The 72089-nt window shown below is 44.1% G+C and overlaps 1 protein-coding gene across 1 annotated transcript; it reads right to left on the bottom strand.

Annotated features, from left to right (window-relative positions):
* Positions 1-25817: 25817 nt before the first annotated feature.
* Positions 25818-42515, bottom strand: LOC121537306 (protein TASOR). Its single transcript, XM_045206921.1, has 21 exons — positions 42121-42515; positions 37541-37686; positions 37146-37238; positions 36862-36934; positions 36265-36356; positions 35779-36073; positions 35423-35528; positions 35182-35285; positions 34567-34676; positions 33974-34046; positions 33791-33865; positions 32858-33637; positions 32154-32458; positions 31271-32023; positions 30692-31180; positions 29815-29937; positions 29256-29415; positions 28686-28794; positions 28185-28363; positions 27881-28015; positions 25818-27680 (listed from the first exon to the last, which is right to left on the bottom strand). Exons 1-21 carry the CDS (start codon positions 42428-42430, stop codon positions 26269-26271), a joined length of 5922 nt encoding a protein of 1973 aa, XP_045062856.1. The 5' UTR covers positions 42431-42515; the 3' UTR covers positions 25818-26268.
* Between the last annotated feature and the right edge of the window lie 29574 nt (positions 42516-72089).

A 72089-nucleotide genomic window follows, 5' to 3' on the forward strand; every position in this document is an offset into this window, starting at 1 on the left:
CTCTGCTAAGTTTAAAATGTCTCTAACCAACTCCCTGGAAAGTTCACGGAGATCCTCCATTGTCTCTATCCAGGTTGGCCTACTCTACTTCAGACCAAAGCAATGGATCAGACTAGATTCGCGTTAGCCCCGCCCACTGACTTTGATGGGTCAGTTTGACAGTTTTAAGTAATTCATGAATCACTGCAATGCAGGATCATGAAATGTAAATGTAAATAGTGAAATAATTATATATGTATTTTACATAAAATGAATCGGTATTTGAATTAATTAATGACACATTTAATAACACATTTATGTATTTAATTCTAATTTTAATTAATTAATGACACATTTAAGTAATTATTTAATGGTGTATTTATTTATTTAATTGTGGCACTTTTAGTCCTCCATAAATGACTGCGTGGTTGTAATCTATTTTTATTTTGGGCAGAGTCCTCCAAGGATTTCCATTGGGTATTGTATATGCGTGTTGCTACCAGCAGGGGGCACAGGAGCACAGCGGTTTGAGTCTCCCCTCCTCTCAACAACACTCGAAGAAGATGGCTGTGACAACTAGCCATTTCTCTTGCTGTCTCTTTTTTCTTTGTTCTCTTAAACAGGTATGTGGTGTACACAAGCACATTATCTATAGAAAACGTTAGAGTCTAAATGGTTATCTGAGTGATGATTACATTTTATGTTGAAATTTTAATGTTTAAATGTGTAAATTGACAGAGATGACTGGGCTTGTGGCTAAGCAAGGCAAGCCAATAGAATAACATAAGAAAAAATGGCACCAGATAATATTCTGGTTTGAACTTATTGATTTATAGCGCCGAGGTAATATTGTGGTTTCTTTTCTACTCTGTTTATATGGTCTAGGACATGACATTTCCCCACCCAAGTGTTATATATTATAGAGTTGTATTTATTTTCTTGAAAAACGGTATATGCTAACGCTAAGCTAACGCTCGCCTGTCAAGCCATTCATTTAGCTATTTAAAGGCATTTTTATTGAAACATAGTACATGAGGTTAAAGTAACCCATATGGAAAACACATAGAATAATTTAACAAGATTATTTTATGTTATACCTGAAACTTGTAAGTAATACATATGGCAGCAAATACACTTACATGATTCATAAAATATTCTTGTAATATCTGACTTATAACGGTGGTTAACATTTATTATTATATTATTATATTGTATTATAATTTAAAAAGCATACAAGCTACATGTAAGCTAAGCCTTCTAAGGTCTCACATACATGGGACATACTAATGTCAAAGCATTTGCATACCACTGTCTGACGTCATTGGGGAAAAAGCATTTGCATACCACTGTCTGACGTCATTGGGGACAATGTGCAATGTGACACTTATTGAAAAAAGAGGCAAAGTCCGCCGCAAGGAGAAGTAGGAGGAGGAGCAGGAGCAGGGGAGGACAGGAGGAGGGGGAGGAGGAGAGAAGAGGAGGAAGAGAACAGGAGGAGGGGGAAGAGGAGAAGAGAAGAGGAGGATGACATGAGGAAGAGAGGATGAGGAGGTGGTGAAGGAGGAATGGTTTTGATAGCAGCAGTTAATCTATTTAGTTATTAACTGGACAACTCTCAACAATCATTCTCACGATAGCACATTGGTAGTAGTCAGTGACAAATATTAAAGCTGGGCTTGGTTAAAACCCTGGACGGGAGACCAAAGGCATAGCTGTAGATAAAACAACTGTCCAGTGGGAGGTGCTGCCCAGCCTTAACCATGGAAACTCATACCTCATATATACAGTAATTTATATACAAATATTGTATTTTTCTTATAGTAATTGTCATGTTTTTTAAAATCTGAAACGTATAAAGGATAACATTTATTTTGTAGAGGTTACATTCTCAGAACATACACTTCTCTTATAATATTCATAGATGCCTCATAATCACAATCATGTATTCAATTGTGTATGTCATATCAGGCATATAAGTTAACACATATACAAATACTCCACTGACATAAGGGAAAACATACAAAATCTTCTGCCATTCAAAATTCTTATTTGATTTTCATGATTATTTTCCATACAGGAACAAAACATTGATACACTGATAGACAGGACAGTCACATACATTTAAAATGCAACGATCTGAAAAGTCATAGTCAATTGATCAATAATATAATAATACTTTTAGCAAAAATGTTTATTTTCAATTTACAATCTGTAGAAACAATAAGAATAGAAAGGTTCAGAACTTTTGTAAAACATCACAGTACAGTTGAAATATATGGCAAATAGAAATCCAATATGGATGGTGTTAAGAGATAGATGGATGGGTTGAAGGATGGGACTAATAACAACTAACAACAACTAATAACAACAAGATCACAAATAATGTAAGCATACTGTGTCCATAATAAGTATATACGTTATAGGCTGAGAGCTTTTGTGAAAAAGCACAGTTAGAAAGATATAGCATATAGAAGCAAACCGGATGGACATCATGAAAATGATCAGAGAGGTTGAGGGTAGAGGAAGTTCAGGAGTAAAAACAAACAAAATAGAATTATTGTAAAATTGACTGTGTCCATAAAATGTATATAGTATGTATAAGCTGGAAGTAGAGACCTAAGCATTGTTGTTCACTAGTTTACTCCAATTAGGGAAGGGGTGGTGGGGTTGGAAAGTAATAAAGAGCAATATATTTTAGAAAAGGATATGTACAGTGGGGAGAACAAGTATTTGATACACTGCCGATTTTGTAGGTTTTCCTACTTACAAAGCATGTAGAGGTCTGTAATTTTTATCATAGATACACTTCAACTGTGAGAGACGGAATCTAAAACAACAATCCGGAAAATCACATTGTATGATTTTTAAGTAATGAATTTGCATTTTATTGCATGACATAAGTATTTGATACATCAGAAAAGCAGAACTTAATATTTGGTACAGAAACCTTTGTTTGCAATTACAGAGATCATACGTTTCCTGAAGGTCTTGACCAGGTTTGCACACACTGCAGCAGGGATTTTGGCCCACTCCTCCATACAGACCTTCTCCAGATCCTTCAGGTTTCGGGGCTGTCGCTGGGCAATACGGACTTTCAGCTCCCTCCAAAGATTTTGTATTGGGTTCAGGTCTGGAGACTGGCTAGGCCACTCCAGGACCTTGAGATGCTTCTTACGGAGCCACTCCTTAGATGCCCTGGCTGTGTGTTTCGGGTCGTTGTCATGCTGGAAGACCCAGCCACGACCCATCTTCAATGCTCTTACTGAGGGAAGGAGGTTGTTGGCCAAGATCTCGCGATACATGGCCCCATCCATCCTCCCCTCAATACGGTGCAGTCGTCCTGTCCCCTTTGCAGAAAAGCATCCCCAAAGAATGGTGTTTCCACCTCAATGCTTCACGGTTGGGATGGTGTTCTTGGGGTTGTACTCATCCTTCTTCTTCCTCCAAACACGGCGAGTGGAGTTTAGACCAAAAAGCTCTATTTGTGTCTCATCAGACCACATGACCTTCTCCCATTCCTCCTCTGGATCATCCAGATGGTCATTGGCAAACTTCAGACGGGCCGGGACATGCGCTGGCTTGAGCATGGGGACCTTGCGTACGCTGCAGGATTTTAATCCATGATGGCGTAGTGTGTTACTAATGTTTGTTTTTTTAGACTGTGGTCCCAGCTCTCTTCAGGTCATTGACCAGGTCCTGCCGTGTAGTTCTGGGCTGATCCCTCACCTCCCTCACCTTCCTGCATGGAGCCCCAGACCGAGGGTGATTGACCGTCATCTTGAACTTCTTCCATTTTCTAATAATTGCGCCAACAGTTGTTGCCTTCTCACCAAGCTGCTTGCCTATTGTCCTGTAGCCCATCCCAGCCTTGTGCAGGTCTACAATTTTATCCCTGATGTCCTTACACAGCTCTCTGGTCTTGGCCATTGTGGAGAGGTTGGAGTCTGTTTGATTGAGTGTGTGGACAGGTGTCTTTTATGCAGGTAACGAGTTCAAACAGGTGCAGTTAATACAGGTAATGAGTGGAGAACAGGAGGGCTTCTTAAAGAAAAACTAACAGGTCTGTGAGAGCCGGAATTCTTACTGGTTGGTAGGTGATCAAATACTTATGTCATGCAATAAAATGCAAATTAATTACTTAAAAATCATACAATGTGATTTTCTGGATTTTTGTTTTAGATTCCGTCTCTCACAGTTGAAGTGTATCTATGATAAAAATTACAGACCTCTACATGCTTTGTAAGTAGGAAAACCTGCAAAATCGGCAGTGTATCAAATACTTGTTCTCCCCATGTATGCATGTATGTATGTATGTATGTGTATGAAAGAAAAAAACATACAGTTGAAGTCGGAAGTTTACATACACTTATGTTGGAGTCATTAAAACTCGTTTTTCAACCACTCCACAAATTTCTTCTTAACAAACTATAGTTTTGGCAAGTCGGTTAGGACATCTACTTTGTGCATGACACAAGTAATTTTTCCAACAATTGTTTACAGACAGATTATTTAATTTATAATTCACTGTATCACAATTCCAGTGGGTCAGAAGTTTACATACACTAAGATGACTGTGCCTTTAAACAGCTTGGTAAATTCCAGAAAAGTATGTCATGGCTTTAGAAGCTTCTGATAGGCTAATTGACATAATTTGAGTCAATTGGAGGTGTACCTGTGGATGTATTTCAAGGCCTACCTTCAAACTCAGTACCTCTTTGCTTGACATCATGGGAAAATGAGCCAAGACCTAAGAAAAAAATGTGTAGACCTCCACAAGTCTGGTTCATCCTTCGGAGCAATTTCCAAACACCTGAAGGTACCACGTTCATCTGTACAAACAATCGTACGCAAGTATAAACACCATGGGACCACACAGCCGTCATACCGCTCAGGAAGGAGACGGGTTCTGTCTCCTAGAGATTAACGTACTTTGGTGCGAAAAGTGCAAATCAATCCCAGAACAATAGCAAAGGACCTTGTGAAGATGCTGGAGGAAACAGGTACAAAAGTATCTATATCCACAGTAAAACAAGTCCTATATCGACATAACCTGAAAGGCCGCTCAGCAAGGAAGAAAGCCACTGCTCCAAAACCGCCATAAAAAAGGCAGACCACGGTTTGCAACTACACATGGGGACAAAGATCATACTTTTTGGAGAAATGTCCTCTGGTCTGATGAAACAAAAATAGAACTGTTTGGCCATAATGACCATCGTTATGTTTGGAGGAAAGAGGGGGTTGCTTGCAAGCCGAAGAACACCATCCAAACCGTGAAACACGGGGGTGGCAGCATCATGCTGTGGGGGTGCTTTGCTGCAGGAGGGACTGGTGCACTTCACAAAATAGATGGCTTCATGAGGAAGGAAAATTATGTGGATATATTGAAGCAACATATCAAGACAGTCAGGAAGTTAAAGCTTGGTCGCAAATGGGTCTTTCAAATGGACAATGACCCCAAGCATACTTCCAAAGTTGTGGCAAAATGGCTTAAGGACAACAAAGTGAAGGTATTGTAATGGCCATCACAAAGCCTTGACCTCAATCCTATAGAAAATGTGTGGGCAGAACTGAAAAAGTGTGTTTGAGCAAGGAGGCCTACAAACCTGACTCAGTTACACCAGCTCTGTCAGGAGGAGTGGGCCAAAATTCACCCAACTTATTGTGGGAAGCTTGTGGAAGGCTACCCGAAATGTTTGACCCAAGTTAAACAATTTAAAGGCAATGCTACCAAATACTAATGGAGTGTATGTAAACTTCTGACCCACTGGGAATGTGATGAAAGAACTAAAAGCTGAAATAAATAATTCTCTCTACTATTATTCTGACATTTCACATTCTTAAAATAAAGCGGTGATCCTAAATGACCTAAGACAGGGAATTTTTACTAGGATTAAATGTCAGGAATTGTGAAAAACTGAGTTTGAATGTATTTGGCTAAGGTGTATGTAAACTTCCGACTTCAACTGTAGTGTATAACACTGTATTTAGTCTCTGTCATGACCAGTTGTCATGGGCTTTTGCATTAGAGATAATATGAGGACAGGGCTATTGCATGAGAGCTAGGGTCATGTTTTAGGGTGATTACCACAGGGATAGAACCAGGTGCTTTGTCAATTGCTCCTTTGATAAATCCCTTTAATCTCAAATTTTTACCCCTCCAGTCAAACGCAAAACACACAGCGGGGTTGGGAGTCCTGTTGTTCGGTTGTTGTTCGGATGAGAATGGATGTTAAAGCATCAGAGGATTTAGATATTTTTTCTAATGTCTCTGGATTACAAGCATAAGTGTACTATATTACGTATTGGATCACAAAAAAAATAAAACTTTTACATTACCGTGTAGTTTACCAATAAAATGGTCTGACGGTGAGATGGACATACTCGGTATTCATTTCCCGAAATAAATAAATGATCTCATATCAATACATTTTAATAGAAAGTTAGCCAAATTACATAAGATCTTACTACCATGGAAAGGAAAATACCTGTCTATATGTGGAAAAATCACCCTGACAAAAGTTTCTCAATACTTTGTTATATACCCTTTGTTGGCAATGACACAGGTCAAACGTTTTCTGTAAGTCTTCACAAGGTTTTCACACACTGTTGCTGGTATTTTGGCCCATTCCTCCATGCAGATCTCCTCTAGAGCAGTGATGTTTTGGGGCTGTCGCTGGGCAACACGGACTTTCAACTCCCTCCAAAGATTTTCTATGGGGTTGAGATCTGGAGACTGGCTAGGCCACTCCAGGACCTTGAAATGCTTCTTACGAAGCCACTCCTTCGTTGCCCGGGCGGTGTGTTTGGGATCATTGTCATGCTGAAAGACCCAGCCATGTTTCATCTTCAATGCCCTTGCTGATGGAAGGAGGTTTTCACTCAAAATCTCACGATACATGGCCCCATTCATTCTTTCCTTTACATGGATCAGTCGTCCTGGTCCCTTTGCAGAAAAACAGCCCAAAAGCATGATGTTTCCACCCCCATTCTTCACAGTAGGTATGGTGTTCTTTGGTTGCAACTCAGCATTCTTTGTCCTCCAAACACGACGAGTTGAGTTTTTACCAAAAAGTTCAATTTTGGTTTCATCTGACCATATGACATTCTCCCAATCCTCTTCTGGATCATCCAAATGCACTCTAGCAAACTTCAGACGGGCCTGGACATTTATATGATGTACTGGCTTAAGCAGGGGGACACGTCTGGCACTGCAGGATTTGAGTCCCTGGCGGCGTAGTGTGTTACTGATGGTAGGCTTTGTTACTTTGGTCCCAGCTCTCTGCAGGTCATTCACTAGGTCCCCCCGTGTAGTTCTGGGATTTTTGCTCTTCATTCTTGTGATCATTTTGAACCCACGGGGTGAGATCTTGCGTGGAGCCCCAGATCGAGGGAGATTATCAGTGGTCTTGTGTCTTCCATTTCCTAATAATTGCTCCCACAGTTGATTTCTTCAAACCAAGCTGCTTACCTATTGCAGATTCAGTCTTCCCAGCCTGGTGCAGGTCTACAATTTTGTTTCTGGTGTCCTTTGACAGCTCTTTGGTCTTGGCCATAGTGGAGTTTGGAGTGTGACTGTTTGAGGTTGTGGACAGGTGTCTTTTATACTGATAACAAGTTCAAACAGGTGCCATTAATACAGGTAACGAGTGGAGGACAGAGGAGCCTCTTAAAGAAGAAGTTACAGATCTGTGAGAGCCAGAAATCTTGCTTGTTTGTAGGTGACCAAATACTTATTTTCCAACATAATTTGCAAATAAATTCATTAAAAATCCTACAATGTGATTTTCTGGAGAAAAAAATTCTCAATTTGTCTGTCATAGTTGACGTGTACCTATGATGAAAATTACAGGCCTCTCTCATCTTTTTAAGTGGGAGAACTTGCACAATTGGTGGCTGACTAAATACTTTTTTTCCCCCCACTGTACTAATTGATTAAAAAAACATGATTTAAAAAAAAGAAATTTGAAAAAGGTATAATCTTTGTAAATTATATCATAAATAGGCCTGGTGGAGTTATGTCACACATGCAGCTAACAAATATATATGGAAATGTCTGCTCTATCCAAAATTACAACCAACTAATTGTAGTATTATCGCAAAAATGGAACAGGCAAGTGGAAGGGGGGAGAAAGTAAGAAACTTGTCTGTTGGCCCTGCATTAAAGACCAAAATTGGTTAAAGAAAATTGTGATGACTAAAAAAGTATACCAATTTCATTTAAGAACCCAATAATTTACAGCTGTGCCATACAGATTGCAAAATAGTTGGGAAGGGATTTTCGATGTACCGAATCCATGGCACATGGTTGATGAACTGACACACGAAACGACGACAGATTTTTAAATTTAAATTATAATACAAAATGATTGCAACCAACAGAATGTTATATACAGTGCCTTAGGAAAGTATTCAGATCCCTTGACTTTTTCCACATTTTGCTACGTTACAGCCTTATTCTAAAATTGATAAAATAAATAAAAATCCTCAATAATCTACACACAATACCCCATAATGACAAATCTAAAACTGGTTTTGGAATTATTTTGCACATTTCTAAAAATACAAAATAAAATAAAACGTATTTACATACAGTAAGTATTCAGACCCTTTGATATGAGACTCGAAATTGAGCTCAGGTGCATCCTATTTCCATTCATCATGCTTGAGATGTTTCTACAACTTGATTGTATCCTACCTGTGGTAAATTAAATTGATTGGACATGATTTGGAAAGGCACAAACCTGTCTATATTAGGTCTCACAGTTGACAGTGCATGTCAGAGCAAAAACCAAGCCATGAGGTCGAAGAAATTGTCCGTAGAGTTCCAAGTTTGGAACCACCAAGACTCTTCCTAGAGCTGGCCGCCCGGCCAAACTGAGCAATTTGGGGAAAAGGGCCTTGGTCAGGGAGGGGACCAAGAACCCAATGGCCACTCTGACAGAGCTCTATAATTCCTCTGTGGAGATGGGAGAACCTTTCAGAAGGACAACCATCTCTGCAGCACTCCACCAATCAGGCCTTTATGGTAGAGTGGCCAGACGGAAGCCACTCCTCAGTAAAAGGCACATGACAGCCTGCTTGGAGTTTGCCAAAAGGCACCTAAAGTCTCTCAGACCATGAAAAACAAGATTCTCTGGTCTGATGAAACCAAGATTCAACTCTTTGGCTTGAATGCCAAGCGTCACGTCTGGAAGAAACCTGGCACCATCCCAACGGTGAAGCATGGTGGTTGCAGCATCATGCTGTGGGGGTGTTTTTCAGCGGCAGGGACTGCGAGACTGGTCTGGATCGAGGAAAAGATGAACGGAGCAAAGTAGAGAGATCCTTGATGAAAACCTGCTCGAGAGCACTCAGGACCTCAGACTGGGGCGAACGTTCACCTTTAACAGGACAACGACCCTAAGCACACAGCCAAGACAACGCAGGACTGGCTTCGAGGCAAGTCTCTGAATGTCCTTGAGTGGCCCAGCCAGAGCCCGGACTTGAACCCGATCTAACAACTCTGAAGAGACCTGAAAATAGCTGTGCAGCAACGGTCCCCATCCAACCTGACAGAGCTTGGGAGGATCTGCAGAGAAGAATGGGAGAAACTCCCAAAATAAAGGTGTGCCAAGCTTGTAGCGTCATACCCAAGAAGACTCGAGGCTGTAATTTCTGCCAAAGGTGCATCAACAAAGTACTGAGTAAAGGGTCTGAATACTTATGTAAATGTGATATTTCAGTTTTTTTATTTGATAAATTTGCAAAAATGCATTATGGGGTATTGTGTGTAGATTGATGGGAGAATAAAGCTATTTAAGCAATTTTAGAATAAGGCTGTAACCTAACAGAATGTGGATAAAGTCAAGGGGTCTGAATACTTTCCAAAGGCACTGTAGATCGTGGATACAACCATCCCAGCTCTGCAGATTTTGCTGCGAAGAGACAGAATCATTAGATCATTTGTTTTGGTAATGTCCATATGTAGCTTGTTTTTGGTCGCAGGTTCAGTAATGCCTGAAGAATTGCAACATTTACCTGGAGCTAACTCTGCAAATAGCACTGCTGGGTGATCTGAAAAGTCATAGTCAATCGATCAATAATATAATAATACACTTAGCAAAAATGTTTATCTTTAATTTACAATATGTAGAAACAATAAGAATAGAAAGGTTCAAAACGTTTGTGAAACATCACAACACAGTTGAAAAAGATATGGCAAATAGAAATCAAACTTGATGGTGTTCAGAGATAGATGGGAAGGGGTTGAGGGGAGCTGAAGGGTGGGACAAAAAATAACAAAAAACAAGATAACTAATGTAAAATTGACTGTGTCCGTAAAATGTATATAGGTTCTGAACTTTTGTTAAACATCACAGCACAGTTTCAAAATATATTGCAAATAGAAATCAAAACTGGATGGTGTTCAGAGATAGATGGGAGGGGTTGAGGGTAGCTGAAGGATGGGACTGAAAACAAACAAAAGATAACTAATGTTATATATACCCCTGTCTGTAAAATGTATATAGTATGTATAAGCTGGAAGTAGAAGCCTAAGTGTTGTTGACCATTAGTTTACTCCAATTAGGGGAGTGGCGGTAGGGTCGGTCGGGCTCACCTGGGGTGACGATGTCTCAGTATTTTTCTTGCAGGTCTATGTCCCTAGAGTTGGAAAAATTGTCATAACAGTGCAGCAATGTTAGCTTTTTTGTGTTATCACTCTTTTTGCATCCCTCTTTCCCATTCATTTTTCCCATAGGGATTTTACCCTATGACAAACAATGTCAGTAAACAACAAATTATTGGTCACATACAGTGCCTTGCAAAAGTATTCATCCCCCTTGGCGTTTTTGCTATTTTGTTGCATTACAACCTGTAATTTAAATTGATTTTTATTGGATTTCATGTAATGGACATACACAAAATAGTCCAAATTGGTGAAGTGAAATGAAAAAATTACCTTGTTTCAAAAAATTCAAAAAAAATGAATAACGGAAAAGTGGTGTGAGGGAAAAAAGTATTTGATCCCCTGCTGATTTTGTACGTTTGCCCACTGACAAAGAAATTATCAGTCTATAATTTTAATGGTAGGTTTATTTGAACAGTGAGAGACAGAATAACAACAACAAAATCCAGAAAAACGCATGTCAAAAATGTTATAAATTGATTTGCATTTTAATGAGGGAAATTTCCCTCACTGTATGTATTCACCCCCTTTGCTTTGAAGCCCCTAAATAAGATCTGGTGCAACCAATTACCTTCAGAAGTCACATAATTAGGTAAATAAAGTCCACCTGTGTGCAATCTAAGTGTCACATGATCTGTCACATGATCTCAGTATATACAGTAGATATAAAAAGGATACATACCCCTGTTAAAATGCCAGGTTTTTGTGATGTAAAAGAATGAGACAAAGATAAATCATGTCAGAACTTTTTCCACTGTTAATGTGACCTATTATGTGAACTATTCAATTGAAAAACAAACTGAAATCTTTGAGGGGGGAAAATGAAAAATAAAAACCTTACAATAACCTGGTTGCATAAGTGTGCACACCCTCTTATAACTGGGGATGTGGCTGTGTTCAGAAATAACCAATCACATTCAAACTCATGTTAAATAGAAGTCCTTACACACCTGCCATCATTTAAAGTGACTCTGATTAATCACAAATAAAGTTCAGCTGTTCTAGTAGGATTTTCCTGACATTTTCTTAGTTGCATCTCAGAGCAAAAGCCATGGTCCGCAGAGAGTTTCCAAGGCATCAGAGGGATCTCATTGTTGAAAGATATCAGTCAGGAGAAGGTTACAAAATAATTTCCAAAGCATTACATATACCATGGAACACAGTGAAGACAGTCATCATCAAGTGGAGAAAATATGGAACAACAGAGACATTACCAAGAACTGGACGTCCCTCCAAAATTTATGAAAAGACGAGAAGAAAACTGGTCAGTGAGGCTTCCAAGAGGCATACAGCAACATTAAAGGAACTGCAGGAATTTCTGGCAAGTACTGGCTGTGTGCTACATGTGACAACAATCTCCCGTATTCTTCATATGAATGGGCTATGGGGTAGGGTGTCAAGACGGAAGCCTTTTCTTACAAAGAAAAACATCCAAGCCCGGCTGAATTTTGCAAAAACAAACATCAAGTCCCCCAAAAGCACGTGGGAAAATGTGTTATGGTCTGATGAAACCAAGGTTGAACTTTTTGACCATAATTCCAAAAGGTATGTTTGCCGCAAAAACAACACTGCACATCACCCAAAGAACACCATACCCACAGTGAAGCATGGTACTGGCAGCATCATGCTTTGGGGCTGTTTTTCTTCAGCTGGAACCGGGGCCTTAGTCAGGGTGGAGGGAATTATGAACAGTTCCAAATACCAGGCAATTTTGGCACAAAACCTTCAGGTGTCCGTTAGAAAGCTGAAGAGGAAGTTCACATTTCAGCACGACAACGACCCAAAGCACACATCCAAATCCACAAAAGCATGGCTTCACCAGAAGAAGATTAACGTTTTGGAATGGCCCAGCCAGAGCCCAGACCTGAATCCAATTGAACATCTCTGGGGTGATCTGAAGAGGGCTGTGCACAGGAGATATCCTCGCAATCTGACAGATTTGGAGCGCTTTTGCAAAGAAGAGTGGGCAAATATTGCCACGTCAAGATGTGCCATGCTAATAGACTCCTACCCAAAAAGACTGAGTGCTGTAATAAAATCAAAAGGTGCTTCAACAAAGTATTAGTTTAAGGGTGTGCACACTTATGCAACCAGGTTATTGTGAGTTTTTTATTTTTTATTTTTCCCCCTCAAAGATTTCAGTTTGTTTTTCAATTGAATTGTTCACGTTATAGGTCACATTAAAGGTGGAAAAAGTTCTGACATAATTTATCTTTGTCTCACTCTTTTACATCAGAAAAACCTGGCATTTTAACAGGGGTGTTTTGACTTTTTATATCCACTGTATACACCTTCTATAGTTCTGAAAGGCCCCAGAGTCTGCAACACCACTAAGCAAGGGGCACCACCAAGCAAGCGGCACCATGAAGACCAAGGAGCTCTCCAAACAGGTCAGGGACAAAGTTGTGGAGAAGTACAGATCAGGGTTGGGTTATAAAAAAATATCAGAAACTTTGAACATCCCACGGAGCACCATTAACAGATTCACAGATATCTTTAAAAAAAGGAAGGGCATGGATCAGAAAACGAGTCAGTATCTGGTGTGACCACCATTTGCCTCATGCAGCGTGACACATCTCCTTCGCATAGAGTTGATCAGGCTGTTGATTGTGGCCTGCAGAATGTTGTCCCACTCCTCTTCAATGGCTGTGCAAAGTTGCTGGATATTGGCGGGACATGCTGTCGTACACATCGATCCAGAGCTTCCCAAACATGTTCAATGGGTGACATGTCTGGTGAGTATGCAGGCCATGGAAGAACTGGGACATTTTCAGCTTCCAGGAATTGTGTACAGATCCTTGTGACATGGGGCCGTGCATTATCATGCTGAAACATGAGGTGATGGTGGCAGATGCATGGCACGACAATGGGCCTCAGGATCTCATCACGGTATTTTTCATTCAAATTGCCATCAATAAAATGCAATTATGTTCGTTGTCCGTAGCTTATGCCTACCCATACCATAGCCCCACTGCCACCATGGTGCACTCTGTTCACAACGTTGACATCAGCAAACCGCTCGCCCACATGGCGCCATGCATGTCTGCGGTTTTGAGGCTGGTTGGACTTACTGACAAATTCTCCAAAACGATAGAGAAATTAACATTAAATTCTCTGGCAACAGCTCTGGTGGACATTCCTGCAGTCAGCATGCCAATTGCACGCTCCCTCAAAACTTCTGTGGCATTGTGTTGTGTGACAAAACTGCACATTTTACTGTGGCCTTTTATGTCCCCAGCACAAGGTGCACCTGTGTAATGATCATGCTGTTTAATCAGCTTCTTGATATGCCACACCTGTCAGGTGGATGGATTATATTGGCAAAGGAGAAATGGCCACTAACAGGGAAGTAAACAAAAGTATGCACAACATTTGCGAGAAATAAGCTTTTTGTGCATATGGAAAATCGCTGGCCTCTTTTATTTCAGTTAATGAAACATAGGAGGAACACTTTACATGTTGCGTTTATCTTTTTGTTCAGTGTATTTTTGGTGACATTCTAGTGGAAACTTCTCAGTTCAATCGTCATATTCATCATCTAGATTTTCCTCTTTCATCTTATTCTGCTGATCTGATGACTGTTTTTTACAGTTTAGAAGTCTGCATGTCAGTGCACTTAAGCCCATTTTCCAAGCAGACATGTGCTGGCTGACCCTCAATCCAATTGATTATCAACTGCTCAGTATTCTGAACCCTCTCCATTTTCCATCCCTATATGAATACCTATGGGAAGATGAACATCATCTAATGGATGTAACATGCACCTGTGTATGTTCCAGAAAAAGTGCTCTCAGGAAAACATTGAACTACTACTGGGTATTCAAGTCACCCATCTCTTATAAGAACTGCATAACATACTGTATGTACATGAACACAATACACAGTAGTTGAATGCGCTGACTATAAGTCACTCTGGATATGAGAGTCCGCTAAACTGAAATGGTCCACCCACGTAGACAATGTGGTGAAGAAGGCGCAACAGAGCCTCTTCAACCTCAGGAGGCTGAAGAAATGTGGCTTAGCACCTAAAACCCTCAGAAACCTTTACAGATGCACAATTGAGAGCATCCTGTCGGCCTGTATCACCGCCTGGTACAGCAACTGCGCGCACCACCCACAACCGCAGGGCTCTCCAGAGGGTGGTGCGGTCTGCCGAACGCATTACCGGGGGCAAACTACCTGCCCTCCAAGACACATACAGCACCTGATGTCATAGGAAGGCCAAAAAGATCATCAAGGACATCAACCACCTGAGCCACTGCCTGTTCACCCCGCTATCATCCAGAAGGCGAGGTCAGTACAGGTGCATCAAAGCTGGGACCGAGAGAATGAAAAACAGCTTCTATCAAGGCCATCAGACTGTTAAATAGCCATCACTAGCACATTAGAGGCTGCTGCTGCCTTTTGAAATCACTGGCCACTTTAAGAAATGGAACACTAGTCACTTTGATAATGTTTACATATCTTGCACTACTCATCTCATATGTATATACTGCATTCTATTCTATAATATTCTTCTGTATCTTAGTCCATGCCGCTCTGTCATTGCTTGTCCATATATGTATATATTCTTAAATCCCATTCCTTACTTTTTTGTGTGTATTGGGTATATGTTGTGAAATTGTTAGATATTACTGCACTGTCGGAGCTAGAAGCACAAGCATTTCGCTACACCCGCTATATCATCTGCTAAACACGTGTATGTGACAAATAACATTTGATTTGATTTGATTTGAATGACCAAAATGTTGATGTAAAAACAAAGACTTGCAAAGCATGCTGGGTATTATTCTAATGACCTCCGACCCCAAACAAGTACACATTTGGTCGGTCCAGACCAGACCAAATCTGAACGAATCATAGACGTCGAGGCTATGTTTCACAAGTTTGAACAGCACAGTACGCCACAGTTCAATACAGCACAGTGTACGTACAGTAGAGTTTAAGTAGAGTAAATTAGGGTACAATACAGAATATTATGTTGTACTATACTCTACTGTACTCTACTGTATTGTACTCTACGCCATGGCTCTTTACTGTACTGTAATGCACTGTGTATTCTGCTGTGTTTGCTTTACTGTACTGTTCTGTCCAAACTGGTGAAACATGGACGTCTATGATTGGTTCAGATTTGGTCCAATACGGACCAGGTCTGAACCAATCATAGACGTCAATGTTAGGGCCAAATCAAGGCCTGTCCAGACCAGACCATATCTGAACAAATTGTGGACGTTGAAATTAAGGCCGGTCTGGACCGCACCAAAAAAGGATGGCCGGTCTGGACAGGACCAAAAAAACTAAGTTGGCCCGTGCTTAGTGGGCACATTCAAACATGCTGCAACCACACTGCAATGAAGGACAGTGATGATCAACACAGAAAAATACTTATAAATTAATTCAATTTGCTTAACATCCATTTAACCTTTTACGGCTAAAACCATCATGTAGGCTTAAGTCAAACTTAGTTTCCACTAACCCAAATAGGCAGACTGCCAGATGCAGAGCATATACAGAGTTTTAGAAAGAGAATGGGAGTGTAGTTGGGTTTGGAACTGTATGAAACTGGGATTAATGATTTGTGCATTCCAGACTGAATGGAGATATTGCTGCAATAAATTACCAGGATGTACTTGGAAGCCCATTGAATGGTTGGAAAGATGCCCTCCAAAGTAAAACACTCAGTTAACCTTCAATTAGCGCACTCTGTCCTATTTCTAACATATTTGTTTTCCTGGGTGTTGAATTGGATCCAAAAGACTCAAAACTATGTGAATCAGGAATCCAATTACAGTGTCAGGAATCCAATTACAGTGGATATGGGCTTTATTCTGAACAGCACAAGTGGAATTACATTCAGTACTGAGTGAAGAGTTGTCTCAGTCTCATGACAAGTATATAACTGAACTGTCAAATCAGCCATCAGGGTAGAGAGGGACGGAGGCATGCAGCTGCAGATGGCCCTCTAATCCCAGACACTGACAAGACACCCACAGGCAGAGTAATGACAGGATTCCAGTACTTATTAAACCTAAACCCTAAACACAGCCTTAATGTTACCCATAACCTCGCCCTAACTCTCAATCCACATTGTCTCCTGTTTGATAGCAGCCAATTAATGTGCGATTGAAAAGCAAGGGTGCTATGCTCCATGTCAGACTGCAGGCATGTTGATGCTTGTATTGTCATCTCATATCTGGTCCTCTGAAGTTCAATTGGTAGAGCATGGCGCTTGTAACGCCAGGGTAGTGGGTTCGATCCCCGGGACCACCCATACGTAAAAATGTATGCACACATGACTGTAAGTCGCTTTGGATAAAAGCGTCTGCTAAATGGCATATTATTATTATATTATATCTGCATCTTTCAAGTTTGTTTTGAAAGATGTTCTGCAAGTTTTGTCTCAGAGATTAAGCATCATTTTATATCAAGCAAAAACAAATACATTTCTCTCTGGGAAACAATAAATCAGCTGGAGATTGTGCATATCTCTGGGCCAACAGTAATACTTTTTTTCTCAAAAAGGTAGGGGTCAAAATGATTGAAAAAAAAGTATACCCCCAAGACATGCTAACCTCCCATGTTATTGGTAATGGTGAGAGGTTAGCATGTCTTGGGGGTATGATTTTTGACCCTCTGTAACCTACTCACTCATGATTATTCACTATTCAATCAGGATTATCCGTAATCATGGTAGCATCCACATTAATGTACAAGTTTTTAGAAACATATTCTATTGTCATTTACAATAAAAGTGACTTCAAAATGACACATTATTTACCATTCATTTCTTTGGGCAGAAAATTATCTGAAGCAACCACAATGAACTGCAAATGAGTCACAAGCTTGATGTAGTCATTGCATGCTCGGACTATTGGACCAAATACTAAACTTTTGACTACTTTATTTATAAGAATCTTTAGGGATGTCAATAATTTTGACCCCTACCTTTTTGAAATAAAAAAGTATTGTTAAACAAAATCTCTTTCTCTGAACAATTGTATTAGTATAAAATAATATAATTTCCCTCTTTTTCTTTGCGTACAATATACTGCAGCTCAGTATTTTAATTATGTATTTTATACAGTCATTATTGTTCATCTTTATAAAGGGTGTCAATCATTTGGGACCCCACTGTATGCCATATGGAGTAAAAGATGTCAACCTCATTTATGGATATCATGAGCAGAAAGGGCTACATGAGTATGTATTGTGCAAACTGCACAGCCAACATAGTCTGGTCTATTCAGCAAGTAGGAAACATTGCCTCAATCTTCCTGTTCCCTCAGTAGGCATAATGTGCAACTAGCCCAATAATGGACTAAAGGAGTCTAACATTACTCCTTATAGTCCAAGGACCTTGCATGTTCTGTTTAGAGTCTAATTGGCTTTGGCAGCCAAAACAGCCCCGTAAACAATTGCTGTAACATTGAAATAACATTGCTGTAACATTGAAATATGGCCGTGTGGGAACCCAAACCCTAACCCTATAAAGGTGTGTAGAAATGTAACCTTTTGTTTTTAGATATCGATATGTTTTAACGTTCAGAACGAGCGTTGAGGCTCTTAACAAAACATCCCCGGCCAGAAGATACTATCGCCAATAAGTGCTAAAGGTAGTTAGTGTCTATGAATGCATTAAATGTGCTACAGGCATTATTCAATATGATAATTCCAACATCATTTTGAGACATCCTGGGGCAGCCATTGATGAATCTCAATTACGCTTAAAGATATAGTTGTGTTAACTCCTGGGTTTACTACCAAAACTTTAGCTCAGTGGACTAACATTTTCTTGAATTAAACAGATGGGATTTGGAAGCTTGGCCACGTGAGACTAACACAGACTCTACTAATGTATCTTTAACTGTTTGCATACTGGTTAGTCTGAATCTTTCATTGGTCATTCCTACAGCAGTCAAGCGAATGGCACTGTTTGAGTGTGGCAGAGCCTATATCAGATGGCCACACCAGGTTGCTGTCATAATGATCATTTGCTCCAATGAGAGATAATTTAGATGATTTTGTTACTAGTGGACAACATATGCACGACACACCACTACTTGGGCTTATTGCTACATCACCAAGACCAAACTGTTTTATGGTTTGTGTGAGGTAGATAAGTTATTGCTGATGTCAAGGAGGAGTATCAGAGAGCCTCACGGAGATAATGTTTCATTATTTTGATATAGAAGGATTGTAATGACCTTAAATAGGCAGTAGATCACATTCACAGAGACAAGCAGCCAGGTCATGAATACACAACACTACAAAGAAGGGCCCATTCATAAATCTACAACGGATATGCAAATGTTATACCATGATACCAGGATCAAAGAAAACACTCTGTATCAGCCCTGGGTAGAAGTAGCCCTTGATCATGACTCTCAGTTCCATTACATTACCCATAAGAGTCATTGGACGAAGGCGTCTTCTGTAGGGGGGAGTTTTGTTAAGATTCCCAATGCTCGGTCTGAAAGTCATGCATCGCTTGCAGTACGCTTTTGGAAGCATAAAGACCTTATCTTTCATATCAGCAAGAAAACAACATCTAAAAACTAAAGGTTAAATTGATACAAACCTTGATTAGCGTTAGCGTTCCCACGCGGCCATATCTCCATGTTACAGCGCTTGTTTATGGAAAACAGACGGAAGACAAGAGGCGACCACCTGTACTAATTAGCTATTGAGCTCGCTCCGAACACCTGTGTGTAAGCGCAACTTGGGAAGTGTAGCGGAAGTGTAGTTTCATTGGATGAGAACCCATAGCTGTATGGATTCTGTGCAGAACTGCCACAGTAAGTGTATCTTTTTTATTTGAAGGATTCTTTCTCGCTGATGAAAGATAAGGGTCATATGTTTCAAAAGCTGTATTGCAAGCGATGATTATTGAAATTTCTAAACGTTAAAACACAGCCTCCGATTCCTGCCCTTTACTATATGGAAGAAGATGCACATTTTACCTGAGATGCATGGGTGACTGAGAAACATGGGCAACTGCATCCTACTCTTGCAAAAATGCCTGCTGATCCATTGTGATCTTACTTTTCAGTTTATGTACACCAAAGCTTAAATAAAATAAATCAGGTTGTTCCAATTCATCTGAATGGCAAGAGACAGGTAATTGAATAGCAACTTGGATGCTGTATCAAAATCTTACCTGGCAGAAAATCAGCAACCTGCAGATATGTGAGTGACGGTATGTCACAGCTCCATATTATCGATATTTGTGACCAAAATTATGATATATACAACAGGGTAAATACAAAAGGCCCAAACAAAAGCATACACAAACAAACGCTGACAGGCCAAGAGGCTAATCACTTTCTTATCAGGCCTGGCAGAGCACAGCACCTGGCCTGGTTGCTGCTGCCACCTAGGGATGGGGTGTGGAAGTGTAAAATGGACTGTATAACATCGGACCATATTTCCTAACATGATAAACCAAAAATATATAATTTCATATGTGACCAATTACAGGATTTGAGGCATTTCACGCTAGTTCCTACTTCACAGTAACACTTCATTTTAAGGGTCCTTAATAAACCATTTATAAGGCATTTATAAATCGTGTGTTCACCATTTATTAATCAGTATTCCCACATTTATGAACCATTTACTAATCATTAGTAAAGTATTTTTGCAGTCCCTAATCTACAGTGAGCGGTATTTATACTTTAGAAACACTTATTAAATGTTTTGAGAGAACAGGGAAATTTCTCACAAAAAGATGGGCATGCCATTGGTAGACTTTCCTGCAGTACCTGGTAAAATTCTAAGCACACAACACAGGATGTTTAAGGAAATATATATATACACTACCAGTCAAAAGTGAAATAACATATACGGAATCATGTAGTAACCCAAAAAGTGTTAAACAAATCAAAATAAATTTTATATTTGAGATTCTTCAAATAGCCACCCTTTGCCTTGATGACAGCTTTGCACACTCTTGGCATTCTCGCAACCAGCTTCACCAGGAATGCTTTTCCCACATGAGTTCCCACATATGCTGAGCACTTGTTGGCTGCTTTTCCTTCACTCTGCTGTCCGACTCATCCCAAACCATCTCAATTGGGTTGAGGTCGGGGGATTGTGGAGGCCAGGTCATCTGATGTAGCACTCCATCACTCTCCTTCTTGGTAAAATAGCCCTTACACAGCCTGGAGTTGTGTTAGGTCATTGTCCTGTTGAAAAACAAATGATAGTCCCACTAAGCCCAAACCAGATGGGATGGCGTATCGCTGCAGAAAGCTGTGGTAGCCATGATGGTTAAGTGTGCCTTGAATTCTAAATAAATCACAGACAGTGTCACCAGCAAAGCACCCCCACACCATAACACCTCCTCCTCCATGCTTTACGGTGGGAACTACACATGCGGAGATCATCTGTTCACCCACACCGCATCTCACAAAGACACAGCGGTTTGAACCAAAAATCTCAAATTTGGACTCCAGACCAAAGGACACATTTCCACCGGTCTAATGTCCATTGCTCGTGTTTCTTGGCCCAAGCAGGTCTCTTCTTTTTATTGGTGTCCTTTAGAAGTGGTTTCTTTGCAGCAATTCGATCATGAAGGCCTGATTCACACACTGTGGCGGTCCTCATGAGAGCCAGTTTCATCATAGCGCTTGATGGTTTTTGCAACTGCACTTATGGTCTGCAACCAAACGTTTTAAGGTGCATGCCACCACCTACTGTGTTGGAGTGTGTGATAAATTTTGGTTTGCCTAATTCTGTACTGCTAAGAAAAAATTTACAAATAAATCCCTCCCCCAACACCAAAAACCCCCAACCCCATCCAACATCTTCAAACTTCCCTCTATCATGCTGAGACAATCCATCCTTAGGATTATTCTACATTTAAAAATTAAAGTAGATAGTAACATCTGTTACCCTTAATAACTCTGTTTGCCATATCCACAATAATCTTCAACCTGCCGTTTTTGCTTTCTACAATACAAGTTGTGTTGATAACCTTTCCAATGAAAGCTATGAAGCCAATTTTATTTACAATCAGTGTCCTTTGACACAGCACATTTATGGGAGCAGGATTTCTGAACAGGCCTCGAAACCACGTCAGGACTAATAGAAGCACCACTTACTACGGAAGCAGCCATAGTAGCACCATCAATAGTACACTGCTCAAAAAAATAAAGGAAACACTTAAACAACACAATGTAACTCCAAGTCAATCACACTTCTGTGAAATCAAACTGTCCACTAAGGAAGCAACACTGATTGACAATACATTTCACATGCTGTTGTGCAAATGGAATAGACAACAGGTGGAAATTATAGGCAATTAGCAAGACACCCCCAATAAAGAAGTGGTTCTGCAGGTGGTGACCACAGACCACTTCTCAGTTCCTATGCTTCCTGGCTGATGTTTTGGTCACTTTTGAATGCTGGCGGTGCTTTCACTCTAGTGGTAGCATGAGACGGAGTCTACAACCCACACAAGTGGCTCAGGTAGTGCAGCTCATCCAGGATGGCACATCAATGCGAGCTGTGGCAAGAAGGTTTGCTGTGTCTGTCAGCGTAGTGTCCAGAGCATGGAGGCACTACCAGGAGACAGGCCAGTACATCAGGAGACGTGGAGGAGGCCGTAGGAGGGCAACAACCCAGCAGCAGGACCGCTACCTCCGCCTTTGTGCAAGGAGGAGCAGGAGGAGCACTGCCAGAGCCCTGGAAAATGACCTCCAGCAGGCCACAAATGTGCATGTGTCTGCTCAAACGGTCAGAAACAGACTCCATGAGGGTGGTATGAGGGCCCGACGTCCACAGGTGGGAGTTGTGCTTACAGCCCAACACCGTGCAGGACGTTTGGCATTTGCCAGAGAACACCAAGATTGGCAAATTCGCCACTGGCGCACTGTGCTCTTCACAGATGAAAGCAGGTTCACACTGAGCACATGTGACAGACGTGACAGAGTCTGGAGACGCCGTGGAGAACGTTCTGCTGCCTGCAACATCCTCCAGCATGACCGGTTTGGCGGTGGGTCAGTCATGGTGTGGGGTGGCATTTCTTTGGGGGGCCGCACAGCCCTCCATGTGCTCGCCAGAGGTAGCCTGACTGCCATTAGGTACCGAGATGAGATCCTCAGACCCCTTCAGAGACCATATGCTGGTGCGGTTGGCCCTGGGTTCCTCCTAATGCAAGACAATGCTAGACCTCATGTGGCTGGAGTGTGTCAGCAGTTCCTGCAAGAGGAAGGCATTGATGCTATGGACCGCCTGTTCCCCAGACCTGAATCCAATTGAGCACATCTGGGACATCATGTCTCGCTCCATCCACCAACGCCACGTTGCACCACAGACTGTCCAGGAGTTGGCCGATGCTTTAGTCCAGGTCTGGGAGGAGATCCCTTAGGAGCATGCCCAGGCGTTGTAGGGAGGTCATACGGGCACGTGGAGGCCACACACACTACTGAGTCTCATTTTGACTTGTTTTAAGGACATTACATCAAAGTTGGATCAGCCTGTAGTGTAGTTTTCCACTTTACTTTTGAGGGTGACTCCAAATCCAGACCTCCATGGGTTGATAAATTTGATTTCCATTGATAATTTTTGTGTGATTTTGTTGTCAGCACATTCAACTATGTAAAGAAAAAACTATTTAATAAGATTATTTCATTCAGATCTAGGATGTGTTGTTTAAGTGTTCCCTTTATTTTTTTGAGCAGTGTAGTTCCACCAATATGTCTCTGGGTCTCTCTAGACTCTTTCTGCACCTGGCAGACACTCGTTCTACAACACCTTGCTACGAAAATAGCTCGCAACTTAGTTTCAACGTTTCAGCACGTAATCTACAGTGCCTTCAGAAAGTATTCATACCCCTTGACTTATTCAACATTTTGTTGTGTTATAGCCTGAATTCAAAATTATTATTTTTTAAAATATCTACACACAAAAAAATCATGTTAATTACTATTATTGCACACAGAGTGAGTCCAAGCTTGCCATAGAAAAGGGGTTGAATACTTATTGACTCAAGACATTTCAGCTTTTCATTTTTAATTAATTTGTACAAATTTTACTTTGACATTATGGGGTGTTGTTAGGCCAGTGACACAAAAATGCAGGCTGTAACAACAAAATGACTACTGTCAGTCAGAAAAAGTGGGACACTTCTTTCATTTCCATTTACTGTAACCTCTTCAGACATCTATCAAACATATTAGCCCAACACATGATAAATTTCTGAAATCCTCAGATGTTTTCTAATCACACAAAATTGAATTGTCATTGGGGTACAATCAGGACTATAATAACGGTGTCCCAGTTTATCTGACCTGCTGTCCCAGTCCACCAAATGCAAACTGAAAATATGATTTTGACTCAGTATACACAATTAATGGGTGTGTTATGCCTCCTGTGAATATATCAACATCTGGAGTATTTCAGAAATGTATCATGTGTTGGGCTAATATGTTGGATAGATGTCGAAAGAGGAAGACGGAAATGCAAAAGGTGTCCCACTTATTCTGAATTCACCCTATAGAAATGCAGTAAATGAGCTTCAACTTTCAAAACATTTCCTGGGGGACCTCACTAAAACTCAAACCCTGGTTACAGCCCACAGTATGGATAGTGTAGCTAGTTTGACCATATTGTCAATGTTAAACAAGCTAGCTAACTGTATTATTAGTAATGTTAGCTAGCTTATCATGCTAGCTAAAATCTTATTGGTTGAAGAATTGTTCTGACCAAATGGCACATGAATGAACAACAATGTAGGCTGTGTGTAGCGGTTATGATAGTTTGGATTGGAAAGATTTTTTTGCCTGGTTACATACAGCTGATGTGTTGTGCATTGAAGTCCACAAACGAATGGAAAAGGTGAGAGGAAAGCGCATAGATGAGAGAAGGAACACAACTGCTTTGCTTTGAAAGTGAACTGTGTTTACGCGTGATCAGGGGTGTATTCATTCCACTGATTCTGTTGAAAAACATTTATTAAACGGAAGCAAGCAGAACAAAATGGGGATAAACATACTTGAATTTGTCCAATAGAAACTCTTGTTTGTAACTGTTGGACTAATGATTACACCCTAGATCAGCTAGATGCAGGCAAGAGTGTGCAAGGCGGTATTGAATGTGTCACTGTCTGTCACCTCAAATGTTTATCTCAACCTACATTGTAAACTTTCATTCATAGGCTAGGTTGTAGCAACCTCATGATGGGTATAGGGAAAATTAGAGTACCATGTAGTAGCCTAAACTTATCGACGTTACATTGAACTGGGTGAATGGAATATGAATGACAGTCATCCAATTAATTGTAATAGAAATAAGGCGATGGTCATGAAGAAAAACAAAATCGTCCTCCCTCATCTTAAACAGCACCAACACTGGTGGGAGGGCATACAGGCTGTAGCAAATGTATTAATGTGCAACTTGCTTAAATGGATGTATTTTTCTGGGGGGTGTGACGTCATTACGTCCAACTGTTTTTATCAACACAAGACAGTTCAATGGAAACGCACCGTAGCAGGCAGTTGTCACATATTTTCTACGCGAACGTTCTAAATGTCAACAGCAAAAATTAACTGGAGACGTTCATGGAAACATAGGTACTGACAGGCTATTTCACTTTCTCTGATATTACGGTAAAAAAAAAAGACCCCTAGTGCCGACCTAAGCTATGTTGTATGCAGGATTTTGGTCAAGCCCAGCACTAACACAATATCATGGTATTGATGAATTTGGTGTGTTAGTCCTGAACTGGAGCAAAAACTCAACTGTTTTTGGACTATGCTCTACTTTATCCTCTCCTATGACATGGCTCTCAACCTTATCAAAGTCCCATTTATTGTGATGGGCCTACTATTGCCATACTTCTGATCCCGATGGTTGCTAGACTCCTTATTAGACCAATAATAGATGTCATTCAGATTAGAGGTTCTTAGCACTACATACCAAATGGTTAGTATAGATTTGTAGCTCCCATCAATCGTTCCCATTAGTTAGAAGCTTATAACGCCTCCATGACAGACTAACCCTCATCTGTCCAAAAAGCTGCCAGGACTATTAGCTCATCATGACCCTAAGGGTTGGATCTGAAGGTGTGAAGAAACAAAAACAGAACTCAATAACAGGTGGTGACAGCTGTGGTACATGCTTTTAGATTGCTAGTCATCATGATTATGCTAATAGTCATCAAAGCGGCATATGATTTGAAACATGTTTATTTTAATAGATATTTTTCTTTGAACAACCAAGGATGTAAAAAAGAAAACCAACAGCGAAAAGTGAGTGCCTTTCACTTAAGTTTTTTTCTTTAAAAAAATAGCCTGCCCTTTTCCCCTTGTTCACAAACCGTTCTAAAACCAAAAACAAACCAAAAAATAAAACAAAACCAAAAAGTGTGGAAGGCCATTACAGTTCTTGGCAATTATAAATATAGTGGTTGGAACAGGGGTCTGAAACGGCTCACATGTAAAGAGCATACGTTTATACACGACAGTAATGACACTCGGCACTGCCTGTATCAAATTTATTTGTAAAAAAACACGATCCTTTTGTCCAGTATCAATTCAATGTGTTTATGACAAGTAAATATGTACATTCAGCTCTACCAGTGTGGCGTGTCCATTACCCCCTCTTTAATTATGATTGTCTGTTCAGGGGGAGTAGTTGTGTGAGTATTTGTAATCTGAGTAGTAATCTTGTCCCCCTGGCCTGGGCCAGGGGCCTCCCGGTGGGGCTCCTCTACCTCGGTACCCCCCTAACGACCCGGGACCCATGCCCATGGGACCAATGCTCCCGCGTCCCATACCCCCATCCATCTGTCCAGGCATGGCACCTATACAGCCGTAGCCACCATCGCTGAGTGGATGGACATTGGCCGCGCCGCCTCGACTACCTCCAGTCCCTTCATGGATGGGCAGCATGGGCCTAGCTATTGAGCACCGCCGGTGGCTAGAGGCAATAGCCATGCCCGCTCCAAGGCTTTCTACACTGTTCACTGGAGTCCGGCCCCCCTGACTTCCAGGGGTACTGCCACCAGAAGTGCCTGTCCTCTCCCTCTCCCCGCTTTGGGTGAGACCGCTGTGGGAGACAGAGCCAGGCGTGGTCCCTCCCTGGCTGTTAGGGGTTCCTTCTCCTAACCCCCATAGGCTCTCCCCGGGCCCACCGTGTGTCCTGTCCCCCTGCTGGTTGGGGGTCCCATTAGCGCTGGAGCTGACCCCTTCCGGGTAGCCGAGCTGGGCCATTTCACTCTGAGAATATCCCAGGCCTAAGGAGGCTGTGGAGGCCACAGTAGGGTCTGAGTATGTAAGTGCAGTGGATGGAGAAGAGGAAGAGGCCTCTATGGCTGTGCTTGGCAGAGTGCTAGTGCTGCTGGCTATAGAGAAGGATGCTCCAACACCAACCCCTACTGCTCCAGTATCAGAGCCAGGCAGGCTAAACGACTGAGTCCCACCCAACATGAGATGTGGAGGAGGGAGAGGCTGGGGGATGTCTGGTAGGGTGAGGGGGACCTGGCTGGTCAGAGGCCCTGTGGTGAGAGTGGAGCCTGGGGCTGTAGTAGGTACTGTGGCTGGGTGTCTGTAGTCCTGTTCTTGGGTGCTGCTGCAGGGCGAGGCGGGGTAGGCCGGGGAGGCCGCATAGCCGGAGGAGCCAGAGTAGGATACCCACTGGGTGGAGGGACACAGGAAGCTCTGGTGGGGGTTGACAGCAAACCCTCCTGGCGAAGTGCTGCCTATGTCCGCCAAGCCTGCCCTCCCAACCTGGTTAGAGGCTTTGAACTGGGAGATGGCTGATTTGAGAGCAGCGAAGTCGGACAGGTTGGGGGTGCCGCTGGAGTAGGAGAGGGAGGAGGGTGTGTGTCGGCCGGGGGTGTTGAGCTGGTCGGGAAGAGGGGGGCGGAAATTGTCTGACTCGGGTAAGGGGGGCTGCTGGGTCGGGTCCCCCATGCCCCCTCCTGCTCCCCCGTCCTGGCTTTGGGCAGGGGGCTCGGCGATAACCTGGTTGTGGGTGTCATCATCAGAGTCCAGCGACATATCTTCCTCTTCTACACACTCGTCATGCACTACTGAGAGAGGAGTAGAGGGGGAGAAAAAGTGAGAGGAGAGGGGAGACAAGGGGAAGAGAAAGAAAGGGGAAAAGGTTATAGATACATTCAAGTAAAACATTTCACATTTGGCCAAAAAAAATAACATTTTGGACACAATTATCTTGCCATTACAAATAATTATGCATTTTAATTGTTAAGTCGTTGTTCATGATACCCACCAGTAGAGGGCGGTGTGGGCAGCTCGTTCTGATCGCTGGAGCCAATCAGGCTGTGGAAACTTGTCATGATGTCATCGATGTTGGCGATCACTATGCCGTTCCTGGAGTACTGCAGGAACATCTCAAACCGTCTCTCTGGAGGGGCAAACAACAAAAGAAGGGTGCTCAATTGAAAAAGTAAATATTCTGGTTTACAAACAAAAAAACTGAAAAATGCCTTCCAGAGAGATGGAATGATAGTCTCAAAGCACAGTGAGTGAGGAGGAAGAGGATGATAATGGTGTGAAATCGATGATGGTGGTACCTGTGAGGAAGATGATATGGCGGTGCTGGGTGTGGTTAGCCTGGAGCTTGACCAGGCAGTCTAGATCAGGGGCCTGACGTGATTGGGCGTCACACTCGTGGTAAGGCAGGAACTCCACCAGGTGCTTCTTCTGATAGGCTGTCAGCAGGTTCAGAAGAGCCATGGCATCACTGTTTAACCTATGAGAGGAGGGAGGGGGTGGGGATGTCTGTTAATAAAACAGTCTGAACACATAAGACAAAAAAAACCCACAAAGGTATTGATGAGAGCATGATATCATGTCCTATGTTTACATTGAGACTAGAATGTCTGTTTTTGTATTTTTGCCTTGTAAAACAGTCACCACTACTCCTACTACTTTGAACCTCCCTGAGACGTTCCCTATTGGTTGATAGACTTCCTTGCCAGTCTTTGTATGGGATGGACGTTGTTACTGAATGGCTTGACAGAGGTCTATGTAGATGGCCATGCTGAATGGTAATAGTGGAGGTAATTACTGACCTGCCCAGCTCTTTGAGTTTCTTCTGGGACTTACAGTGGATCTTCCAATGCCAGGGGTTCTCTGGAGAGCTCTGCTCCTCTAGGAACCCCAGGAATGCCTGCAACCGGTCTGCACAGGAAACACAATAATACACAACATATTACTGATCTGTACAGGAAACACATTAACACACAACACTTTATACTTGTACTGATCCCCCACATAAATGACCTGTCGTCATGAGAGTTCAGTATTTTCCCTTTCCATAAATGTATGACAAAAACCACATGGCTTATGCCATTCTGCTCTGTAGTCAATCTATGAGCACTTTACTAACCTTAAATGTAATTACAGCTGCATGGTACATAAAGCAACGTTGGAATTCTAATGAAAATAAAACTGGCCAAATACTGTTTCTAATGAGTATATAGTGTAGCTGCATGTTATTACAACATTTCCCCTGTAATGATGGCATTTATCCAGCTTCATAGAAAGGAACGGTGACTGAAAACCCAAGATATTCACACGTGGATCCCACGCATCACAATGACTGTTGAGGAGAGTTGCGGAGACTAATTTAGGCGGCTCACCGTGCGTTATGAAGTCTGGGTTGAGGACAAACTCGTCAGATACGATGAATCCTCCGGAGACGAAGAGCTCGTTGTAGGTGTGGTTCTTCACATCGTCCAGACTGTCCACTCCAGCAAAGCTCACCATAGACAGCTTCTTCAACGACACCAGGGCTGGGATCTGACAGGGGGAATGGTTCAGAATAAATCATTAAATAAGACACACATACATACAGCTTTAAATTCATCCTCAACACTTAACATTTACATTTGTGTGAGACAGAGGTGATGACCATGGCTAGACAAGTTGCCGCGAGGATCATGTCTTCCAGCTCTGTCTACATATTCAATTAATTACAATATGTTTCTCTGTGCTGCATCCATGTTTTCGGTTGGATTTAAAATCAATTCCACAGGTCCAATTAGAATTACATTATTTCAGATATTTTCTGGGGGGCTAACGAGAATTCTCTCTGGACAGACATTCTGTCTGGTGCCGTGGCGATGATGACTCATCCTAGGAACCAGCCAGTCAATCAGTAAGTCAGTCAGCGGGTCAGCCAGCCGATAATGATGTTACCTTGTTAACGTGGGAAGAGATGTCCTCGTTCTGAATGATGATGAGCAGCTTATCCAGACTGCTGTTTTTCTCCAGGAATGTCTGGGGGTTACACTCTGTGTTGCCCAGGCTCATCAAGTACTCCTGTCACAGTGAGAGAGACAGAAAGAGGGGGTTTAGAACCAGAGCAAAAGACATGGACACACATCACAAAACCAAATTGACATGGTGCAGATTGAGAGGTCATGAAGATAAGGGGACGAGTGAAAGAGTCGTGCAATATTGTAAACTGTTGTTTTTTATCACAGTAGTGTTCTGCAGTAAAACAAGGAGAATACAATGAAGTGGGACTCTCCTCGTCTTCCAGAGGACAAAGTTAGTTTAATGATGTTTGTAGATCAACAACATGAGGGAACTCTGAAAAGCAAGCCACTGAGTGACCCTTCACAGTGCAGATAATGACGCAGGTTGACATTTATTGGGACGAGTCTTGTCCTGGAGGCAGAAATTAGCAGTTTCCGCTAGATGGGCCAGCTGCAAAGTCAAAATTGGTTATATTGTAAAAATTCATGAAAACAAAAATTCACTTTTTGGTCTTAATTTAAGGTTAGGGTTAGGCTTTAGGGTTAGCAGTGTGTTTACGGTTAGGTTTAAAACCTGAATCTATGACTGTAGCTGTGCCAGCAAGTAGCCACTCTGCAGAGCTGCCCCCAGAACAACATTCATGATGAAAAACACTCATCTGCGATATTTACAGAGGATAATTCAGCGCCTGTGACCGGGAAAGCTTGGATAAAGGTATTGGTGAAAAGTTAGCTCAAATCATTGATGAGAAGGAGTTAATCTGTGGGCAAACATTGACAACATGAGTGCTAATCATAACCGAGGCCTACAGTACCTTGATCTCCACACAGATGTCACTCTCCTCCTCCTTATCTCCAGAGTGGATGTAGAACTTGACCGTGTTCTTCTGCACGTCCTTGAAGATCTCCACCAGGCTGCTGAACACCTCAGGCTTCAGCTGGCCTATCAGTAGTCCAGCGGCTGAGGCCGGGGTCAGAGGAGAGGCGGCTGAGAGAGGGGCTTGTTTAGGCCGGGTGGAGGTGCATTCTGGGGAGCCCATGGTGGCCTGGGAGGGGGAGTAGATCTCACACTCTGAGGCAGATGGCTCGAACTTCCTCTTCATGGAGGGCTTCTGTGCTGCGGAGGGGGTCTTGTGTGGCTGTTTGACCGTGCCCAGTTTGTGCCGGCTCTGGGAGGAAGAGGCGCTCTTATCCTGAGGGGGCTGTGCTTTGTTTTTGGGGACATGCTTGGGGGTGGGGGACGTGATGGGTGCAGGGGAGTGGACAAGGGCAGGTGGGGGTGGAAGGTGAGGGATGGGGGGAAGGGGAGGTATGGAAGTGAGGGAATGGGGTGGGGGAGGGAGAGAGAGAATAGGAGGGGGAGGGGTGGGGTGGATGTGATGAGGAGGGGGAGGGAGAGAGGGCATGGGAGGGGCGGGGGTGAGGCCATGTGGAGGGGGTGGCACAGCAGTGGGGGGAGCACAGAGGGTAGAACGAGCCCCAGGTGCTTTAGCAGAGTCAGTGTGGCAGGGTTTGGCCACCAGTCGGCCCATCCTCTCACACAGGGTGTTGACGTGGCCCTGGACAGGGACAGACACGACATAGGGTGCCACAAAGTCTGAGAAGGAGCTGTTGGGCTGCCAGGTGTGGCGCGGGGGCAGCCGTGGGGACAGCTGGGAGTTGTAGTAGATCCTCTGGGTCTCCATGAGGCCCTGGATGGAGTTGGAGAGGCAGTGGAGCTCCTGGCTAACGATGGTGTCCAGAGTGCTGGATGTCCTGGCTGGCCTCTCCACCCTGCTGTCCCTCTCTAGGGAGGTGCCCCTGGCTACCCCCTCACTTTCCAGGGAGGCTCCTCTAAGAACCTTGTCCCTTTCCAGAGGGGCTCCCCTCAGAGCCCTCTCCAAGGAAGCCCCCCTGGCTATGCTCTCTAGAGAGGCTTCCCTCGTAACAGTCTCCCGCTCAAGGGAGGCGCCACTCGGACCTCTCTCACACCCCCCCAGACCTCCCCTCTGCTCCAGGTGGCCGTCATTCAGAGCATCAAGGAAGGGGATAGGTTTGTCTGTGTGAGAGGCCAGCTCCAAGGTGAGTGGTGGGTTTTCTGAGGTGTGGGGTTGTTCTCCTGGAGAGCCGGGGCTGAAGGGACTGGCCAGACTGCTCACCATCTGCTCCTAAACAAACAACAACACCACTGTGGTTAGTCACAATACTCCATCACAACACCAGATGATTCATTCCATTCAAAATGTCTGAGTCCGTACTTCATTTTTTCTCACACACACACACACACACACGTCTTACCTCCAGGTAGTCCTGTCGGGCCTGCTCCACTCGCCCTGCGTACGGCGCTCCAGCCAGGGGCTTCTCCGCGCTGGCCGTGCCCGTGGCGGGCTCCCCTTGGTCGGGCAGGTCGGCGGCGGCAGCACCCTGGGCCATGGCCTTGTTGAGGGTTGAGAGCAGGATCTTGAGCAGGCGCTGGGTCTCGTTGGACGAGGAGGCCTGGGAGGAGTTGCCCCTGTCCCTCAGGTTAGTGTCGTAGATCCCCATACTCTCCATTACTGCTGCCAGGTTGTAGTTCCCACCCTCCCCCTCCTCCCCCTGGGCTACTGGGAGGACAGACAGTGGGGTTAGGATGGATGTAGCCTTGCTTACCAGGCTTATAAGGTAGGCTTCTACAGTACACACACGGCAAGGTTAGAAAGGATATTATTGATTATATAGGCCTAGTTTTAAATGTTAAATCAGAACATGAAGTCAATATTTTCTCTTTGGTTGGCGTATGAATGTTAAAACACTACAATTATAACTTGCTCAGTCCCTACTCCCTCTCAAACGTATGTCTCCCTCCCACACTTGTTCTTTCCCTTATTCTTCCAGTCTTGCCCACACTGACACCAGCCTATCACTCTCTCCCACGCCAACTCACTCATTCATTCTCTCATACAACCTTTTGTTCCCTCCCACACCATCCCTCTCTCTCACACAAACACACGTCACAGTCTCACCTCTACTGGGCTCTCCGTTGCTGAAGTGGGCTCCCCGTAGGTATTTATACATGGCCCCTGATTCGTCCTCCTCTAGTTTCCTCTTCAGGCCGTGGGGGCCCTCCCAGCCCCCGTCGTCACCCCCCTCAGCCCTCTCCTTCCCCCCTGGCTCCTTCACCAGGGCCTTCTTATGCAGCTGGATCAGCTTCAGAAGCTGTTTCATCTTGTCCTTATCATACTCACTCTGGGCTAGCCTGGACCTTTGGGGTGGGGCCCCTGTCCCTGCTGCAGCCCCGTTAGAATGGGCCTGGGTAGGCCCCCCTCTCCTCCTACTGCTACTGCTCTCTGGTCTCTCTGGAGGATGCCTCTCTGGTCTGTCCGACCCTCCTGAGCCCCCCCAGTCTGACACAGGGCTGTAGTCTGTGGTGGTGGGGGCCGGGGCAGGCGGGGGCTGGTTGATCCTGTCCATCATGTCCCTGGCCTTGACCATGGGGAGGACATAGGCCGAGGAGGGGCCATGCAGGTAGGAGCGTAGCAGGCCCTCCATGTTGGATTTGGGACGGGGCGCGGGGTGCATGTTACCCCTCTCGTCCAGGTTCTGTTGGTACTCTGGGACAAGGAAGGCCCGGCCGCTGTCCCTCCTGGTCAGGTAGTCTAGGGCCTGGCGCTCCACCCCGGTGCTGAGGTGCTTGTTGTCGGGGGCGGAGCGCATCTTGAGCAGGGCGTAGTGCAGGGCTGGGATGAAGGGTTCCATGGAGACCAGGAGGGGGAGCTGAGGATCGGATGACAGGGGCTCCTGCTCTGGGGGAAGGATGACAACAGGGACATGGTCAATGGAGGTAGTGGTTAAAAGTTCATAAGGTGCACATAAAAGGCTCTTACTAGAAATCACATATGTCAAGGAAAAAATAAGCTGCAACTGTGGTTTGAGGAAGGATCTTTTATAATACTTACTGTACTTAATGACTCCCCTGGACTCCTGAAAGACAAACAGTGCCTGCAGGCTCTTTTCAAATCGCCCCTGACGTTCTAGAATACACAAAACAACTTCCTCAGTAATAACCCACACAAACAACAACATGCGAGACTAGTGGAGAAATGAGAGGTGAGAACGAAAGAGAAATAGACAGGACGTACCCTTGGGATTGACCATCTGAGTAGATGACAGGAGGAAGAGAAAGCCTTTGTCAACTAAAGGCTTCACTAGCACCTACACAGGGGAGGCAAGGAGACATTAACATTCACTACATCTAAACAAACACTTTACATACATACACTGCAGCTGTGCAACACTATCCTTGACATAACGTTATGGCATTGGAATTCCCTGATTCTCATTAGCTCTACCGATTAAAAACATATGGGAAACAAATGACAGCCTTTCTAGGGAATTCAACAATTTAGCTGCTCTACATTTCAAACGTCATGGGGGACCAAATGGAAGACTGGGAGGGTGTAGTGTATGACACTGTGATCCACCCCCCGCATCCCCCTCTCCACTCCTTTTCTAGTCTTGATGTGTAATCGTTCAACTGTGACATGATGTTTTTTCATCACTTGTGTAGTCCCCTGAACAGTCCCAAACCCTCTATACGTCAGTTGTTCTTTTTATGTCCTGTTAAGGATTTTTTGCTGATGCAAGGCACATTTATGCGAATTCTAAATATACAATTCAGTCTTCTCGATCTTCATTAAACATCTTCCAGAGGGACAGTCAGGGAGTGACTCACCATCCTCTCTCTCTCCAGTTTGTGTATGAGTCCTGATAAAGTGCTGCTGCTTGCCTTGCCCTTTGCATCCACCACCTCAAACAGGCTGCAGTACATCCCACACTTTAGCACTGAAACACACATTTTTGCTCAGAACAAGGCCGACTCCATAGAAAAAATGTACATAAAGAAAACACACCCACACAGTGATTTCAAGATTACATTGTTGTTAGTCAGATTCAGTATTGTTGTTGCTGTAGTCATTCTATAGCAGGGGTGTCAAACAATGACTCAAACCAAATTGAAACTGTGCAGATATGATAATGGGCCATCGTTTCTTGACTGTGTCCAGCTCGCTAATAATCACCGAAATGAAAGCTAGACAATCAGGGAGCATCGAAAATTCCAAGAACGATGGACAGAGGACAATGTCTTTTAAATGTTGATGGCAAGGAAATATAACACATTTTCAGTGCGGCCTTTCTGGACCTCGTTGAAGACCAAATGAGGCCCCCGGGGCAAAATTTGTTTGACAACCCTGTTCTCTAGCATCTATGCCTATGTACTGCTGTCTTCGTCCGAGAATAGATGAGCCAGACTAGGAGTAAGGCTATAGAGGTGCGGAGTGTTTCTGACCTTCTCGTGTTCTGCTGTAGGTGTCCCAGGAAAAGAGAACAGAGGGAATCCTCCTCTTCACCTGGTCCAGCTGCATCCCCATACTCATCTCCAACTTCTCCGCTCTGCAGATGGAACACACACCAGTTCATCAACTTATTAGATAACTCATACATGTTTATTAACTATGAATTACTACCATAGCCATGTTTTAGTTAGAGAGATGAATACATGTGTATGGATAATAAAAAGGGGTACTCACAGTTTGAAAGGGAGGAAATGGCGTGTTGAGGAGCGCAGAGACACCTGGCACACCTCCTGTCCCTTATTCACCAGTGGCCCACTCCACACAGTGTAGCTACTCCACCCTAACAGGCAAATCAAACTTTATTTTAAGTGCATTCAAAACACTTTACATTTGCAATAGAAACAATGGCCCGAGTCACCAGTCACAGGTCAAATATGGACATAGTCGGCCAAACATACAAGCTAGCTATCAAACTAAATGCTACAAATCCTACTTCAATACAATACTTTTACCTCTACAATTACTAAATCCTTCAGTACAAACACACTAACGCAGAGAGATAATGTGAAAAAGCAGAAATGGGAGCGTACTTCTGCTTCCTCCTTCACAGACAGTGCTGTTGAACCTGTGTGCAGCCATAGGTGCAGCAGCGGACTCCTTGCCTTTGTACTGGAAGGACACCACAGCATATGGACACACATGCCTGGGCCGAGACTTGATCTCATCAAAAGCAAACTCATAGAAATACTGCTGCGTGAGCTCAAAGGCCCTGTACGACAGCAGGGAGGTGACCCGTGTGGCGTTCTTGGAGACGTGACAGTCAAACTTGGGCGTGGGGTCCAGGACACTCTTAGGCATGTTCTCAAAGATGCTCTTCAGCCGGCCCTGAGGGACAAACACACTTACTGGGTTACAGATGATTTAGACTGGTGTGGTATACAGGCTGGTATATGTTGGATGCATGCAACAACGCCAATGCTAGGCTGTAGCAATGTAAGCAACTATTTTCTAGGTATTCGTAAGATACATATTGTTTCAGTTGTGTCCATAATGAGTGCGATAGGAGATGTATTTACCCTCATGACTTTAAATATGACAATGTCTCCACAGGTGCCTGCTTCAAACGGGTTCATTTGCAGCAAATCAGAGAATTTGGACAGATAAACACCTGAAATGACATAACAAAAGTAATGTCAAGCACAAACTAACAATTCATAGACAACTAACTTTTGGCAAATCTAATTCTATGTGTGGGCTAATATTTTATGACTGAGGTTTGAGGCAGCGTAGTTTATGTATTGTAATTATTATTTCCACCATACTCAGCTGTTGCTAGGCCATGTATTGTGTATCTTCTCATGTAGCTGTATCTGGTAGAAATGCTAAGCTGTCCATCAGTGGATAAAGCTGCCCATACTGTGCTGAGGCATACAGCTTTTCCTCAATTACAGAGTCATTAAACATTAAACTTGATGTTGAGAAGCAGATCAATTTCGAACTGACATACACCAGGCCCAAAAACATCTAACAGTTTGACAAGTGCATTAGCGAGAAAAGCTATCCTTCCTGAGTCCAATCCTTAGAAGGTGAACAGCACAAAATTTGACATTTGCAAACTCTCCCTAAAAACAATTTAATGGATGACATTTGGTAGTAAGTGCACACACACTCACCCATTGCTGAATTTCCTAGTGTAGTGATCCTTGAGTGTCCCACAGACAGACCCTTCTCACAAATCCACGGGAGCTGGAAAAAGCAATTCACAACTTGTAAGTCAAAAAAGAGAAAACACTGGTTTCCAAAGGAAAACCAGGAGTCCAGCAGCAAAGCTCAGATTGTAGGCCTAATGCATAATCCAATGAGCTGGACTTCACTGTAGCAGCAACATCCGATCAGAGTAGTAGATCAACGAGCTGTACCACACCCCCTGGAGAGGCAGGCAGGCCCTCAGGCTCACCTTCGACTTGTCTGGGAACAGGAAGCAGTAGGACTCCACCAACTCTGGGTCTGTACGGCCCTCCTGCTTTAGCTCCCTCCTCTTCTCAATGAACTGGCACACACACGCAAAAAGATGGCATCATGAGAAAAGATGCAAGCAGAACAATATAAAGGGGACACTGGTTTTGTGGGTGGGTCAATGTCAATGAGGTATGAAGTGCGTATTTGTCGTTGGTCGTGCTAAACTATCAATTAGTGTTTTGGGCCAGTCTGGAGACAATATCAGCCGTGGGTAATGTGTTTTGTTTTGTTTGAACATTATGAAGTGGAGCTGTTACTAAAGTGATAACAGATATTGATATTGACAACAGCCAGAGGCTGACTGATCAGCTGGGGGGTGCTTGTTGATGCTACCTCTTTTTCTAGAAGCTCATTGTGAATGAGCCTGGCCTTGCTGTAGGAAAATGTCCCTCTGGATGATGCATCCAGGTAGAAGGAGGACAGGATCTTCATAAGGCCCTCAAACTCCCGGGAGTCAGGGGGCAGAAACTGGTACAGGCCTACAGGGAAGAGAGAAACAGCAGATTAGTATCAGGGATGTGATTGGCACAACATAGAACAGGGATGACGTTGTTAATTTGTAAGCATTGTTACTTTTTAAGCACTCAATAGCCTACTTTCTGGGTATCTGGTCAGTTTAAACTGTCAAAAGGGATTAGTAAATGTGTTTAAGAGGGGGCAGACGTGTTTCACACTGTAATTACAGTTCTTTACAGAATCCCCTTCACTCTTTTGGGGAATAGCATTGTCCAATTCTATAAAAACAGCTTGCCCCTACATCTAAGCACTTTATGGAGATTAGATAGGTATTAGCATTTATGTTCTCCATCTTGCTTATACCTTTGAATCCTTTCATATCTACACAAGTGCCTAGAGGGTCAATCTGGAATTGGGCACATAAGGGTTGTGTAGGAGGTGTTGTGTGAGTAATGCTTGGAAGCTATGCAGCATATCAGGATGAACTTAATTTCCCTACAATGACACACCACACACACTACATACGCCCACACACATAACACGCGCACACATGCATACAGACGCCACACACACTTTCACACTCACCACATACACGGCTGCTTCTGCTCCACATACACTCCATCCATCCCATTGCCTAGTTACTTTACTCCTACCTATATGTACATAAGTACCTCAATAACCTCGTACCCTTGCATATCGACTCAGTACTGGTACTTCCTGTATATAGCCATGTTATTTTTGTTCTTTGTTATTCTTTGTGTTTTTACATTATTCCTTGTGTCACTATTTCTATTTTATCTTTAATTATTTGTTGGTAAAGGACTCGTAAGTAAGCATTTCAGTGTCTACACCTGTTGTTACGAAGCATGTGTCAAATAACATTTGATTTGATGAGGGGTTTAATAAATTGCCAGGTATGGAAAATCGCATTGGGCAAATAGTATCTTAATTGGGAACATAAGAAATGGCATTTGGGATCCAGAGTTGGGGTCAATTCATTTCGTCCTATTCTAAAATTGAACGTCATTGCTATGAGGAATGTCCATGTCCAATGGACATTGAATTGACCACAACTCAGATGTTCACAGAACATGAGGTCAGTATGATAGACAACATATCAAAACATCAACATACATACCCCAACTATACAAGATGGTTAGTACACTAAAGAGCTTCACTTTCCCAAATGGTTGCCATTGAAAAGAGTGATAGGATGGGGCTGCACTGTAATGCGGACCACTACCAATTCCCTATCTTCATCAGGTCACCAAATGACCCTACCACCCTATATTCCATATTTATGCAAAAAGGGCAAAGTTCTCTCAATGTACTTTGGGCTCAATTATGATGATGCAATATTTTTCCAATAGAGCTGGCATCACACTAAGAAACTGGAACATCTAAAACGATTGGTTAATTGGCTATTTAAAGTCACATAATGCATGGGACATCATATCCGTCAACCAATACGCCAGATTCTAGAGCCAACATCAAATGAGACTTCATGTAGCCATATGCCCATGAGAGCAACTTGTATGATGGATTGTACTTTGCATGCAGGCTGTGCCATCATAATTCTGCATCTCCCCAACTACGAAACCAAACACATGCAACCTGTGAATATAGCGAGCACCATTGCATAGCTAGAAGGCTCTTTCCGATGACAATCCAAGTAGTGGGCCCATGACAAAACAGGCCTCCACTGCCCATGGTTGTGTCCATTGCATAGGAGTAATCTAAAGGCGTCCGCATGATTCCCAGCTGGAAAAATTCGGAGGAATTTGTGCATATATTATGATGACATTTTGTGACGTTTTTATTATTTTTGGACTTCGGCGAGGTTATGTCGGCTGTTCGGGCACTAGACATTTTTTCTGGAGGCAAGCCAAAGTTTACGCCCCTTTGTCGGTGATTGGTCAACAGTAGGGATTCTTCAATAAAGTCCGTTGTCATTCATTGAGAGACGACTCGTTTTCATGCACATTTTTTCATTGAGAAATACTGCACCAAACATCTTAGTTAGATCTAAAATTGCGTGACTAAGATCTCCTTGGCAAACAGCTCAAAATTAATGACAGATTTCTTGAGATATCGTAGATTAATTCTGACTATTTTGGCTACGGCGTCTCAAAATTGACAAACAGTACTATTGACGTTTTTCAAACAAATGTATTTTAAGGGAGTACGCGAGCACACTCGTTCGGTTCGGCTAAGCGCCAGCCAAACTGAAGCATGCTGACGCCAAAAAAAGTTTATGTAAAAGCCAAGAACAGCACAGTAACCTATCTGAAGAATGAACTAGCCTAAATAGCTAGCTAATACCAAACCAGTTCTTGGCAGCTTCTTCGAGTGGCTACACTCCTGGATTACCAATGGGTTCACTATTTCGAGTGAGCACAGGAATAAAATTGGAGCCTGGCCTTGTCTTCCATAATCTGTATAAAATCTGTGAAGATAAGGGATGACGGCTGACTATCTTTGGAGCTTCATTGAAGGGCCATGGTAACCAGTCTAGATAGGTGTGGTGTTTGTGCAACCGAGTGGACTTTACTACTATAGTCATTTTCCACCAAAAAGCCTTCAAAAATGGGTCCTCGGCTGAATACCATCGCAACTAATTTCACTCTCCACATGAGCCTCCATGTAGACCCCAGGAATATAGAGGCTTGATGGGCAGTTGCCTGATTAAGCAGACTGTGATACACAATTAAATTGGTATACAGCCTGAACCATAGGTGTGCAAAATCATGGAATTGTTCCTTACAAGCAAGAATGTTTACATGCTTTTGCATGTGCAGCTGAAGGTCCAACCACATTTTATTAAACATTCTGGCTTGTAAGGAACATTTCCACCATTTTGCACTCCTATGTTTCAGACCGTATACAAATTCGATAGCGGAAGTGCTGAAAGATGGAGGCCTCCATTCACTTTGCACAAATTCCTTGTTTTGCTAAGTTCTCTGTTACTCTTTTGTATGGTCAATAGCAGAGTATACATGATCACAATTTTAGCTTCAAGACACTGGCAATTTGAAAATCTAAAAAGTAGATTGTGCTGATTTATTGGCACATTGAACCATATCGCACGTCATAGTTTAAAAACTCAGTAGATAGAGCTAAAACAATGACATATCTGAATTCTGCCATCTTTATGCACGTTCGCCATTATGTATCAGTCGAGAGAGGCTATACGGACACGCCTGTTGCCCAAATTGATGGCGTATGTGGCAAATTTGTTCCATCCCACTTGATTTTATTTAGAGTGGAATTGCAGCCTACATGATAAATGTTAGTAACCATCTGGATGTCACCGTGATACAGTTTACTGCCCAATGGGGAGAGGTTGCACCCGCTTGCCGGGCATTGCTGTCCTGCAGTAAGGAGTGGAAAGAAGCTAGATCAGGGATGGGCAACTCGTGATTTTTTTTTTTATAAATTAGGAACTCAGTCGTGGTTTGATATTACTGTTGAGAGTTAGAATAGTAAAATACATAAGGTGCAATTTCGAAATGTGGTTGTGCATCAGCAGTTCCTCTTATGTCAGTCACTCAATTGGCCCAGGTCAGCAATTTTTTTTTAGATTGGTAGTTAGTCTAGCCAGCTCTCTAAACTTGTAGTAATAACGGTGGAATTCTGACCGTGGGGCCCCCATTGATTTTGTTAGTCACTCTTCCACCCTATGGCAAAATCTGTAGAATTGCCGGAAATTTGCTTTAAAACTGACAATTTTTCTCTCAGGCCAGGGTAACAGCTAAAGCACATTTATTTGAGTGATTTTCACCAAAAATGTACAACTACTAAAGTGACACTTTGCTTCTTGAAAGTCAAATATCTTGAAAACCTGACTGCTGATATGCAAAACATTGTGGGACAGTATCAACAATGGACTAATGTATTTTTTTATTTTTTAAGATAGTTTGAGTGGATTTTCGCTTTATCATCTATTTTTAATTGTATTTATTACAAATACTCTGACAAAACCTGAATGATTCTGAACACTCGCTTAAGTTTCTAGCCACAAGCATAATAAACTAGCTAGCTGGGGGAGGGCTCATTAGGAAGACTGACTGAACCGAATCCGTTCGTCCCCACTCAACTCTCGCTGCGCGACATTCGTCATCAATTTTGCCCACCAGGCGTGTCTGTATAGTCACTCCCTTTTCAGTCTGATTAATCAGGCAAGATGGGCAGCGTCTCTTCACGTGCTTCCCTCCTCTCGCCTGGGGCCGAAACTTACCTGCAATGATGACCGAAAGTAGGGGCACCGATATTACCTTGGCAAAGGCAATAACGAGTTTTGCGCGCAATAAAACTAGCTACCCTCTGCATATGGATCACATTTATCCATGTCAATAATCTAAATTCAGCCGGTAGGGAACGCGGGTTTGCAACATGCTGCACTTCAATTATGAAACACAAGGCAGCCTCTGTTGGAAATAGTAGAGAAAGGGCACAACCTTTCCGTTCCTTGATCTTCCTCGGGATCTGAAAATTTCTTCTTGGCAACTGTTCAGCCGGTTTCTGGCCGGGTAACGGTGAATTATTGGAGCTTCTTGCGTCCGTCTGCCCGCTCCTCCGCCGCTCAGAGGCTTCTTGTTCGGGCATTATACCGTCTTCACATCCAGTCTGATCGCCATTTTGGTTGGATGTGGCCGAGATGGCGGCTGACAACGAATTTTTCTTGCTATCGCCGCTCTCGACGTCGAACTCGCCGGTCTTCAGACACTGTATGTCCGTTTTTCTCTCCACTTTGGAGTTCAGGGACATTTTTCGGGCACCGTGCGCGTCTTTCGCGGGCAATGTAGTTGGTTACTGCGCCGCTTCACTAACACACTCTCCTCCTCACCCTGTCTCCGCCATTGTGAATATGACGTATGCCTTCTTCTCCACCACTGCAAAGCGCTGGCGTCACTCTGTTTACGTTCAAGCAATGCCGCGCCTCCTACAGGCCCTTGAGTCAAATAACTTCCTTTGAGACAGCTACTGGCTGAACGTCTACCTTTGTGGACAATCGTAGGTCACCTGACTGTCTCATAACGGGACTCTGCATATGAGTATGACCAGGGGCGTCATGCACCCCACAAATCTGAGGGGGCGCAAAGTATGTGAGGATGGCTGGGGGTGGTCTGGAGGTGGGCAACAATGCCCCCCCCCCCATCTGTAAATTGGAGAATCGTGCATTTTATTTTTTCCTGTAATCTAGAGCCATAATCATTATGCTTAATTATATGTCGAAAATGTATATTTTTCTGCATATCTAAGCATACCTCTTGAGCTGTCTGTCTGTATTTTATTTATGTTTTATTTTACCTTTATTTAACTAGGCAAGTCAGTTAAGAACAAATTCTTATTTAAATGACGGCCTACACCGGCCAAACCCGGACGACGCTGGGCCAATTGTGTATTCCTGGCTGGTGTTTATTTTTGAGGGCATGATGCCTCTGAGTATGACTGTCTTTACTTATTTTCTACAGATAGTATGGTCCACTCAAAATAAATGTGCATAAGTTTCCACTAAAGGATTATATAGAAATCTTGACAATCATATCTTGTCAAATTAAACAGTTCCTGTATCTAAAGTTATGCTTTTATACCGTCTGCCACACGTGATAACTTAGTGGCATAAACAGGCATTTGTTTGAATCAGACGAATATCCATAAATAGTATAGGCCTAATAACTCCCTGACCTATCCGCTTTCAGTCTGACATTGGATATACAAAGAGTGGTGGTCTGAGTGGGAAAAGCTTATTGCATTTTGGCTGGCATCCAAAATGACATCTGACAAAGCCTACTATAAGAACAAAAATGGACAGTCATATTTTCTCAGATTTTATACAATGGTTCACCATCAGAGAACAGTAAAGCATGCACATCTTGTTATGCCTTGTCCAATGTCATATGATGTGCGCACAATGGGTGAAATTGATTTTAATGTTAGTAGATGAAAACTACTGAACCCAGTTCTAAAAGTTCCATTTAAATGTTTAGTGACAAAATACAATTATTGTAGATCGCGGATAAAAATAGGACATCCACAAAATCCCTTCATTTTTAATTCCTTACAAATTCAATAAATAAACATAGCATTTTAAGTTCCAAGTTCAATTTTATTTATCTAACCAGCTTAACACAGTTGGTTAAATCCCAGATGACTGACAGGGGGCGCTGTTTTGAAGCCCAAACGCAGCCATTTAGGTACTCCTCCATTGTAAAAAATAAATAAAAGAGAAAACGTTATAAAAAGCTATTAAAAAATTGTTTTATTAATGTCTACATTAGTTTTGGCCAAGTATATTCTACTACAGACACCTTAATGTATACTTTTAAATGATATGTGAACTAAACATTAATACAAAAAAATAACATTCCTTGTTTTTTTGTACTAATGTTACTGTCCCCACTACAACAAATAAATGCTTCAATACTTGTAATTTTGTCCTTGAAACATTTAATAGAAATACTGTAGAATTCCATTCATTCCTGGAGGACTGCCAATATGGCAGTTGGTGGCTTCAAAGCCTCTCATTGGCCATTACATAGCATCAGCAATCCAGAGTTTATACACATCATTGGTTAGTACAGTGACCCACCATGATCTACCTATGAGCAACACACATTGTTCTGCCCATGACATAATATACCCATGCTTTCAGAGTAGGAAACAAAGGGAGAGAATATTGCTATTTTGTTCATCCTCTAGGAGTAGAGTAGGAACTAAAGAGACCAGTGGCGACCCATCATTCAGGGCAGGTGGGGCAGAACCCCACCTGTTTTGAGCCCCATTTGTTTAGCTTAAAAAAACAACAACATGTTTTACATGTTATTCTGGCATTAATTCGTGTCACATATCAGTTTGAAAACAATGTAAAAATATATATAAAAAAAAATACTTGAGTTAATAAAGCCACATATAAAAATGGTCTCTTTCTTGAGTAAGGCAGCTCCAAAATGCAGGTGTTTCAGCCTAACTCGGTGCTCTCTGTGGTGGAGGGGCAGACAGCAAAAGCAGAGAGCGTAGGCGTTGGTAATCTTCTCTAGTTGCACTTTGATTGGCTCAGTGTTCTGTCACTCATGGGGACACCACGTCACCGCAGAATCTACAAGAAAGGCTTGGCAGTTCAAGCCCCCTTGGGTGCTGCCATAGATTTACATTAGAAGTGCCCGTTCGAGAAGGCTCAAGGTCATTGGCCACTGATAAAATTACGTCAAATCACATTATATCTACCGTAGCTTTGATTGGACTGATCATGTCAACATCATACTTTCAAAATCTTACCTAACAAGCTAGCTAGCTAGACAAGCAGTCATCATCATGAATCACGTTGACAATCTACTGGCAAATTCTTTTCAATTGTTGTCATATGAAGAGAAATTATAGATAAAACGTATCGGTGCTCATCGGCCTTTGGAGATAAACATTACACAACAAGTTCGGAAAATTGCAAATTTAACAATGAGTGGGTTTGGAAGGAATCAGTGGCTAACTGCGGGCGTTGCAAAGCAATCACTATTTAGCTTCACCTGCCTGCTATTTGGTGGAGAGGGTGTGTGGTCCAAGTCTGGGTTTAAAGATTTAAAACATCTGTCTGAAAGTGTCTCTTTTCCAAGCTTAAAAGGATAAACATTCACATGCAGTACCATGGGCCAGAAAAGGTTGAATACATTGGCTATGCTGTCAATCCAGCATGACTTCATCCAGAGAATGCCAGACTTTGATGACAAAGTTTGCCCACAAGAAGGACCGCCGTGCCACCTTCCTGTTTAAGTGAGCACAGCACAACAACGTGAGTCCCAAAATATGTATTGTATGCTGCTGCATAAATGATGTACTATGCCAGGGAGATACGTATACTGTAGCTAAGAAAGTAATACTAAGTGTATGTTGTGTAGTGTAGTAGTAAGCTGTTAGTAGCCCATGTGTCCCACCCTAAGAATTGGGTCCCTCTCCTCAGAACAGTCTACTGTTCTGACTTGGTGGTGCCATGTAGCCTTTAGCCTGTTTAATAGAAATGTCATCATCGAATATTGTAAGAGCTTTCATTGTCTGCTTATATGACCCCTTTATTTATCCTACGGTTCTCACTAGGTGTGCAGGGAGAATACTGTAAGAATGTCCCATGTTCTAAATTCTTTCGCTGTCCATTTCAAAAGTGCTGAACAAATAGGCATCTCGACTAAGTCCGTCTTAGCTCGCTCATTAATGTCTTGATCGAAATTACGGCTTGACTCTTATCCGCTCATTGTTCCCTTATGCCGTAGTTTGTACATCTCAATTGTTTTATTGCTTATATAGGTCTATCTCAATATCTTATTTATCATTTTAGGCGATGTTGGAATGATGCATTTCATTGTTTTGCTTACTTTGTGTATTATATACTGAACAAAAAAAAAATATATATATAGACTTACAGTTCATATAAGGAAATCAGTCAATTGAAGTCAATTCATTAGGCCCAAATCTATGGATTTCACATGACTAGGTAGGGGTGCAGCCATGGGTGGGCCTGGGAGGGAATAGGGCCACCCACCCACTGGGGAGCCAGGCCCAGCCAATCAGAATGAGTTTTTCCCCACAAAAGGGCTTTATTACAGACATAAATACTCCTCAGCACCCCCCCACCCCTCCCTCAGACAATCCCACAGGTGAAGAAGCCGGATGTGGAGGTCCTGGGCTGGCATGGTTACACGTGGTCTGCGGTTGTGAGGCCGGTTGGAAGTACTGCCTAATTCTCTAAAACGACCCTGGAGGCAGCTTATGGTAGAGAAATGAACATTCCCTCAAAACTTGAGACATCTGTGGCATTGTGTTGTGTGACAGAACTGCACAATTTAAAGTGGCCTTCTATTCTACAAGGTGCACCTGTGTAATGATCATGCTGTTTAATCAGGTTCTTGATAAGCAACACCTGTCAGGTGGATGGATTATCTTGGCAAAGGAGAAATGCTCACTAACAGGGATATAAACAAATTTGTGCTCAAAATTTGAGATAAATACGCTTTTTGTGCATATGGAACATTTCTTGGATTTTTTATTTCAGCTCATGAAACATAGGACCAACACTTTACATGTTGCATTTATATTTTTGTTCAGTGTAATTAGCTCGTGCTTTTCTCCATGAGGAGTGGATACTATATATGTTGTTGGGTCTGTAACCATGTTTGCCAGTGACAGGCTCTTCCCATTAAAGTTTAGTAATAGACCCCATGTAATTCCAGTTGATATTGCGAGGGTTGTTTGTTTTTGCGCAATGTGCTGACAGTGCGTCGGTATATTGTCTATAAAAGTGGACCCTCGTGATTGTATTTTCCTACTTTCTTAGACCACATGTGCCTAATAAAATACTTCAAATGGTAGGCTAACCCCGTCTCTCTCTCTCTCTCTCTCTCTCTCTCTACTCTTCTTTAAGTCACCTTACACAGAGAAAGTTAAAGCCTCAACATGTTGCTGAATTTATCTGAACTAACATTATCTGAATTTCTGTCGGTGTCCTTGTCACAGCTCATCTGCTTGCACTTGCTTATACTTAGAGCTAAGTGTTAATGATATAAGAACAAACATGATGAATTTACTGAACATAAATGTAATAATATTTGTGTATGGTTCAAAATTCAAAACTCATGTCGGCATTCGTTGTTATTGAAGGAGAATGTGGTTCTTATCGAGTTACACAAATCCACAAGGAGTCAGTAGAAACGATATTTATTTAAGCAAGTCAGCCATATCAGCTATGGTTTTTAAAAAGGAAGTAAATGAGGCGGAATAAACTGTTTTGCTGCCAGACAAGGCTCCGCTGATAGGCAGGTGTAGCGGTGGTAAGGATTCACTCCATGGTTCTGAAAGGAAAGCTCCGCTGTCGGGACAGCTTTATGTAGGCCCTAACAGTTTGTGGGCACCGTTTGTCACCATTATAGTGCAATTAAAGTATTGTTTTGTGTTGTGTAGTGGCTTTGCTGGCACGCATACATCTTTTTTGTTAAAATCACCAACTGAAAGAGACACAAGCCGTGTCCGAATACCCATACTATCGTACTACATACTTAAACTACATACTATTTCCTCATCGTCGCATACTATTTAGCACCTACCGTTTAGTAAAAAGTATGCAGTATGCCACGGCCGCAACGCAGTAGCGGCTCCTGACTGCCTGAGTATGAGGGGCGGGCCAAGCACGGGTGGATTTTCCAAATTCAACAGACATGCATGGCATTAACCAGCCTGATAATAGCTCATTTCCAATTCGATCAATTTCTCTAAACTCTGAATAGTGTCAGAGTGCTGTGTGTGGATGAGTGAAAGGAATCAAGCGCAGGAACCAGGATGACTTCAACAGACTTTAGTAATGTCCAACACATGAACAATGAGTCGCCAACCCAACCGGGTGGCGCGAACAATTACGCACAAACACAGTGCGGATAAACAAGAAAAGCGCACGCAGTGCGAACTCTCGAAAAAACAACAACGAGAGATACAAACTCCTCTGAGGCAGGCTGACAATAAACAATCACGCATAACACCTGACCCAAACAAACGAAACTAAATAGGGAACATAATCAAACACAAACAAGGGACAGGTGTTACAAAGAGACAAAACCAAACGAACATGAAACATAGAACGGTGGCAGCTAGTACTCCGGAGACGACGACCGCCGAAGCCTGCCCGAACAAGGAAGAGGAGCAGCCTCGGCCGAAACCGTGACAGTACCCCCCCCTTGACGCGCGGCTCCAGCCGTAGCGCCGACCCGGGGCTCGGGGGACGACCCGGACGACGCGGAGCAGGGCGCGCAGGATGACCCCGATGGAACTCGGTCAGCAGGGACTGGTCCAATATGTCCCTCCTTGGCACCCAGCACCGCTCCTCCGGGCCGTACCCCTCCCACTCCACGAGATATTGAAGACCCCCCATCCGGCGTCTCGAATCAAGGATGGACCTCACGGTGTGCGCCGGAGCCCCTCGATGTCCAACGGGGCGGAGGAGTCTCCTCTATCTCATACTCCTGGAGTGGACCAGCTACCACCGGCCTGAGGAGAGACACATGGAACGAGGGGTTAATATTCCTATAGTCAATAGGCAGTTCTAACCTGTAACACACTTCGTTCAACCTCCTCAGGACTTTGAATGGCCCCACAAACCGCCGACCCAGCTTCCGGCAGGGCAGGCGGAGGGGCAGGTTTCTGGTCGAGAGCCAGACTCGATCTCCAGGTGCGTACACAGGCCCCTCACTGCGGTGGAGATCGGCGCTCGTTTTCTGCCGACGGATGGCCCGCTGCAGATGTACGTGGGCAGCGTTCCATGTTTCCTCCGAGCGCCGTACCCATTCATCCACCGCAGGGGCCTCGATCTGGCTCTCGTGCCAAGGTGCCAGAACCGGCTGGTACCCTAACACACACTGGAAAGGGGGTTAGTTGGGTGGAGGAGTGGCGGAGAGAGTTCTGTGCCATTTCGGCCCACGGAACGTATCTCGCCCACTCCTCCGGCCGGCCCTGGCAATAAGACCTCAGAAACCTACCCACCTCCTGGTTAACACGTTCAACCTGCCCATTACTCTCCGGGTGGTAACCCGAGGTAAGGCTTACCGAAACCCCCAACCGTTCCATAAACGCTCTCCACACTCTGGAGGTGAACTGGGGGCCTCGGTCAGACACTATATCCTCGGGTACCCCGTAATGCCCGGGAAGACATGGGTAAACAGAGCCTCAGCGGTCTGTAGGGCAGTGGGTAGACCCGGCATGGGAAGGAGACGACAGGCCTTCGAGAACCGATCCACAACGACCAGGATGGTAGTATTCCCCTGTGAGGGGGGAAGGTCGGTAACAAAATCCACCGAGAGGTGGGACCAGGGTCATTGTGGAATAGGCAGGGGTTGTAGCTTACCCCTGGGCAAATGTCTGGGCGCCTTACACTGGGCACACACCGAACAGGAGGAGACATAAATCCTCACATCCCTAGCTAACGTTGGCCACCTGTACTTCGTGCTAAGGCAGTGCACTGTCCGGCCGATACCCGGATGGCCAGAGGAGGGGACGATGAGCCCAACAAATGAGGCGATCGCGTACCTCGAGCCGGAACGTACGTCCGACCCACTGGACACTGTGGAGGACTTGGGTCGGTGCGAAACGCCCGCTCGATCTCGCCATCAACCTCCCACACCACCGGTGCAACCAGACAAGACTCTGGTAGTATGGGCGTGGGCTCAACGGACCTCTCCTCCGCGTCATACCGCCGAGACAGAGCATCTGCCTTCCCGTTCTGGGACCCAGGGATGTATGTGATTTTAAACACAAACCGGGCTAGAAACATAGTCCAGCGGGCCTGGCGAGGATTCAGTCTCCTAGCTGCCCGGATGTACTCCAGGTTACGAAGGTCAGTTAGAATGAGGAAAGGGTGTTGAGCCCCCTCGAGCCAATGCCGCCACATCTTTAGGGCCTGTACCACGGCTAACAGCTCCCTGTCTCCTACGTCATAATTCCGCTCCGCCGGACTGAGCTTTTTAGAATAAAACGCACAGGGACGGAGTTTAGGTGGAGTGCCAGAACGTTGGGAAAGAACGGCCCCTATACCGGCCTCTGACGCGTCCACCTCTACCTGGAACGGTAAAGAGGGATCCGGATGCGCCAACACCGGCGCCGAGGTAAACAGGTCCTTCAGTCTCCCAAAAGCCCTGTCCGCCTCAGCTGACCACCGCAAGCGCACCGGACCCCCCTTTAACAGAGACGTTATGGGAGCTGCCACCTGTCCAAAACCCCGGATAAACCTCCGGTAATAATTCGCAAAACCCAAGAACTGTTGCACCTCCTTCACAGTGGTTGGGGTCTGCCAATTACGCACAGCTGACACCCGGTCTACCTCCATCTTCACCCCTGACGCAGACAACTGGTAACCCAGAAAGGAGACCGACTTCTGAAAAAACAGACATTTCTCTGCCTTGACATATAGGTCATGCTCCAACAGCCTCCTCAATACTCGGCGCACCAGGGCTACATGCTCTGCTCGGGTAGGACTGTACACCAGAATGTCGTCGATGTACACGACTACTCCCTGTCCCTGCATGTCCCGGAAAATCTCATCGACGAAGGATTGGAAGACTGAGGGAACATTCATTAACCCATATGGCATGACTAGATACTCGTAGTGTCCGGAAGTCGTGCTAAACGCTGTCTTCCATTCATCGCCCTCTCTAATGCGCACCAAGTTATATGCGCTCCTGAGATCCAATTTTGTAAAGAACTGCGCACCGTGCAGTGACTCCGTCATAGTCGCAATCAGAGGAAGTGGATAGCTGTACTTCACCGTAATCTGATTGAGACCGCGGTAATCAATACACGGGCGCAGACCTCCATCCTTTTTCTTCACAAAAAAGAAACTCGAGGAAGCGGGTGAAGTGGAGGCCCGTATGTATCCCTGTCTCAGAGACTCAGCGATGTACGTCTCCATTGCCTTCCTCTCCTCTTGAGACAAGGGATACACATGGCTCCGCGGGAGAGCTGCTCCTGACTGGAGATCTATCGCACAATCCCCCCGTCTATGAGGCGGCAGCTGCGCCGCCCTAGTCTTACTAAACACCAGTTTCAAATCCTCATACTCGGGGGGAATATGCAGTGCTGTCATTAGATTCGGACTTTCCACCGAGGTCGCCCCTATGGAAACACCCAGACACCGCCCCTCACACTGGGCAGACCACCCTTTAAGAGCTTTCTCTCGCCACATAATAGTAGGGTCATGGGTCATCAACCAGGGAAGGCCCAGCACTACCGGATACGCAGGAGAGTCAATCAGATAGAGCTGAATCGTCTCCTCATGACCCTCCTGCGCCATCATTTGAAGGGGCGCTGTGACCTCCCTAATCAACCCAGACCCTAACGGACGGCTATCTAGGGCATGAACAGGGAAAGGCTTATCAACTGGAAGGAGGGGAATCCCTAACTCTATACAAAACTGGCGATCTACAAAATTCCCAGCTGCGCCTGAATCTACCAGCGCCTTATGCTGGGAACGAGGTGCAACCTGTGGAAAACAAACAGGCAAGGTTAGGTGCACGACAGAAAGCTCTGGGTAAGTAGGGCGCCTACTCACCTGGGGGACCCCCAATGCGTGACCTGCCTTCTCCTCCACCGGGGGACCCTCCCCAACACCTAGCCGCGGTGTGCCCTCCACGGCCACAGTTAGTGCAGGGAACGGCCCCCCTCGGGTTCCTACTCCTCCGTTCTCTAGCGCCAGCACCCCCGAGCTCCATAGGGCTCGGCTCGGAGGTGCTGGAGAGTGGAATGGCGAACCCCACCCGGGACGTCCCACGGGTGGCGAGCAGGGTATCCAGCCGAATGGCCATGTCGACAAGTTGGTCAAAGGTCAACGAGGTGTCCCTGCACGCCAACTCTCGCTGGACGCCTCCCGGAGGCTGCAACGGAAGTGGTCTATATGGGCCCGCTCATTCCACCCTGCATCGGCCGCTAGAGTCCGGAATTCCAAGGCAAAGTCCTGGGCGCTCTCACCCCCTGTCGGAGGTAGAACAGAGCGCTCCCCCGCCGCCTTCCCCTCTGGTGGATGGTCAAACACAGCACGGAAGCGGCGGGAGAACTCCGCATAGGTAGTGGTAGCGGCGTCCATTCTCCTCCATTCGGCGTTGGCCCACTCCAACGCCTTGCCGGTGAGACAGGAGATGAGGGCTGAGACGCTCTCGTGTCCCGAGGGCGCCGGGTGTACGGTGGCGAGGTAGAGCTCCACTTGCAGCAGGAACCCTTGACACCCGGCAGTGGAGCCGTCGTACGCCCTCGGGAGCGAGAGCCGAATCCCACTGGGTTCCGGAGATGGGACAGGAGGACTGACCGATGGGGATGGTTCGGTAGGTGGGGTCGTGGGTACCCCGCTGGTTTCCCATCGGTGGAGAGTGTTCATCACCCCCTCCAGGGCATGACAGACCTGGTTAATCCGATCCTCCTGCCCACGAAGACGTTCCTCCATACCTGCTGTTGGCGCGGTCGCTCCTGCTGATTCCATGGGAAGATGCGTGATTCTGTCAGAGTGCTGTGTGTGGATGAGTGAAAGGAATCAAGCGCAGGAACCAGGATGACTTCAACAGACTTTAGTAATGTCCAACACATGAACAATGAGTCGCCAACCCAACCGGGTGGCGCGAACAATCACGCACAAACACAGTGCGGATAAACAAGAAAAAGCGCACGCAGTGTGAACCTCGAAAAAACAACAACGAGAGATACAAACTCCTCTGAGGCAGGCTGACAATAAACAATCACGCATAACACCTGACCCAAACAAACGAAACTAAATAGGGAACATAATCAAACACAAACAAGGGACAGGTGTTACAAAGAGACAAAACCAAACGAACATGAAACATAGAACGGTGGCAGCTAGTACTCCGGAGACGACGACCGCCGAAGCCTGCCCGAACAAGGAAGAGGAGCAGCCTCGGCCGAAACCGTGACAAATAGAATAGGAATGGAGTTATAGGCCTAAACAGGCTGGTTATAGGAAGACTAACACATTTAACCTATACCGTAGCCCATATAGCCCATCTATCCTATTTAAAAAGGACTGAAGACTATAGCTTAATTCTTAATTCTATAGCTAGAGGACTCCTGATATCTCTAGGAGTGATACGTATAATTTGTGTCTATCTGTTGTGTAGTACTGTCTTTTTGCTAGCTAGGGCCATCTACTTTAAGTGCTGCCTGTCTTCCCAGTAGCCTACTTGGTGTGTGAACTGCTGACTGCTCATAACTTGCAGATGAATATTGACACATCAACCATGATTAAGGGGCAGGGCAATTTCTGACTTATTTTGGTAATCTGTGGCTGTATTGGAGGGGAGTGGTTTCTCTTCTCCTAGGCAATCAGCAATTAGTACAGGGAGGTGTGCTTTTCACCTCTGCTAGGCAATTAGCGGTGGTCGTCTCAGTGGCGGTCTCGTCGGCAAAACTAAGACCGTCGCCGAAACAAAGACGGTTCTGCCGAGTTCTTCGAGGAAGGCTCCACACTAGTCTTCAGTATCTTACCTAGTTATTTTCAGTTTCAGATCACTACTTTGTTTCCTTTTCTGTCTCCCTTTCCTCCAACCAAAGCCGCTACCCAGATGGTCATGCGCCGTCACAATGTTCGCTGTTTCTCTCCCAGTACTCTCTTCTATCCTATCAACTCTCCCTTCTGCTAAATCCTTCTCCCTCCTGTCTCCTGATTCTGCCCTTTCCGCATCCTATGACTCGCATTGTCCCCTTTCCTCCCGGCTGGCTTGGCCCTCCCCTCCTACTCATTGCGAGCTTACAGAACAGGGCTGCGGACAGCTGAGTGAAAATGGAGGAAAACTAAACTTCTGGAGGACCTATCACTCCCTCCTCTCTAACTTCTCTTCCTCTGTTTCCACTGCTAAAGCCACTTTCTATCACTCTAAATGTCAAGCTTCTGCCTCTAAATCTAGGAAACTCTTTTCCACTTTCTCCTCCCTCCTTAAAGGAAAGGTTCACCAATTGTTTATGTTATATTGTTTTTGTGCATCTCTGAGTGATGTTCTATTGATTCCCTAGGTAATTTAATGTTTTCATGTGTATCTGAATTATTGGCGTTCAAGCAGGCAGAAATCCAGCCAGTATGACATAGCACCACGATAAAGTCGCTCTCACTACACTGGAAGTTAATAGGAATACGACTTTTAGATCTTATTATCATACATGTCAGATTTCAATACTGGCTAATGTCATAACTTGGGAGGATGTCTTCTCTCAAATGAGCCATTGATAATATTTTTGCGATATTCCTACCTTGAGAAATGTGTAATTTAATGGAGGGTCTAGCACATTTTTCCTATTTGTCTGCCTCTTTAGTCCAGGATGCATTGCCTGGTGCCGTTGCCGGAGATATTATAGAAAGGAGATAGGAATCCAATGAATGAAGAAAAGTATAACGCTCCACCCAGCAGACTGTCAACCAAACACGTTCATGTTGTCATGCTGCGCCACGCGGTTGCTAAGCTAATCATCACGCAATCCCTTCTCAAAGTCAGTGTATATGTCGAGAAACTTGCCTATTTTCCTAGAAAGTACGTAATGTCACGATTCCAAAGCTATACGATACTACAGATAGCAAGTTAATTATCTCACATCTCTGAAAATATTTGTAATGTTGTACTTCTTGTTGATGAAACTTGGGTTTTTGAGCTAGCGCCCAATAGACTCCCATTCACTCCTTGAAGGGGAGTGCTCCTTGTTCCAGAATCCCCCAGAATCCACCGCATGGCCCATTGACGTAGCATGGCAATGTTTCCCATCTCCTCAAAAGTGTATGTGCCAAGGCCTCCTGAGTAGCGCAGTGGTCTAAGGCACTGCATCGCAGTGCTAGAGGCCTCACTACAGACCGGGTTCAATCCCAAGCTATGTCGCAGCCGGCCACGACTGGGAGACCCATGAGGCGCCTCACAATTCTCCCAGTGTCGTCCGGGTTAGGGGAGGGTTTGGCCGGCTGGGATGTCCTTGTCCCACCAGTTCTACGGTGTTTCCTCCGACACATTGGTGAGGCTGGCTTCCGGGTTAAGCAAGCAGTGTGTCAAGAAGCAGTGCGGCTTGGCAGGGCCTTGTTTTGACCTTTGCCTCTCCCGAGTCCATACGGGAGTTGCAGCGATGGGACAAGACTGTAACTACCAGTTGGATATCACGAAATTGGGGAGAAAAAGAGGTATAAAGTACAAAATAAATAAATAATAATAATCTGCCATTGCGAATGTTAGACTCAACTCTGTGTGGCACATTTAATCACCTTCTCCTCCCTTCTGACACTCTCTCCTCTGTTTTCATCCTCCTAGATCTATCCTCTGCCTTCGACACAGTGAACCATCAGATCCTCCTCTCCACCCTCTCAGGGCTGGGCGTCTCAGGCTCTGCACACTCTTGGGTTGCATCCTACCTGGTAGGCTGCTCCTACCAGGTGACGTGGAGAGGATCTGAGTCTGCACTACGTACTCTCACTACTGGTGTCCCCCAGGGCTCGGTTCTAGGCCCTGTCCACTTCTCTCTATACACCAAGTCACTCGGCTCTGTCATATCCTCACATAGTCTCTCCTATCATTGCTATGTGGATGACCCTCAATTACTTTTCTCCTTCCCCCCTTCTGATACCCAGGTGGCAACAAGCATCTTTGCGTGCCTGGCAGATATCTCAGCTTGGATGTCGGCCCACCACCTAAAGCTCAACCTTGACAAGACGGAGCTGTTCTTCCTCCTGGGGAAGGCCTTCCCTCTCAAAGACCTCTCCATCACGGTTGACAACTCCACAATGTCGGTGAGGAGGGGGATTATTTAAGATACTATATTTGAAGAGGTAGGGTTTCAGGTGCTTTCAGACAATGGGCATGGACTCTGCTGTCCTAGCTTCAGGGGGAAGCTGGTTCCACCATTGGGGTGCCAGGACAGAGAAGAGCTTGAACTGGGCTGAGCAGGAGCTGCCCGCCCGTAGCGTGGGAGGGCCAAGAGACCAGAGGTGGCAGAACGGAGTGCTCGGTTGGGGAGTTCCTCTGTGGAGATGGGAGAACCTTCCAGAAGGACAACCATCTCAGCAGCACTCCACCAATCAGGCCTTTATCGTAGAGTTGGCAGACGAAAGCCACTCCTCAGTAAAAGGCACATGACAGCCCGCTTGGAGTTTGCCAAAAGGCACCTAAAGACTCTCAGACCATGAGAAACAAGATTCTTGGCCTGAATGCCAAGCGTCACGTCTGGAGGAAACCTGGCACCATCCCTAAGGTGAATCATGGTGGTGGCAGCATCATGCTGTGGGGATGTTTTTCAGTGGCGGGGACTGGGAGACTAGTCAGGATCAAGGGAAAGATAAACGGAGCAAAGTACAGAGAGATCCTTAATGAAAACCTGCTCCAGAGCGCTCAGGACCTCAGACTGGGGCGAAGATTCACCTATCAAAACAGGACAACAACCCTAAGCACACAGCCAAGACAATACAGGAGTGGCTTTGGGACAAGTCTCTGAATGTCCTTGAGTGTCCCAGCCAGAGCCCAGACTTGAACCCGTTCGAACATCTCTGGAAACTGTTGTGGAAATTTGCCACTATACTTTATTAACAATCAAAGTTCTTACAGAGTTTTTGTTGAATCAAGATTTACTTCATTGAATTTCAATAAAAGGAAGCTGGTCTGCAGAGTAGCCTCTCCCGCCCTCTCTCCATTTTATATAGTGCCCTCCACACACCCTAGCTTTACAATCCCTCCCTCTTCAGTTACCTGCTCCTTTATTGCTCCGCCCACTCCCTTTGTCTATGGTGGCGGCTAAATTCGACTTTCATTCAGTTCAGAATCACATAGTACTTCCGGGTTAAGCAAGCAGTGTGTCAAGAAGCAGTGCACTCCCCTGTCTTGCAAAAACACTCATGTTTAGTTTAAACTCTGTTCAACTCCGGTGCTGCTCCCTCCACTGTGTTTGAAGAGCGAAACAAAAGGCCACAAGCTAGTTTCAATCTCTGATGAGAGAAGACAGCCATGGATTTAAGGAAGAGCGAGCAATTTGACCCTAGGTCAGATTGCCTCTTTACCCCCACACACACAGTGAAATTACCCAATGAAATTCCTGGCCCAGTAACAAAAAATTCTAACTCTATGTTCGTGATTAAACCAGTTTTATCGCATAATCCATTAAGAATACACATCATATCCCTCCTAATGGGATTACTAATCCCATACATTTACAAAAGTATATTATGTTTATGGTATCATTCACAATCTTTGCATTCAAGGTTATACTCATAATGAACAATATCAATATTTCTACTTAAAACAATTCCAATATTCCAGTATCCTAACACATTAAAACTAACGTAGCGTTGTTTTATCCATTCTACCTAAGACATGTTTAAGTATAGTGTCAACATCTTTAACTCACATAACTTCATTCAGATCAATCAGTCAGCTTACAATTCATAATCATAATCACATTAATTACCCGTAACAAATTTTGAATGACAATTCTTAATTAGTCACCTTGGTTCCATCATTCAAAGTTAAAACTCTCACCTTGGCACATACTGACACTGGCAGAATGTACATTTATATTATCCATAGTTTTAGCATTAGCTTCCTCATAAAGAGAATTACAACAGCAGTATCTCAATGCATTCCTAGTCTAAATTACTATAAATTTAGCAGTGTATAATACCTCCTTAATCAACCTACTACCTCAAATAATAATCCCTTCCTCCCCCGGCTCTCAATCTTCTGGTGTCTTCATTATGTTCTTCAGATAGCTTCATAGTTCATCTTAGATTGCCCATGGCAATGTCCCAATTCCAATGTCACACCTGAGCCGCCCCACCTCTACCTCCATTCTGTTTTGTCCATTTTGCCAACCAGTATACCCAAAATATGAGAAATGTTGTATTTGAATAGATCTCTCTTCCTGCCCACTCCACATGGACTCCTGTCACATTCTTGAAAGAAAAGTCATAAGAGAAAATACAGTTGATGGCTTCGATTGGATGCTGGTTCTGATTCAGGTCTCCTGGTAGAGTTGGTGCTGAACAGGAACGTCTTCAACGCCTTTGTTGCTCCTCTTCAGCCGGGTAGAGGGTTTTTATTGAGGTTCACACCATTCTGGACCAAATTATCTCTGCTATGCATTAAGACACCATCCGTAGTAACCTCGAGAAAGGGCAAATCATAACAGTTTAGTTAAGTTCATTTCCAATCCAACACATCCCTATAAGCATTGACTATATGACAAATTATTATGTTTCACCACTCATTCTTAATACCAATTTCTAATACTTGATCCTGCTGCCTGATAGATTTTTCTTTGAGGGGTGTCTGCATTCCAAAGGCTATCTGTATCAATGCCACATAGTTCCACATTCTCCCTTGAATTCTCGCAAATTATATAACCCATTGTTTTATTGTAACACTCCTATATTTGCTCATAGTCTATTTGATTTTACTCTGGTGTTTCCCTTTTCCTTGTTCCTATTCTAACAATTGCTTACACTTCTCTCCTCATCCTGGTTGATTATAAAATTTGTCATATTTAGGATTTCCTAAATATAACAAACATTCTGCTGGGCAATATGGTATTTCTGAGTTCCTTAAATGACAGAAATTGTGGTTGAACTTAGCACAGACCTGGTAACTGTGAGGATTTGGAATGACTGTTAATTCTTTTAGAGAAGATGTGGTGCATATTAGACTATTTTCTTTATTTAATTTTAATGAAATATATTGTGCTCATCTATACCAATCATTGTTTAACGGCTCCTTCCATTCCCTTTCTTCTGCATTTGGTATGGCTCTAACATGTACAAGGTTTAGTGCACTTTCCCAAGGAATAACTACTTCACCAACACTTACCCCTGGAAATGTAGCACTAAGTACTACATCAAATTGTTTATCTAAGTCTTGGGCTTCTACCCCTTTTTATTTTAAAGTCACAGTTACACCATGTGATTTCCCCATAATACTTGTGCTGGTTCCTCCCACACCAATAACCAGTTTACCCTCTTACTTTAATAGCGATCCCTTTCTGTATTTTAGTACTGGTTCCTGTCTGTGCAGGAAGTTACATTTTAATACTGTCTGTTTTTCTTCTCTATCTTGTTCTTTTGCTCTATACTATTGTCAGTATGTCAGTTCCCCTTATTCTCAGGGAACTAGTCAAGGGCAGAGAAATCAATGATGGGGATATCTGGTGCGTCTTGAATGTCTGGAATATCTCGACGATCTAGAAGGTCTTGAAGGTCTGCCCCTCCGCCGAGGGAATCAGCAAGAACATGTAGCTCATCAGTAATTGCCATCCTGCCCCATCTTCTGATTCTTGCCAGCTCCAGCATCCTCATCTCCCTAATCTCTAAGTCATCGGTTCCCTCGTAGTACTCTGGTACAATGGTTTAGATGATACCAGGTCGTGCTCCCCTCTATCCGTACAGCCGTTAGTGTAACCTGGATGACGATGTATGGTCACTTTAGCTGTTAACCTTCTTCCGTCACTAGGGTCTCCGGATCAGCCAGAGTCCCTCTCAATCCATCGACATCGGTCTGCGAAGAGTGTCCTTCTACCTGCCTACCCATAGGGAAGCTCGGAGTTACTACTGCAAAGACACAAACACAGACAAACACAAAAGACAACAATGCTACCCAATGGCGGGGCCATCTTCCTCTCCTGGGGTTGGAACACTCCTATAGTGGGAAACATGGATCTAAGTATCTGTCTCTGCCACTTTTACCATCATTGAGGTAGCCAACAACACCTGGTACGGGCCCCTCCACATAGGGTCTTTCCAGCTCTTCCTTCTGTAAACTTTTACCGTCACATAGTCTTCAGGGCGCAGAAAATGCTCAAATTCTCCTACTCAGTTTGGCAGAGTTACCTTCACCCATGGGAACATTGCTATGTTAGGTGAGACACAGTATGCTACTTATGTCCTCTCTTCTGTCAGGAGAAGCTTTGAGATTATGAAGCACCCCTACTTGCAGCTTGTTGCAGTCCACTCATTTCATAGACAGACCTCCTCTACACCCTGCCTCCTATCACAAAAGCAAAAAAATATTTAACCTAACCCATAACACATTATTACTCCTGCTCATATCCTTGATACAATTTTCATATTTTAATGTTACAAAAACATTAAAAAACATTAAAACCATTAAAAGTCCTGTAAAATCCAAAACCATTAAAACCCCTGTAAAACCCCAAAACATTAAAACCATTAAAACCCCTGTAAGCCCAACTTCCCCCCTTTTGACACATGCATCACATCGTGATTCATGTGTTCAAAAAACAAAACAACATCAATATTGCTTGTTAAACCAAAAATAATAACTGAACTTAAAATGACAACCTTTGATAATATCTTAACCTACTTGCATTCCATAACATTATTCAAGGAATATCTCTCCTTCAGGACTAACTCTCTCACTCCATACTTATATAGGATTATTGCCAAATCCTATACTTCTTCACAATTCCTTATTATAACTAACCCCCAACTCAGCATGCCTCTAGGATTTACAGTGCCGGTGATCAAGTCACACTATAAAGCCAGGAAAGATTGCAGAGGTCATTGAAATCATTCAATGAATTGTTCCATCCAATAGTATACTAAACATTACCAACATTCAAAACATCTCATAAATGTTGTGTATACCAAGTATACATTAAGTCCTTAGTACAGCTCTTTTAAAAATAAATAACACGTAGTTACTTAACATTCAGTAAATAAAAGCCCAAAATACATGTTTTCCCCCTTAAGACATACCACTTCTACCCCGTGAAAAGAACCATAAAATATCAAATAAAAATCCTATACAGCTAACATTTCATACTAAGTAGGTTGTTTGTGGTTATTTGAACACCATATAGTAAAACAATAAACAAACAAAAAATAGCCGGGCCTTATTTCTAGTCTCTGAAGATATTTCAAAGAAAAGAGAAAATCCCTCCCCCCTTTTTCCTGGAAGAAAAAGTACACATTTAGTTAGTTTCCATTTTGATACCTCTTAATCAGTCCAAACAATTCAAATTCGGAACTGTCACTCTCTATTGAATTTACCAGTCCACATCTCCTGATCCCCCCACTCAGAAAACCCTCAAGACTGCTCCCTTCCCCTGTGAATTTCACAATCCAGTGCACATAAAACGAAATAAAGTCTCATGAGATTTAAACCCCTAGGCTTTTCCCTAGTCACACTGCTACCACTCGATCATGCTTCGTGACATCGAAAACTCAAATCCCCAAATATGCTATCTCTTGCCTTGTTGGTCGTACTTTCCCACATGCCCTGTGGCCCCCCTTCTACCAAAATAGTTTACTAATGTGATGATGGTTTCGCCCATTATCTTCTGAGGACATACCCCTTCCTTAACTATTATTAGTCCCTCTGATCTGCATTTAATTTGGACCCCCATTTCACACAGTGCATCTCTTCCTACTAAATTAACTGGAATTTGTTCTGACACTAAAATATGTATACATGTAGCTTTTTCCTGCTTCTTATTCTACTGGAACTGTTATATGTATTAACTGTGTTTGTCATGAAAACTCTACTGTCTGTGCATCTTTGCCTGACATAGGGAGGTGAGAGGCATAATTTGGACTTACACATGAGTAAGTTGCTCCAGTATCTATCATCATTGGTGTGCCTCTATTGTTCCCCTGAACCTGCAGCATAGGTTCTTCATCAGCCTGCATAGTTACTGCCACTAGCTGACCCTCCCCTCTAGGATTCTCTGGGCATCCCTAGTATCCATGATTTGGTCCTCCCCACGGGTTCACTGGGCCCTATGGAGCCTGTGTCTGAGACTGCTGCCATTCAGCTAAGCTGGGCCCATTTCCTTGCCAATTACCCTGTTGTGGTTGCCTAGGCCACCACGGCTTGGTGGGACAACTCTTTCTTGTGTGTCCTGATTGATTGCACCTCCAGCAGACACCTGGTCTTCTTGGTCCACCATTCTGGTGTGTCTGATGCTGGGGTTGGTACCATTGATTCTTGGGTCCATTTTCATTATTCTTGTTTTGCCACTGCCCAGGGGATTGGTGTGTGTACACATTCACTACTGGTAAGGCAGGACCTCTTTGGCCTTGCTGCTGAGGCGGTGGTTGTTGACCTCCCTGGATGACAGGTGCCATGATGCCCTCTTCAGGCGGCGCTCGAGTGATCACTGGGGTTTGTGTTCTCTTTTTTCCCTTTCTTGTCAGCTCTTCTAGCTGCATCTGTGTCAGTTTTCTTTGAATGTCTCTCCCTTGCTCTGTCATTCTGTTCTTCCTTCCTGTATTTCTCCACTGCGTGGATAACATGGTCTCGGAACTCTTTGTGTGACTTTGAGGTTAATCCCACCACATCGTCTCGTCTGCTTCTGACAGGCGTTGGCATTGCTTCCATCAATGATGTCCTGAACAGTGTTGTCATCAGTGGATCCCCCTCTGGATCTCTTTCGGTTTCTTGTCGCCACCTCTTGAGCCGGTTCTCCAGGTAACCTGCCTGGTTTTCTTTATCCTCCAATGGCTCCCCCCTTAGTGCTTTAGGGTCTATTTTGGCTGGATACTCTATTCTCAGAGTGTGCCATAGTCCTGGCCTATAATTGTCAAAAGCCACTCCATCCAGTACTGTCCTCCGCACCGCCTGTATGAGGCCACCCGCCTGCAACAGGTCCTCCATTTTGGCCACTCCCACCACCCTGGCCAGCAATGCCTTCAAGTCCCCCACCGCTAGCAGCTTCCCCATCGTTTGTTCTTTCCCTGCTCCTTCATGCAGGTTAGGCAGTCTAGTCACCAGGCCTTCCAGGTCCTGCGATCCCCAGGGCACATAATGAACCTGTGTCCCCTTTACCAAAATGGGATATTGAGCTCCATATTTTTCTGGCTTTTTAATTGTCCTTCTGCTTCTTAAATTAGATTTTTCCAGATGGGCTTGCAGCACCTCACCTAATTCTGTTGCTATAGTATTGCCTCCTGTGGCTCCTTGCTGTGATAATCGTCCCTCTGTCTCACTCTGTTCTTGCTCAGAGTCAGCATACTAAGTTATTCACCTTCCTCATCACTTGTCTTCTCCACATCCTTTTCCCCATCATACTCCTGTTCATCCATCCCATACATTTCCAGTTCCCTTAACATGCCCCTCAGTCCTCCATAACAGTCTATATTTACATGTGATTGTTCTCCTCTTCTTGGTGAGGAACCCTGCTGCTTCCTTTTTCTACTTCTATCTCTACATTCCCTGTTGTTGAGACTAGACCTGTGACCTGAGAATACTGCCTCCCTTCTGTGTATGGTGGTGGTTTAATTAAACCAGCCTTTTATGGTTCACTCTCCCTCTCCATTAGTATCCTTCTAGTCTTTGCTATGCTGTCCCTCCAACTCTTTCCTTCCTCCCAGAACATTTTCAAGATTCCTCTCTCTTTCTCTCTCTTCTTCTTTCTTTTCTCCCCTTTCTCTCCTGTTTTATAGTTATTTATTAGGGTATCCATTTCCTCGCACATTGTTACCTCAAACGTTCCCTCCTTTGGCCAGTTTGTTGCTATCGTCCTGATTCTTTTTTCCCATTTTTCAGAGATTTTACCAATCTCTTCACTATCCTCTGGGAACCTTCTCTTCATGATTGCTAATGGGATTCCTGCCATCTCTACTTCCTGTGTTCTTGGTCTCCCTATGTGGTTCAGTTCTTCTTCCTAATATATCTTCATACTCTTCTCCTTTCCTTAAATGAGATTTTATCCCTTTCTTTTAATATTCTTCTTATCCTTTGTTCCCTTGTCTCATTTCCCATTAAAATAAGACACTCACTCCCTTGTGCTTTCGAACTATACTCTTATTTTCCTTTGTTCCCTTATCTTATCCCAAACCTATAAAATAGCCCTGGAGACTTTTCCTAGGTCCCTAGGTATTTTCCCAGTATCCTATTCGTTCTAGGTCGCTAGACCGCACCCTACTTTCCCCGATCAATATCCTCGTTACTTTACTTTTCAAAAACCCTCCCACTGTTTTAACATACTCTGTTTTCCCCGCATCTTAACTTTTGTATCTGTTTTCCTGTGGTTCTCTTTCTAATCTTCGTCTCTGCATTTATTCCCAAACCTTGGCTTTCAGCTATCCCTTTTACTCGTTTATATCGGGACAGCTAGTCCCTATCCTAAATTCTCCTATTACTCTCATCCTGGTCTCATTACTGGATCAATGACCTAGGTAATAGCTGTTTCATGTTAGCTTGTGCCTTTTCCGGATAATGTTATAATTGTAGCTCATTGGATTAATTTAGTTAAAATATAAGTTTGTTATTCAACAAATCTAGAACCCACTATAAGTTGGTGCTATTCCATCAGCATAATAGCTAAAGCTACTTGCAATCCACTGGTTCACGTAACGAAAACAAATTATCATTTTAGAATTCACCAACTATTTGCATACGTTACTTGTGTTACTCAAACTATAGACTAAAGTAATAACAATTAGAATTTGTCAAATAACTGTTTTCCATTCAACTATTTAGACTTCTACTTCCAATCTCTCTTACAGCTCGAATCGTACTCGCAGGACTGTCTCTCTTTTACCCGCAAACTAAAACATGGCATTAGTAAAGTCTATTCCCAAACCCCCAATAACTACTAGTATATTTGCATTCATATTACTAAAAGACATTGCTTTCATCTGTCTACCCAAACAATTCACTGTTGAAATTCTAACTTCCCTATTAAATTACTTTCCTTTGTTATTAATTCAAATCACGGCCTCAGCTCTATCGCAATTGCCAGTCCGCTATTCAATTTCTGTAACTGTCCTTTCTGATTACGCTCTAATTACTAAAACAAATACTTGCTATCGTTGACAAGCATACATTTAATTCACATCCATATTCAATTCAATATTCCAACTTACAACTATTTTCTCAGTAGTTTTTCAAATTATCAACTCATTCGGCGCCACAGAAAATAACTATCTTTCTCCCCCCTACTATTCCTGTTGAATTCGTGTCACGTTCGTTGAAGGACAGGTCAGACCAAGGCACAGCGTGAAATGCATACATGTTTAATATAAAGATAAACACACTAACAAAAACAACGTAATGTGAAGTCCTCAGGCTAAACACAATACAAGCCTCTACACGGAACAAGATCCCACAACTAATGATACAAACAGGCTGCCTAAGTATGATCCCCAATCAGAGACAACGAGCGACAGCTGTCTCTGATTGGGAATCACACCCGGCCAAACATAGAAATACAACACCTAGAATGTGAACATAGAAATAATGACATAGATCTCCACACCCTGACTCAACATACTAGAGTCCCATAAGTCAGGGCGTGACAATACGGGAGTCGTTCACTTCAAACCCCGCAAACTTCTAAATCCCAGTCTTACACTCTAATCAGAAAATCTAAATTTTAGTCAGTAATGCAGAACTATGCTTCATTCAAATGACAAGTAAATCCTCCTTTATTCAAATTATAAGGATCTGTAGTTTTAGTATCTGGCACCTACCATACTTATGAGAAAATAGCTTTAAAGGACACAGATCTCACAAGCTCATCGGAAATAACTTTGCAGTCAACGAGTCAAACCTACATTCATTGATTTGGAAACAGATCTAATGAATTTACTCAACTGGATTACGTTCTTCCCCCCTAATATACTAAAATTCCTTTACTATATCACCTCTGCTTCTGAAATGATAGATAGTTATTATAATGCTTAATTTTATTTATATCACATGATCTATGTATTGTCTCCCACCCCCCACGTACGTCTACGTGTTTGGGCGCGCAAGCCAGCACTTATATATATTTCCACTTTTATCCACTCTCTATTAATCAATTACCTGCACATAACATACATCATATTTTAATATATTCATATTAACCAAACCATTCGTATTTCTAATGATTCTTTATTGCCACAAGTTAGTTTACCCTAATCTAGTCCCATCGGAACATCAACTTAATTACCTAGACCCCCGTACACGTGACCTCTTCCTCCAACAGGATTTGTCATACCCCTCCGAGAAAAGACACACACACCTTCTGATTTCCTCTTAAATCAGGACACACACACTCCTTCTGATTTCCTTTTAAACCAGGACACACACCTTTTCTACTAGCCTGCTTGACTTATTTACACTTATCTATAATCACATTGCATGCATGCTTATTTCTCATTCAAACAAAAACTCAGTACTTCAGCTAAATTTGGTCCTTAAGTCCTGGAGAGAACCCTTCCGTACCTCACCCCCAGATTCAGCTTGATCGAAACACACAGTTTAAGTAAGAACGTCGCTGTCACGATCGTCTAATGAGGACCAATGCGCAGCGTTGAAGGTGAACATCTTTTATTAGATAAATGATCATACGATCAAAATAACAAACGAAACGTGACGTCTACAGTTGAACACAACCCAACGAGAACAAGAAACCACCAAACACAAAGTGAAAACCGACAGTTTAAATATGGCTCCCAATCAGAGACAACGAGCCAACAGCTGACACTCGTTACCTCTGATTGGGAGTCACTCACACAAAGAAATACAATAACCTAGACCCACAACAAAACATAGAAACTAACACCCTGGCTCAACATACGAGAGTCCCCCGAGCCAGGGCGTGACAGTACCCCCTAAAGCGCGGACTCCGACCGGGCCAACGAAACACAACAGGGGGAGGGACCGGGTGGGCACTCCGCCTAGGCGGCGGATCCGGCTCCAGTGGAACAGGCACGTGCCGTGCCGAACCGACGACGCACACCACTGGCTTGGTGTGGGGAACAGGCACGGGCCGGACAGGGCTGACGAAACGCCCCACAGACTTGGTGCTGGGAGCAGGAGTGGGCCGGACTGGGCTGGCGACGCGCACCACAGACCTGGTGCGGAGAGCAGGAACGGGCAGAGCCGGGCTGACGAGACGCACCACAGACTTGATGCGGGGAGCAGGAATGGGCCGGACTGGGCTGGCGACGCACCACAGACCTGGTGCGGAGAGCAGGAACGGGCAGAGCCGGGCTGACGAGACGCACCACAGACTTGATGCGGGAGCAGGAATGGGCCGGACTGGGCTGGCGACGCGCACCACAGACCTGGTGCGGAGAGCAGGAACGGGCAGAGCCGGGCTGACGAGACGCACCACAGGCTTGATGCGGGGAGCAGGAATGGGCCGGACTGGGCTGGCGACGCGCACCACAGACCTGGTGCGGGGAGCAGGAACGGGCAGAGCCGGGCTGACGAGACGCACCGTGAGACTTGATGCGGAGAGCAGGCACGGGCCGTGCCGGACTGACGACGCACACCACTGGCTTGGTGCGGGAAGCTTGGATGGGCCGGACTGTACTGGGGACACACACCACTGGCCCTACACCGGGATCTGGAACGGGCCGGACCGGACTGGCAACACACGCCAGTACCTCTCGCCGTGCCTCTACTTCCTCCATCCCCTCTTCGACCAGTGGCCCCCGTAACCCGGCGGCCTTCTCCGGCAACCCACTGGGCCGCTCTATCGCGGCCTCCTGCTGGTCCGACGTCGTGAGCCCCCCCCTAAAAATTTTCGGGGCGTCTCTCCTACCCGTGGACCAGGTCTCCATGTCCCTCGCCAGCCTTCCGCCCTTCTGCCATAATGTCAAGCCCTTCTCTTCCTCACTCGGCTTGACCCAGTCCAGGAGGCGAAGGAGATCTGTCAGGGATCTCCCTGGCGATGGCTCCTGGACACGCTGCTTGGTCACATCTTGGTGGTTTCTTCTGTCACGATCGTCTAATGAGGACCAATGCGCAGCGTTGAAGGTGAACATCTTTTATTAGATAAATGATCATACGATCAAAATAACAAACGAAACGTGACGTCTACAGTTGAACACAACCCAACGAGAACAAGAAACCACCAAACACAAAGTGAAAACCGACAGTTTAAATATGGCTCCCAATCAGAGACAACGAGCCAACAGCTGACACTCGTTACCTCTGATTGGGAGTCACTCACACAAAGAAATACAATAACCTAGACCCACAACAAAACATAGAAACTAACACCCTGGCTCAACATACGAGAGTCCCCCGAGCCAGGGCGTGACAGTCGCTTACCTTTGTTAAACAGTTGCAACTGATTCTGTGTGATTCGTCAAAACCTCCTCCGATGGCAAAGCACTCAAAGATCTCTATAAAACAGGTCCCATCTGGGGTGCCAAATATGTTGTGGAAATTCGCCACTATACTTTATTAACAATCAAAGTTCTTACAGAGTTTTTGTTGAATCAAGATTTACTTCATTGAATTTCAATAAAAGGAAGCTGGTCTGCAGAGTAGCCTCTCCCGCCCTATCTCCATCTTATATAGTGCCCTCCACACACCCTAGCTTTACAATCCCTCCCTCTTCAGTTTCCCGCTCTTTTATTGCTCCGCCCACTCCCTTTGTCTATGGTGGCGGCTAAATTCGACTTTCATTCAGTTCAGAATCATATAGTACTACAATCAATCACTCCCCTGTCTTGCAAAAACACTCATGTTTAGTTTAAACTCTGTTCGTGATTAACCTAGTTTTATCTCATAGTCCATTAAAAATACACATCAAAACCTGAAAATAGCTGTGCAGCGATGCTCCCCATCCAACTTGACAGAGCTTGAGAGGATCTGCAGAGAAGAATGGGAGAAACTCCCCAAATACAGGTGTGTCAAGCTTGTAGCGTCATACCCAAGAAGACTCAAGGCTGTAATCGCTGCCAAAGGTTCTTCAACAAAGTACTGAGTACCCCCGAAAAATTAATAAATATATATATATAAAAAAATACTGAGTAATGTGAAATTTCAGTTTTTTATTTTTTATACATTTGCAATAATTTCTAAAAACGTGTTTTTCTTTGTCATTATGAGGTATTGTGTATAGATTTATGAGGGAAAAGTACAATTTAATCAATTTTAGAATAAGGCTGTAGCATCACAAAATGTGGAAAGTCAAGGGGTCTGAATACATTCCAAATGCACTGTATGTTACTGTAAAGTGCATTGAGACTTTGAAATGCACTTTATTGAATAAAGTTTATTTTACTTGAGTTTGATTCCTACCTCAGCAGAGTGTTTATAAGCTCCTAGTTGCCCAGCTGCAGTGCCACCTGTAGACAGTTGACAGGGTCCTGGTTGACCATGGCCTCAGCCTCCAGCAGCAGATGGGTGGACTGGACATCATTGTAGGGAGTCGACCTGCATTCATCATCTTATTTACTGCACCCCCCTGGGTGGAGCATGATGTTTGTGTTGTAGCCTGTGTTGAGAAGGACCTCCAGGCACTGGGTGCATAGCCGCGGGAAGTAGGGGTGCTAAGGGCCCTGCAGAACCCCCTGATAAATCAAATCCCCCTGATAATTCCACAAAATTAGTGAACTATGCCTTTATTACTCCTGTATTTCCCCCCAGTGAGAGACAGAATAACAAACAAAAAAATCCAGAAAAACGCATGTCAAAAATGTTATAAATTGATTTGCATTTTAATGAGGGAAATAAGTATTTGACCCCTCTGCAAAACATGACTTAGTACTTGGTGGCAAAACCCTTGTTGGCAATCACAGAGGTCAGACATTTCTTGTAGTTGGCCACCAGGTTTGCACACATCTCAGGAGGGATTTTGTCCCACTCCTCTTTGCAGATCTTCTCCAAGTCATTAAGGTTTTGAGGCTGACGTTTGGAAACTCGAACCTTCAGCTCCCTCCACAGATTTTGGAATTTCTAGGCCACTCCAGGACCTTAATGTGCTTCTTCTTGAGCCACTCCTTTGTTAACATGTGTTTTGGGTCATTGTCATGCTGGAATACCCATCCACAACCCATTTTCAATGCCCTGGCTGAGGGAAGGAGGTTCTCACCCAATATTGAGTGGAACGCTGTGGTCGGGAGAGGTTGTGTTTTCTCTAGCAGGAGGTAAGCTTGAGGTAAGCTTGGCTTCTTATATGGTGTTGAGTAAAGCTTAAACCATGCATTTGATCGTAGGTAGGTAGTTGTAGTTAGGTATTGTAGGTAGTTTATTTAGGTAGTTATTGTAGGTTTCCGTAGGTAATTATTGTAGGTAAGTATTGTTTACGGCGGAGCCCGGAGAAAGCACGAGGCTAGCTAGCTAGCGGGTAGCTACTGGTAACGTTTAACATTGGTGGAGAGTTGTTTCCAATGTTAATGTGCTAGCTAGCCAACGTTAAATTTTTGCTGCGTTATGAAAGGAACTAGACACGGACACGAATTATCTGTTTAGTGTGTTAACACACTATTGGTAGTTTGTTGTAACCAAGTATTGGTGCTAAACTGTGTGTTATTGGATGCTAGCATGCTAGTTAGCTATGGCGTCATAGTTAGGCATCGTGGGCTGTTGTGGGTAGTTACTGTAGGTTAGCATTGTTTTTCGGCGGTGCCGGGTCTAGCACGGCTAGCTAGCTAGCCGTTCTTCAAACAAAGTCAACACAGTGGCCATTGCTAGCTAGCCAACACGACCAGCTAACTGTACTGTAGTAGCTAAATACAATATACTTATGCTAGCTAGCCAACGTTTAATTATTGCTGCGTTATGAAAGGAACTAGACACGGACACGAATGATCTGTTTAGTGTGTTAACACACTATTGGTAGTCTGTTGTAACCAAGTATTGGTGCTAAACTGTGTGTTATTGGATGCTAGCATGCTAGTTAGCTATGGTGTCATAGTTAGTCATCGTGGGCTGTTGTGGGTAGTTACTGTAGGTTGGCATTGTCTTCGGTGTAGCACGGCTAGCTAGCTAGCCGCTTTTTCGAACAGAGTCAACACAGTAGCCATTGTGTGCTGTACTGTGGCAGCTAAATACAATATATTTGTGCTAAGCTAGCCAACGTTTAATTATTGCTGCGTTATGAAAGGAACTAGACACGGACACGAATTATCTGCTTAGTGTGTTAACACACTATTGGTGGTTTGTTGTGACCAAGTGTTGGTGCTAAACTGTGTGTTATTGGATGCTAGCATGCTAGTTAGCTATGGTGTCATAGTTAGCTAGCTGAATAAAGTGGGTTGAGTCTACTCCTTTAAACATTGAACCGCTGTGGTTCACAACAATTCTGATTTCTAAAGGTGGAAGTTGGGAGAGTTTTTGTTCGGGTGGTTCAGTGAAACAATTATAGTTTCTGAGGTGGAAGTTTTGGTGAGGGAGGCCCTGCTCTCTCTTCTTCCAGATGTTTAGTTCATTTCATTCCGATCTCCTCTGCATTATTGTAGCCATTTGCTACAGCCTGTCAACTATGCCTCTGCCTATCCCTGTTCTCTCCTCTCTGCACAGGCTACACAAACGCCTCACACCGCGTGGCTGCTGCCTCTCTAACCTGGTGGTCCCTGCACGCACCCCACACCTGGAGTTCCAGGTCTCAGGCAGCCTCTGGAACTGCCGTTCTGTTGCCAACAAAGCTGACTTCATCCCAGCCTATGCTAACCTCCAGTCCCTCGACTTCCTGGCGCTGACGGAAACATGGATTACCACTGAAAACACTGCTACTCCTACTGCTCTCTCCTCGTCTGACCATGTGTTCTCGCATACCCCGAGAGCATCTGGTCAGAGGGGTGGTGGCACAGGAATCCTCATCTCTCCCAAGTGGACATTCTCAATTTTTCCCCTAACCCACCTGTCTATCTCCTAATTTGAATTCCATGCTGTCACAGTCACTAGCCCATTTAAGCTTAATATCCTTGTCATCTATCGCCCTCCAGGTTCCCTTGGAGAGTTCATCAATGAGCTTGACGCCTTGATAAGTTCCTTTCCTGAGGATGGCTCACCCCTCACAGTTTTGGGGGATTTCAACCTCCCTATGTCCACATTTGACTCATTTCTCTCTGCCTCCTTCTTTCCACTCCTCCTCTTTTGACCTCACCCTCTCACCGTCCCCCCTACTCACAAGGCAGGCAATACGCTTGACCTTATCTTTACTAGATGCTGCTCTTCTACTAATCTCACTGCAACTC

The sequence above is a fragment of the Coregonus clupeaformis genome, chromosome 24 (assembly GCF_020615455.1).
Source record: "Coregonus clupeaformis isolate EN_2021a chromosome 24, ASM2061545v1, whole genome shotgun sequence".
Classification (NCBI taxonomy): domain Eukaryota; kingdom Metazoa; phylum Chordata; class Actinopteri; order Salmoniformes; family Salmonidae; genus Coregonus; species Coregonus clupeaformis.

Coding starts and splice junctions, on each gene's coding strand:
- LOC121537306 (XM_045206921.1), bottom strand. CDS start 42,430: ATGTCCCTGAACTCCAAAGTGGAGAGAAAAACGGACATACAGTGTCTG. Junction 34,677..35,181: donor CTACAGCAGAACACGAGAAG/GTCAGAAACACT, acceptor TGTGTGTTTCAG/TGCTAAAGTGTGGGATGTAC. Junction 34,047..34,566: donor AACTGGAGAGAGAGAGGATG/GTGAGTCACTCC, acceptor TCCCCTGTGTAG/GTGCTAGTGAAGCCTTTAGT.